Source organism: Sphaeramia orbicularis, chromosome 7 (assembly GCF_902148855.1).
Source record: "Sphaeramia orbicularis chromosome 7, fSphaOr1.1, whole genome shotgun sequence".
In the NCBI taxonomy this organism is placed as follows: domain Eukaryota; kingdom Metazoa; phylum Chordata; class Actinopteri; order Kurtiformes; family Apogonidae; genus Sphaeramia; species Sphaeramia orbicularis.
Genome location: NC_043963.1, coordinates 42,074,257 through 42,138,677, shown reverse-complemented (window position 1 = coordinate 42,138,677; position 64,421 = coordinate 42,074,257). Strand labels below are relative to the sequence as shown.

Here is a 64,421-nt window from a genome sequence, read left to right as displayed (position 1 = left end):
ATCATATCAAGTTGGCGTCAGTAATTATCACTATTTTTTTTATTTATTTATTTATTTTTTTTACACTCTTACTCCTTTTGGATTTAAAGGCTCTGTTTTGGTTCTGAGTGAAAGTTATTTGTAGTATTAAATATTCTTCATGGAAGTGAAAATGACAACAGCAGACCACTGAAAATAATCACGATCATTTCTTTAATATCAAAATCTGCATAAATTACGCAAAACAACAAAAACAAAAATCGTGTTACAAAGGAGGTAAGAAAAATAATCACTACAGAGCAGAAAATGATGTGATAATGAAATTAAACAAATGTAAAGTGCAATAAATTCCTTTTTTTATCGTCCAGCCCTATATTAGTATTTATGAGAGCTGTTTAGAATGTGAGATTATTGAACAAGTAAATCGTAAAAGTAAAATTTGTCAAATAGGTTGATGATAGAAGGCAGCAGAAGACATAGTGCACAGGCGTCAAACATGCGGCCCGGGGGCCAAATCTGACCCACCATAGGGTCCAGTCCAGCCCCTGGGATAAATTTGTGAAATGCAAAAATTACATAGATACTATTACAAGATATTAGATCAGAAGATTACAAGATATTAATCATTTTAGTTCAGGTTCCACTAACAGACCAATATAATCCTCAGTGGGTCAGATCAGTAAAATACTATCATAATAACCTATAAATACTCACAAATCCAAATTTTTTCCCATTGTTAAGTGTAAACATTTTCATGTCATTTTACTGTATTTATGCGAAAACAAACTGACATTTCACAAAAACGCAAAAAAAAACCTGAACAAATACGAACAGTTTGAAATGTCGGAGGTGTAATTTTACTAATATTCTGTCTGTTATTAAATGTTTTGTGTATTTGTAGATCTACTGTACGCAGTAATTTAATGTGTAAATGATAAACTGAGACATAATATTAGTAAAATTGCACTTTGTTTCCTTAAGAAATTTCAGTCTGTTCATGTTTTCACATTGTTTTAAAGGATAGTTGGTAGATGTAAACAGTTCCATTGCATAATTTTACTTTTTTTTTTTTTGCCCTAAAACAGAAGAAAGTCTGGAGTTGACATTATTTATATATTATTATTGTTATTATATTATTATATTGTTATTATTTCACTGGTTCGGCTCACTTCAGATCAAATTTGTCATAGTGCATTTGATGAGACTACTTTTATGCGCGGATTAATCAAACGGAGTGATATGAACAAGGTACAAAGATTGGGCTCGTTCTTATAATAGCCAATAGGATTCAAGCGGATGTTGCGCGCGATCTTCACACCGGAAAAGTATTAATGAACCTGAACTTTCGCGGTGTACGTCCCTTATTTATAACATATTTGCGAAATTAAAACCGAAATACCGTCATGTTCTGCCGTTTGAGTGTCCTTCGGTTGTCAGGCAGCAGGTCAGTCACCTTACCGGGGTCAGGGCGCGTAGTGTAGGCCTTCATACCGGGATCTGGACCCTTGCTTCCGCCTGTAACTGAAGGTAGGCCGCTGCTCCTCCTGCTGCTTCATTAACAGTATTAATACCATTATTTGGCTTAGTTTAATCTGTTTACTTGTTATTTATGGCTCTCTAGCTTTTATTTTTGTCTTTGCTGCTTCTCAGTTGTGCGTTACTAATGTGACTAAAAGGCTATTTAGTTATTAGCATGAACTGCTATCTGTGCTAACTGTCCATGCTAACTGCTGCTCAACTTCCGGTTTGTCCTTTAATGACTATTGAATGCGGTGTATTTTCAGTATAAGAAACACAGATATGACATGACATTAATGGCAGTCGATCTTACTTGAGCTAACTTTACTGTGAGCAAACTCATGCTTTACTTTTGGGAATATTTTCTCCCCTTAAGCATTTTTTCTTGTGCAAAACATTAAATGTAACTGAACATGTCAAACAGGCCCCAGTGTTAGAAGTGTACACTGCAAATTATTTAGTTCTTACCAAGATGGAAAAAAAAAAAAAAACAGATTTAGAAGTGTTAAATAATTTATTTTGTTTTAAGAGTTAATTTCTTATCTTAAGTGTTCATACATCTGTAGACATGCTTATTTCTAGATTTAACCTAATTCAAGAAATCTTATCAAGTGAAATTATCTTGCTGCATGGACAGATATTTCACTTGTTTTGAGTACCTTTTTCCCTCAGATTTAGTGTTTTTATCTTGCTTTTAGACACCCTTTTTTTTTTGCAGTGTAGACACCTAAGTGCAATATGAGTGTGTGAGGATGCACATTAAGGTAAAGCTGTGTTTAGGACTGACTTCCTCTGTCTCGACTCTGCCATCATGTCTTTGGCTGTGACTGCAGCCATGGATTACAGGGTTTTTAATGTTCTCCTGTGCAGTGCTATGTGATTTCTTTCTTTTTTTTTTTAAATTTAGACCATAATTTTTTTATTTGGAAAAAGCTGTGACTTGCCAAACACCCTTTTATTTCCTCCTGGTTGAATCATTCACTAAATACATGTTAGCGTATTTAATTTCCTTTTGTGCTTGAAAACTGGAAAATACAGACTACCTGTAACTAGTAGTTTGTTCTTTCAAAGGGGTGAAGTAAACAATATAGACAATCTAAATTGCCTTCGACGCTGCTGTGAATGGACACAGCTAGATAGACGCCCCCAGACATTTGTTTAAAGTGCTTTCAGAGCTGGTGACATCATGAGTCATTGTGTGAAATTGCAGTGAAGTACAATCTGATAACATGTAGTGCACAAACAGGTCTGTGTTGCAAAACTGTGAATATGATAACTGAAGTGCACTTACTGATGTGATTGATGTTAGCTGGATGGTTACCTTGAGATTTCAACAAATACATTTCATTAACAGCAGTGTGTCTGTTGCTTTTTGTTTGTCCTCACAAACATAGATTAGATATTTTCACCCAAAGTGGGTCTTCTTACTTCGGTCAGAAACTGTCCTGGATCTCCAACAAAGATAACTTTGTTTTTTGCTTCATCTTGTGGGTGATCGGTGTCTGCAGTGTTGAAAGAAAATGGAATCCTAATAGAGAAAAATATAGTTTTCCCCACAGTCATTGCCTTAATGGTTTGATAAAAGGTGTCGCAACTTTAGATCTGTCCATTATTAAAGCCTATCTAACTTTCTGTAACATTTATAGAAATGATGGTAAATGTTACTCAACTCAAAACATCATGTACACAGCAAGAAGATATGTTATTAATGGGAACTTTATTATTTCATTCAAATCAAGCAGTGGTACTGTAGAGCAGGGGTTCCCAAAGTGGGGTACGCATACCCCCAGGTGTACTTGGAAGAAGCCCAGGGGGTACTTAAAATTTTTTTGGAAACATACATTAAATAAGTCATCATGTACTGAATATAGAATAAATAATGAGAATTAATGCTGTAATATAAAACACAATGAATACTTTAATACTTTTATTGTCAATCATCTTGTTTAAGCTTTGGTCACATTTTAAGAACATTTCCATTTTATATTATTCAAAATGAGTTTATTTCAGTAGTTAAGTAATTATTTTTTGTTGATGAAAGCTTCATTTATTTATGACCAATTTATTTATTTTTCTTATCAATGAAAGAGAGCACTTTACAATTTATTTTCCTCAGAAAATTTACTTTAAAAGGTGTTACTTTATAATACAGTTAAATATACGTTTGTTTACAAAGTTTCGAAAATATAAACCTTTGGCACAGGAACAAATTTAGCCAAATTTTTTTCAGTCAAAAATGCTGAAACAAGAGTTGGGGGTACTTGGCTAAAAAAGTATATTTCAGGGGGTACTCCACTGTAAAAAAGTTTGAGAACCACTGCTGTAGAGAAACTGCACATTAGTAGAAGTAAAATACTTAAACATTATGGGGATTTAAATTAAAAAATATCTCAAATTATACTAAATATCGTATAGTCGGCACTATTGTAATTTGTTTCTTTTATATCTGTTTATAAGCATCTTAGCATTATTTTTCAACTCTTGTACTAGCATGAGTATAATAGGGCTGCAACGACTCATTGAGTAATAGTCGATGGCAAAATTAGTCACAACTAATTTAGTAGACGACAGGTCATTTGTGATGCCATTGTGTGTATGTCACAGCATGCAAGTCCATGTTACGCAATGTTTCACCGTAGCAAACTGAAGTAGGTTGGAGTGAGATAACACACTTTTCCCAAATCTTTGATGCAGCAGCTGAAGCAAGGCTACACGAAACAAAAGATCCAAAGTTTGGGAATATTTCGAATGTGACACAACCAAGAAAACTGTCATATGCAAGATTTGTAAGCTTTTGATGCACTTTGTATGATAATTACCTCCGCCAAGGAGGTTATGTTTTTGCCAGGGTTTGTTTGTTTGTCTGTCTGTTTGTCTGTCCGTTAGTGTGCAACATAACTCAAAAAGTTATGGACAGAGTGTGATGAAATTTTCAGGGTTTGTTGGAAATGGGATATGGAAGAAATGATTATTAGCTCCTGTGCTAGTAGTAAGCCTATTACTGTGTGTGTGAAGGATCATGACAGTTTAAAGAGTCATGTTGTCATTTTTGTTTAAGTCCTTTATCCATGGTTATAAACAGCCTAGCATGACTGTACTACTGACTATTACTGTAGCAGTATTTCCCCTACAGTTGTATAAAGGGGCAACCCTACCCCCCACGATCACAGACCATTAATACTATATTGATAAATAATAACACTGATAAGCTAAAAAAAAAAAAAAAGCCTATTTGAGAAATGATAGGTGCAACTTTAATTTTTGACACCGATGTTCTTTGTTACTTGATCTGGCCCTTTGTTAGTTCTTTCAATATTGGATAACGTCAGTCACCACACAGCAATTTTGTACATGTTGATGCTTAAGGGCACATTTTTATTACAAATATTTACTTCTCTTTATGGTAGTATTGGCGTGAGACATGGGTAAAAGCAAAATCCAGTCTCCTTTAACCTCTACTTTCTGTTTTCTTTGGAGGGGTTTTGAAGTGAAGTTCCCAAAATAATACCAGGTTTTATGACACAGTTTGTTTTTAATAAAATATAGCTGTTCATTGCCACAAAATCACAGAACACTCACAACACTTGTCACATTTTCAGATTCCACACGTAGTTTTGCACACATGAGACATAGGTGTTTATGGAAGCCCAGATGAAGGGTTTCTGAGGAAAAAGGCCTTTTAAGTCCCTAGTGTCATAATAGGGCAGAGTCAACACTTCAGTACAGTACAAAGACATGTGCAACATCTAAGTGAAGCTTCTGACATTGACTTGTTTGGAGATGACACTTAAATTACTATGACACAGATAATAATTGAAGGCAGCCTATACAGGACTAGTAAAAATCTGTGGATCCACTCTTGTAACTTAGTAAGACACATTTATGTGCTGGTACAATACAACCTTAGCTGTGGTTTAACCATCATAGTATTACAGAAACACAGATCTCAAAGTGAAGTCAAGTCACAAACTATAATTCAGCCATACACTTGTAACTCAAAACCACTGTGTGGAAGCTCAGTTGCTGATGTAAATTCTTCTGAATCTTCTTTGTTTCTTAAAATAAACCAACATCTAGGCCTATTAATACCAAACAGCAAGATAAGCAGATAAATCTATGAGTGCATTTAGACACAGTCTTCTAGTATTGTCATCCCTGAATGATGTGCTTGAGAGTCTTTAGAATGAATCAACTGTAGTGAATCATTCCATGATCCATTCAGTTCAGGTGAGCTAATGCCTTCACTTACATCGAGGCCAGTTCTTTTCTTCAATCTAATGGGTAATGTCGTTGGGAGTTGGCACAAGATCATCAGTAGTGTAAATCTTTCACTTTCAAAATCATATGAACACAAACAGGTTTGTTCAGGTTCCTGTTCTAACAGATCTGTCCCACTTGTACTTGAACTCAGCAGATGCTCCTGAGTAGAAGTGACGAGACCAGAGCCAAGGGATCAGAGGGTATCGTCTCCAGTCCATTCAGTGGCAAGAATACGCCACTAAGAGGGTAAGATGGTTTAACAACCATGAATAACCCCTAACATACAAGCTGGGCTCAGGGGTAGACTGCTCATAGCTCATTTAGCCTGTTGATACCAAAATATTGTGGTCACCACATTGTTGTATTACTGGTTACAACCAAAAAACAAATTGGACTTGGCCAGATTTAGGACACTTATTAATTTGACACAACTTGTCATACTGGCATATGTGGCTTGACTTAGTTTTCATAAGTCAAACTGATTTAAGCTTGTAGACTGGGACAAACTGTTAAAAAATATTAATGCAATTCAATTGGTTTGTAAATTGGTTTAAGAGTCTGGTTTGGACCAGCTCTATATGTAAAGTGTCATGCGATAACTTTTGTTATGATTTGGCGCTAAAAATATACAATTTGATTGATTGATATTAGTAGTGGAGTCCCAACACCCTAATTAACAGGCTAGGCTGAGTCTTATTATATTCAACCTGGGAGTGCCAAGTGGGACTAGTAGTGGTAAAATTCAGGTCTGGTCCAGTGTTGATCCAGAATATTTTTTTTTTTTACCTTGTTACAACACTTGTGCACAGTGAACATGAGTCCTGAGTGATCAGCAGATGGAATCAGATCCATTGAACAGTTGATCATTTAGAAAGACCTAAACCCCAGCGTTTATCATCAGTGTTCTGTCAGGGTGTTTTAAAATAGATTATTGTTATATTATTAGAACTACTTTTGCGCGTTTGACGAAGATGAAGGTTGGTGTCAGTTGACTAATCTGGCAACACTGCACATGTCATGGATGTTGTGGAACTCGTTTTTTTAATGACCTCAGTCTAATGAATAAACTCACCACACTACAAGCCCTCAAGTCAAACTACCCTGAGGGTTCTGAACCCCCACATGGAAGACTGTAAGGTCAACAAAAAGTGGGAACTTTGACTTGACCCTTAAGAGTAGCACATGTAGTATGTATATGCACTCACTGCAGTAACAATGAGGTTTTATGGTTCATAACAGTACAAACAGTAAGGCTTTGTGAACCCTCTGTTAAAGGGACTACAATCAAATACTGAGGGAATACCCTGAATCCTCTGCACATCTACAGTCGACATAAACATATTACACCCTTGGCTGATGGACGAAACAAAGAGTAGCTCTTCCAGTCTTAAAGAAGTCCTCTGAATTATTCAGGACGGTTTTTCTTGCCTTAAGTGGCAACACAAATTGTTATAAAGTGCTTTGAATTAGAACTGGTCAGAACATGGTATATACTCAATGTATATGTGAGAAAGCAGTATGTCATCTGCATATGTATAGACTGCGCTTGGTTTTAGACAACCTGTAGGAATTTTGTGTCAGTTTTGGGCTAAACTGTACTTGTTTGGATTTTTGTTGACATTTTACCATGTTGCAGTGGGTGGAGCTCACAGTGGAACATGTGCCAATAGTTAAGTGTTACATTGATTTGTGAATAGTGGCAATTTTTAGTGACATATCATGTGATTTTGTACAATAAATCCTATTCTTTTTTTCTTTATCAAACTTTTAATTCTTGTTATGTATGCTGTTTGATAGTATAATGCATCAAGTTTGGAGTCCTGCCTTCTACAGTTTTCAGACTTCACATCAGTCAGTACAGCTCCAAAGCAAAGCACCATCTGTCTGTGAACTTTGCTGTACAGAACCTGTGACAATACCATTTCCTGCATATGGTCTGTTTCAGAACATGATATCGATTAAAAATAAGGTAAAGGTTTTCTTAAGATTCCAGACAGATGTTTCACTTAACCTCCATGCCACCAACATCTAATCTACAGTTAAAATGAGGAATAACTTGAATTTAGCTGATTCCAGTTACCATATTTCTCAATTTTTACCATTTCTAGTTGTAATGCATAGTACAGCCTGTCCAAATATGGACCATTTAAAGTCTGCCTGTATGAAATCCACAGAATCACCCAAATGTTCACAAACAGACCAAACATGTTCACAGTAAAGGCCTTGGTAACAAAAGTCAAACGCTACTCAACAGCTGATATGTTGTAATTGCATCCTGCTGTTAAAATATCAAGTGGAAGTTGCGACATAATCATAAGCAAAAAGAGCGAGTTGAGAGATTGCTTTAGCGAAAAAACTATAGGAGTATGTGTCGGATGAACAGGTAATGAGGAATGATAGTAAACTAGTCATCCAAAAGAAGCAGCATCTTGACAAAGTTCAAAGTATCATTAGGCTGTCTTGCCCTGAAAATAAGAGTAACGTTTTAGTTGAGGATTATTATCACTTCAAAGAAAATGGAATTGAAAATCTGGATGGATTCCAAGACACATTTCAAACGTCAAATAACATTACAAACTGTTGGCAAAAGCAGCTAACATTAGCCCTCAACCATTGTAGAGCTGATGTTGGAAAGGTGTAAATTAATTCTGAGAATTGTCTCAAGGATTCAGATATTTTATATTTAACACCTTCCTACAATACCAGGAATTGGATAATAATGTTAGCCAAGTAGTGGTTACATTAGCTGTCGTCTAATGGGTTCTAAACTGTTTTAATTAGAATTATGGTGTGATATCCCTCCAGATTTTCAGTATCCAGTGAAGTGATAGTGATTTTTCATATTTTTTGTTGTGGTGTGACCATCCTGTTGATAACAGCATTTGAGTTTCCCACCTTGAACTGAATATCAGAGGAAAATGGCCACTATGTGACTATGGTCCATGTGTGATAAAGGTGGACCTTCTGATATGTACTGGCCCAGTGATAAATCCACAAAATGCTTTATTGTCCAATCAAAAGCATTTCTGTACACTACAATGAGTAAACAAAACTGATGCAACAACATAGTGGCTGGTTAGAGCCCAGGGATAAACATTCAGAGGCCAAGGCTCTGAATCAGTGATACACAGCGGAAGCATAAGGCCAGGAAGCCGGTGCCCAGCAGGTCCCCCAGGGCCGTCAGGTAGGGGATGGAGAAGTTATCAGGATCCAGGCTCCGTCTCCACATCATACGGACGATGAGGTCGGCCACATACAGGAGAATGCTCACCTGGACAACACAACAGACAAGAAACTGGTCTGAATTGGCTGTAATTTAAGAATAGAGCGTACAAACTGTTATAGCAAACCTACAATGAGCTCACTTGATTCTGACAACAAAGCACAATTCATCAAAAACCTACATTCAACCGACCCAGCACACAAACGTCTTACCTCATGAGACCCATAACTACATATAACCTTAGCGGTCTCATTTTGATGGGACTCTCACCACCTGCAGTGCACTTGCCACTCCAAACTGTCCAAACACCACCCAAACAAACTCATTCATCAAACACTTGGGCAAATCACTCATCTGTTGTAAATGTTCCTACAACAAATAAGACAACTTGTTATACAACACCCAGCAAGTCTCGTTTCTGTTCTTCACCAGTGTACGACGAGATTTCCACAACAAACTTGGTGTGAGAAGTGGGATCGCCTGAGAGTTCAAACGCGTGGAGAGAAATTCCACCTCTACCTCAACACAAAGAAGTCTGAGATGATGGGGTTGACGTCTGCGAAGACATCAGTTCACTCCAATCTCCAAACGAGAGTACTTTCCTAAACCCGGTAAGAAGTTGAAATTCTGACTTTATAATCTAAAATATTTAAACAAAATTAAATATTTAAGTGAAGATCTTACAAACTTAATTATATGGAATGTGTTAAATTATCTGGTCATTATCCACAGTCGTCAGCATTCTACTACTGGTCTGGGGATAATTAAACTAATTTTATAACTTGATCAAATTTGTCAACAAAATATAATATGAAAACAAGGGTGGTGTAGTTAGACAAGATGTCTAAGGATGGGTACCTCTCACATTTAAACCGGTATTGTACCGATTCTCGGTTGTTGGGAACCGGTACTGTGTTGCGGGGTTCGTTCCCACACTGCTCAAAAATTATAACACCACAGGCATAGTTGAAAGTGCAAAAAATGGTGGTAGTTTATTTTGCCGTCGGCCTCCCACAGTGCAGTGCAATATTTACAAGTGAAGTCAAAAAATGGAAAAAAAAAACAAAAAAAAACACTATTTACAAACTTACAAAGCACAAGAAAAAAAATGCACCTGAACAGAGTTCTTCAATAACTCACCAAAATATCATAAAAAAAATCTCACAAAGGTTAGCAATAAACAGCACAGTTGCCAGCTCTGCAACTCAGAGAAGACTGACTTACCAGGGCTTCAGCAGCCTCCTTTTAAACTCTAAGCCCCTCCTTCTGGGCTGGTCAAATAAAGACTTTTTTAACAAAACATATTTTTAACTGTTTTTAAACGTAATTATTCACAACCGAAATAAACATACAACACTTCATAATTCAATAGATTTTCCAAGTAATTACCTAACCCAAATACCTCCTTCCTTGAAATAAAAAAATACAGAAAACCAAAAACACTACATAATTAAGTCACATGATTTGAAAACCGCGCGAGATTTCCCCTATAATATTGCCACGGAAATGACCCCTCGTTCTTTTTCCCCTTGAATGACGTGGCGGCATGACAGAACGCCAAGACAACATGGACCCAGGTAAGTGATTGAAACTGTTGTAGATATGTATGCAATTACCTTAAAAATGCTGCCGAGTGTGCACCCTCAGTTGCACTATAGTTTGGACAGGGAAGAGAGTGTGAGTGGAGAACTGATGAATGATTGCAAACACGGACGGGGAGAGACTGTCTGACGTGAGTGTGTGTGTGCGTGCCTGTATATGTGTGCGTGTGCCGGGTCGCGTGTGCTCCGCACGTAGCAGGAGACAGCGGACTCAGTGACAGGGTCGCTCCGTCACATACTGGTATACAACAGTACCTGTTTTAGGTACTATATGTGTGGTGATTAAAGTCATTTTTGACCCCACATCTTCTCCCACCTTTGATGCTGCTGTAGGGGACAAGCTGTCAGCTGCTGCAGATGCAGTGACGGTGCCTGGTGTGGGAGTCGTAGCCTGTGCTCCTTTGGGCCTTTCCATTATTGTACATTCCTCCGCCTTCAGGTGTAGATTATGGTTAACTGTTTCCTCAGGTTTGAGGTGTTGTCGTGGATGACTTTACATTTAGCATTACAGATATTGCAACAAGCACAGTCTGCATCAAGTTTAGCAAAGTGGAGCCACACCCTTGAACACTTTCTATCTGCCATACTTACTGTTATCATCAAGCCACCACTGATGTAATCATGCTCTTGTTTGTCAGGCAGACACTCCGCTTTCTCCACGACACACGCAATGTGAGGATGCATTCAAGTACCAAAATGTGGTACCGTTTGACTTTACATGAATCAATACTCTGTTGTACCAACGGAATTTGGTCGGTATCAATGAGAGTACCCAATTCCGTACCCATCCCTACTTGCATTCAACGACAGAACAGAGGTGGCATAATCGTCATCGATATGTGAAATTGTTAATGCCATTTCCAATGTGATATGTCACAGCTCATCTTCTCTCCAACTCTGTCCAGGTTTCACCTTCATCCAGTGTGTCGATGACCTGCTCATCTGTGTTCCCATAGACGAGTCCAGTCCTGTTGACTCACTCACCTCACTATGACACCCCACAGCTGAAGGCTACAAAGCCAGCCCATCACTCAATTTATAAATGTCAAATCTGTTTATCTGTCAGAGGATCTGTGTACTGGGTGCAAAGATTCCTCATTTACAACAAAGCATAATTCATCAAAAACCCACATTCAATCAACTTGGCACATGAACGTCGTGTGTTATGAGACACGTAATGACACATAACCTTAGCGGTCTCATTTTGATTGGACTTTCTGTGTTTCCTGTGGAATTGATGTCTTGGTGTGACGGTGTGTCATGGGGGGGGGGGGGGGGGGGGGGGCAGGTTTAATAATTTAATAACAAAAATTTAATAATTATTGATTCATGATAGTGTCAATGAGAGTCATCTGCAGCACAAAATGACTGCCTGAAATGCATTGCCAGAGGTGTTCAGTTTGTCTAAGTAGTTACCATTGTGCAAATGGACCGTTGATCCAGTAGTGACAGGCAGCAGAACCAACCCATAAAGATGGAAGATGCTACCACTGCAACCTCTGTTCCATGTTGTAAAACCTCAGAACTTTAAATTCAAGACTTCAATATGCGTAGCCTAATTTGTAGGCCTATTACTGATGTTTTTTTTGTATCAAATGTATGGTGTGGTGGCAAGGATGCTAAACCTTACCAGCAGGAACACTGACTCACCACCTGCACCACGCCAAGACCGTACAAAAACCTCTCAAACACACCGTTTCCTACAACATTTTGGCACATCACTCAACACTCAGCAAGTCTCATTTCTCTTCTTGACCAGCATACAATGACATTTCCACAGCACGACCACACTACAGACTCTGGGGCTTTACTGAGGCACAGTGGAGGCCACATGTCAGTGAATTAAGTCCATAAAACTAAAACACCATCATACTGTGCCAAAACATACACCGTCTAATTCAATGAAATACTTGGAACAATACAATTTTCACACTTTAAAAACTGTCTCAGATTTCTTGAATGCTAACAGGATGATGATGATGTGTCAAGTGGGTCAGCTGCAGTGGAAATTATTTTCATCACAGAGTTACTGAAACATCTGGCCCAAGTCATTTTACTTGTAGGTGTTAGATAACCACAGCTATTTCTGATCATACACAGTCTTTTGGCGCTCCAGATGAACAGTTTCTAGAGTTTGTTTTAATTCAGTATTAACCAAAAAATCTATAGGTTTACCTGCAGCAGAGCAGCACACAGGTAGCAGATGACGAAGGCTGTGGAAATCGGGGCTTCATCACCTTGCAGCAACGAGATGGCGTAGAGGAAGACCATGTGACCAGGGACAACCAGCATCAGCAGCACCCGGGCTGACTTGGAGTTCACCCCTGGAGATGCAAAGAAAGGACACTATTGAAAACATGCAGCTTAGGAATACAGTCCCCAGGGTATGTGTTGTTCAGATACTGTATTCCTGTTGGCACTATATTTGTAGTGTTTAATTTCCAGGTGCCTCAGGCTGCATGAGAACGGTGAGCCGATGCATCTCCACATTCTCTAACCTGGGTCACTGCCGTCCACTTCATAAGATGGAAGGGAGTTAAAAGCCCCATTCACAGTATTTCATGGATCTCCTTCAGCTTTGATTGCAGAATATGATCACTGTTCTGTTTTTGCCAAACAATGTTTATGTAATGCCGCAATGATTGTCATAACATCCATGTCCATTCAAACTTGCATTAATTTTTCCAAACTGGCTATTAATTCATACTAAAATGTAAAAAATGGTCTGTAAACAACACGGGTCATTTTCAGGCAGGACAATGAAGAACTACTAGGTTGACACTGAAATGGGGTTGGCACTCCTGAAACAAAACTGAATACTCAGACAGGAAGCTTGTACAGCAGCGGTTCATGTTATGTTATTTGTTGATTGACTGATGGTGGTCAGTGGTTTTGAGGTTAAACCCCTAATGTTTCCACTTCACAGCTCTAAGAATGGGGGTTTTACCTGAGGAGAAGAAGGTGATGCACGGATTGGGCCAGTACTGCCTCATCTTGTAGGGAAGAACACCTGGGATGCTCCAGAAGTGCAGATACGTCGATATCCTACTGGCCTGGATGGCCACCAGGTTACCACCAACTCCTACGAAGAAAGAGGAAGAACAGCAGAGGACAGATGAAACGGCGTAAAGGGTGTGTGGTTTTAAATCCATGAACAAAACAACCAGCAGCGATTCACTGATGCTCATTACAATTAACACATGTGCTCAAACTGCATCGTAACCAAAGGCAGACTCATTGTTTTCCTCCAACAGATTTGAGAAGTTGGCATTGATTTTCTGTCCTCAACTGAAACAGAACATTCTGGCCAACCAGGGACTGTAAACACAGCTTTACAATCACAAACACTTGATGCTTTTCAATCATTGCCTGCACACATATGAAGCCCAGTAATGACACAGGCTTGGCTCAGCAGTGAACCAGCAGAGACCCACAAAGAGTCAAGTCCATCTGAGCCACTGAGTCCAGAGCAGATTAAACCGGCCCCATGGAGGAATGAACCCTTTAACCCCTGAAGTGTCTGTGGTGAGTGTTCTGAACGTATGGTTTATTTTAAATATTCAGAAAAGTTTAACTGTTTGCTCAATCTGTCTCATATATGACTCATATTTCACCAAAAATCACTAAAGGAATATTTGTCAGAAAGTTAAATTAACAAAAAGTGTGAGTCTTTGTTCACCAATATATGAATTAAATGAACCATCTTATCAGGTCTAGGGGTGTGTATTGGCAAGAATCTAGCAATACAATACTAGCATCACAGTATATCGCAATATATCACGATACTGTTAACAAGGTGGTATTTTTTTGTTTTGCTTCTTTAAAAAACAAAAGTCCTGGAAAACAAACATCTGCCTCTTTCAGATAGTAAAAAGTGCTTTTAGGATGCTTGAAATAACCATTATTTAACAAAACAGTGTTATCAATTTAAAAAAACTCCATAAATGACCTGCAGGATCACAATACTACTTTTGTCATGTACGAACAACAGAGCAAAATACCCATGTGAACATAGAAATAAAAGAGCTCGCAGGATTCCCAAAAATTTGAACAAAAAACCAAAATTAAACCTCCACTATGTCTGCATTTAAATAAATATCGATACACATTTTTTAATATCGATATAGTATCATGAAATGAAATATTGTGGAACCAATATTTTCTTATACCCCTCATCAGCTCCATGTGAAGGGGCTGAGGTTCTAAAACCCTCTATGATCATCTTAGTAAATGGTACAAAGAAAAAGTGACTTGAGCCAAATGTGGTTGAACAGGGTTAACCCTTTAACCCCTGACGTGTCTGTGGTGAGCGTTCTGAATGTAGGATTTATTTCAAATATTCATAAAAATTCGACCATTTGCCCAATAGGAAAAATTTCTAAACGTGCTGATAGAATAGACCTTGTCTTTTCCATAGACATCTGAGCATGCTCAGTGCACCCCCTGCCACCTGTGGAATGGGGGGCAAAACACAGCAGTGAGTGAGACCGGGTCACTATAAAATAGATAGTTTGGGCTTTTTTTTTTTTTTTTTTTTCAACACTGTTTTCTTTGTGGTTTTTACCCCGCGGCCGAAGGGGTATTGTAATCATTTTGTCGTCTGTCTGTCCATCCATTCAACAACATAATCGCATTACCTGAAGAATGCATTGAGATATCTGCACCAAATTTATACTGTGGATGTATCTTGGCATGGAGCAGAAACCTATTAAAAATAGATGACCTTGACCTATATTTTCAAGGTCAAATGGCCTTGTGCATTTATAACATCTGAGTACTTTCAAATATAAATATGTATGTAATAAATTTTACACAAAGACAATCTAATCTAAACTATAGGGCAGTAACTTTCAACAGAATCCTACACTATATTTGGCCAAGGGGGATAAAAATTGCCCCACACAATATGTTTTGTTTTTACTGTTGTTTACCATGTTATCGTGAATTTCCTTTATTTTATTTTTTTACTGTGTTTTTACTTTTACTGAGTTTTGATCAACTCGTTTTTGGAGTTTAACCAGGTGTTAAAAAGTAGCTGCACTGATTTAGAAAAAAAAGAGCCCAAAACAAACACTACTGGACCAAAATTCAAATATTTATTGTTCAATGTGTTCCAGTTCATGTTCAACATCCTAAATCTCTAATTGATGTACATTCTGAGTGCCTTATTTAGTCAAAACCTGTCAAACTTAATTTCTTCTGTCTTTTTCTGTTTTTCTGTTATCCACTGAAGAAAAGGAACACAAGCTCATACTCACAGCTGCTTTTATGACACTTGTACTGACGCAAATTCACAACAGCCTGTTCCAGTTCAATAATGTCTCAGGGGTTAAAGGGTTAAAGAGAGGAACAGAAACCAAATACTGCAGGAAGGTACGAGAATCACTATACATACGCAAGGAAAGGCCATCAGTCGCATGGCGTTGCGTGGTTCCGATGGTGAAACGTGACTCTGGTTGTGTTAAACCCATTCTGTGCTTTCCCTCTGGTAGATAACTTCTGACTGATCTGCTCCTGAGGTTAGAGTTTCAAAGCTACAAAAGATCATCAGTGATGACGACGCACCGTTTCTGCTTTTTCTCGTAATCCTTTTTTTATCTGCTTTTTCGAAGCCCGCTTTTCTGCTAAACCCAAAACCAGATCGCGCCTGTTTTCAAAGTCGATTGTAATTTTGGTGTTGACATGAGTATCTGTGTCTAATTCACTTACATCAAACACCTATCCAAGTTATTTAACCCTGACAACCAGATGAGCACATGGTCTTCAGTGAGAGGGAAATGACTGCAGGGAACTCATTTTGTCAAACAATACAAGTTTATAAACTGGCCACTGAGGGGAAACTGGGAAATTCAAAACAGATTGGGAGATCTGAAGTTTACCAGAGGATTTAGGGAGGGGTCTGGGGTGGGGGGGGTGACAAACAGCTTGAGGACAGAGGAACACAGCAAATGAAAAGCAGTGACAGTGAGAGGGCTGAGGTTATTAAAGTCCTGTGGGCTGGACTCCATTAGTGCTTTATATCCACCTCACAGCCAAAACACTTATTCTAAACGCTGCTTCTTTCTCGTCTCAATTGCTCTGTCTTGGTGCATTTTTCAACGAACCTAATTACCATGTGCTTGCATGCAATAAATGGCAGAAGGTATTGTTCGTCATAGTTATTATTATGACTTATTATACGAAAACTGGATAAAAAAAGTGGCCCAGAGCATTGGAAATAGACTCAAACATGTTATTGCAAAAATGTGTAGCCTGGTCTTGAAAGAGTTTGTTAAAATTGAGAAAAATTGGCAGAATTTGTCCATCCAAATGAATAGGGCCATTTCCATTTAAAGCTATACCTACCGATCTGGCATGTTGCACAGCACTTTGTAAAAATTTGAACATGAACAACCCACCTCTCTCCAAAGCCCCGCCCGCTTCCCAGTGCCTGAGCCCTGACGCTACCCTCCTAACCTGACTCACGCAGTGGAAGTGGAGGTCCGGTCCACTCAGGTGTGGCCGTGGACCCCTCCCTCAGCAATCAGACACAACATCATCCACCTGTGGACTCCTTTGTCATTAGGAGACCCTGTATTTAAAGGTCTGGTCTGTGCAGCGCTGGATCATTGTGTTAACTGCACCTCATCACCTACAATAAAGGCTCCAGTCGGGTGGACCATGCCATACTATGAGCGGTGCGGAGTCTGCGCATTGTCCATAGACATTTGAGGTTTCATAGGCCATACATTTATCATCCTACCGGTACATTGTGTGACACCGAGTACATGTAGGCGGAGTCCTGCGGTTGTAAATATTGAGTTTTGTGCAGACCTGTCTGTGGAGTCAAGTACACCTGACTCCTGGACTTCATCTCCATCCTTCATTCATCGGACTCTGACTGCTGCAGTCGGGGTTTTTCTGTTCCCCTTGGTTGTTGTTTCTGTTAATCTGTTTTTTCCCTTCAACATGTGCATTTGAGTCTTACCCATTCACAGCCTAGACAGGAGACTGAGGTCAGTGACGGGGGGAGCAGTGGGAGTGGAACGTCAGTTTCAGAGGTACCGGTATCGGATGCAGGACTGAGTAACAGATGACTGACAGAAGGCTCAGCCAGGCTCACCCAGTTATTTTATTTGGACCGAATAAAATGATTGGTCAGACTTTTATCAGAAATATATGAGAATTAAACACTTTTGAGTTTCGAAACCTGTCAGATTTCTTTTACATTTTAGTTTGACACATGCTTATTAGGAGCATTTTAAAATTACAGAAGAAAAGTGTCAAAATGCCTTATTGTACAGTATAGCTTTAAATCCTGTTTAAGGCCCATCTTCTTGTTTGATCTATCTGTGATAAACTCAGAGTGATTTGTAAATCGTATTTTATCTCCTTTTAGAACCCCTAAAAGGACCCTCTTTTGGTTTTAGCCCTTTTCATGGTTTTTGTGCAGTTTGTTTTGTTGCTTTCCCAGTTTGTGACCTCTGTCCATGAGTTGTGTTTTTTTATTTTATTTTTACCCTGCCCCCTGAAGGGGAGGCAAGGGGTATTGTTTTTGGTTTGGTTTGTTTGTTTGTTTGTTAACACTCTAGCAGCAAAACTATTGGTTGAATTCATACCAAATTGGTTTTATAGATTACCAGTGACCCAGAATAGATGTCATTACATTTTGGGAAAAGTAGGTCAAATTTTAAATTTTTAATGAATTTTTAAAATTATTTTTCTTCTCCCATTTACTTATAATGGGTAAAATTTCAAATGTCTATCAAAACATTTTTTTTTAAATTTGCAATATTTATATTTTGCATAGACATGATGACATCAGCTGGATCCATGCCAAAATAAGCTACAATATACGCGAGGGGCAGGGTTCGTTTATTTTGTTTTTGGGAGAGATACAATACATTTACTCAGTGGTTTCCAACCTTTTTTGGCTTGTGACCCCATTTTGACATCACAAATTTCTGGCAACCCCAGACATTCAAACTAAGACTTTTTTTTTTTTTTTTTCCTTTTTGACTAAAATAAATGTGATTTTGATCATGCAATAATTTGCTATACTATGCTACAAATAAATGTTAATATTAGACGACATTTACTTAGTCTATATAATGTATATTATTATAGACGGAGGCAGAAAAGCCAGGTGTAGATTACTGCACAAAGTGAGATTTTTTTTTTCCTTGGTCAGTATATGTACAGTCAGTCCAGCTTGGATTTACAAGGCTGACAATTAATACTGAACAAACAATAACTCAAACTATGAATTATGAAAGAGCTGCAGCATCTGAAACCGACCACAATGAACATTAGAAAGATGAACAGTACCACAGTGCTTCAGTTTCAGCTTCAGTTTGTCATGTCTTTTATGGATTGGGATTGTCTCTGTCAACTCACCGTATATGTTTAGATAGATAGATAGATAGATAGATAGATAGATAACAATCAATCTATCGATCGATCAAAATTTCAGGGGACCCCATGTGTGGTTCCGACCCCAAGGTTGAAAAACACTATTAACCTTTGAGCTTTTTCATGCAAATTACAAATTCTGGAATTAATCTTATGTGATTTGTAAATGTAATCAATAATTCAGCTGATCCATATTTGTTCTCTTTCTTGTTGCACAGTTATAGCAAATGTTTTTGGAATTAATAACTTGTACATACAAATGTGATGTGGAACAACTTTCATCCAAATATATGCAGTACTTTATTTATAAACAGTCCTGCTTTGGAACTATTTCTTGCTTTTCCATTGCACCTTAGCCCAAGTCCACAAATCCTGCAAGAGGCAAGCACACAGGTTACATTCCCCTCCGGAAATGTGTGCATGTCTAGTTCAACATAATGGGGTGAAAATCATCTGTCTATAAAGTAACATTAAACCTGCAGAGTAGGTTTCTCTGATCCCTACAACTGATTAGGAGGTTCATGTGGAGAAGAAAAGCTGCAAACCAATCCAAAAAGTCCAGTTAAACCATTAAGGGTCAGTGTAGATGAGGAATACACATTAGAAAACACTGACCACCTTTTCCTCTTTCCTGCCTTTTCAGATCTGCTCTGTTTTACAGTTTTCCCACATGGTTCCTTCCTTCTGCCACAGTTGATGCATCTGAAACGGCTCTTGATGCTTCTGAAAACGCGTAGCTGAAGTTGTGGCTTCATTTACGAAACATTTTGGCAGTTCTGCATGTTTTACTCCATTTAGTTCAAATCATGTACGCTTCACATTACACACTGAACATGTTCCAAATTTCTAACAGATGTTTTAGTCATATATTTAAGTCAGTTGCTGATTTGGGGTTATCTCCTAAAGTGAGTAAATCAGCTTAAAAATATAACCCTTAAAATCCAGACATGGAATGGGCCTGTGTTTCTGAAGCAGTCGTCATCACTTTAATTAGTGTTTTCAGTTCAGAAAAACAGTTCTTGCTTAGATATATAATAAAAAAAAAAAAAAAACAATAATACTACAACCAATTTCAATGGCAGTTTTTGTGTGACAGAAAATGTTGAATTAAAATCCATTTCTTTTTGAGATGGATTACAAAAACAAGAGTTTCAGTGAAACAAGTGAGTCATTCCAACAGTTTTATGATGTTGCTCAATTTCCTCCAAGATGCCAAATCAGTAATGAAATATGTGGGCAGAATGAAACAGTTAGACTAACTGTCAAATATGGGGAAGACATGCAGCGGAACCGTCAGTGCTCCAGCTTGTTTTTCAACCTTGGGGTCAGGACCCCGCGTGGGCTCGCCTGGAATTCCAATGGGGTCGCCTGAAATTTCTAGTAATTGATTAAAAAAAAAAAACCAAAAAAAAAACTTACTGATAAAAAATATATGTTGAGCTGACAGAGACAATCCCAATACATAAAAGACATGACAAACTGTGAAACTGAAGCACTGTGGTACTGTTGATCTTTCAAATGTTCATTGTGGTCGGTTTCAGATGCTGCAGCTCTTTCATAATTCATAATTTGAGTTATTCTTTATTCAGTATTAATTTGCAGCCTTGTAAATGCACGCTGAACTGACTAGAATATTGGAATATGCTGACTACAATGGGACTATAATACATATTAGATAATATGTATTATATAGTAATATGTATTATAAAGACTAAATGTTGTCTAAAATTAACGTTTATTTGCAACATAGTATAGCAAACTATTGCATGATCAAAAACAAATTTATTTTAGCAAAAAAAAAAAAAAACAAGTCTCCGTTTTGAATGACTGGGGTCACCAGAAATTTGCGACGTTAAAATGGAGTCACAAGCCAAAAAAGTTTGGGAACCACTTACTTAAGACCAACAGGCCAAGTTTTTTTTTTTTTTTTACTCAATTCAAGATCTTTTTTGCTTAATTCAAGCAAAAAAACTCTGCAAATGGAACAAGTGAAAATGATCTTGGTAACATTTCTTGAAATAAGATTTTCAAGATCTATTGTCTAAAAATAAGTTCTTATTTCTCACTGAAAAGTTACTCTTCAGGTGATTGTCTTATTTTAAGTGTGATGAGATATTTTGACTAGAAATGAGAAAAATACACTTGGTAAGATTTAGATTTTTGCAGTGTAAGTAATACACAAAACATAATTAATGTAAGCATGACCGGTACGGGTACAGTTTAAGTATCTTACCATTAATGACGGGTGTAAAGACGGCCATACCCTCGAAGTTGGGATCACTCACTGTCTTGTCCAGAATAAGGCCTCCAAAACTACAGAGAACAGACACAGTGAAGCCTTCCACATATAAAACCATCATCATGTGATCCTTAATAATAATGATAATTATCATTACACTGGCTTGACCTAAGTCCTACACAGTAACGTTCTTTCAGGTCTTGGCAGTGGACTCATATCTGTGTTCGTACCTGCTGATGGACATGGCTACGATCACCGGCTGCCACCCTGAGCGGAGAACCTCCCTGATCTGAGGACTCTGTCGGGCCACCACCACCCACAGTGGAATCAGACACAGGAAGATCAGACACACCAGAGGGGACAGGTACCAGATGTCTGTGGACCCGAAACCAGAGTTAACCCATACTGGGACTAAAACCAGCAAGTGAACTGGGTTTACTGTCATTACGCAACACATGTAGAACAGTGACACGAGACTCAAACATGTCCAGGATCAAAAAAGAAAACAGTTAATCAATAAACACTTACACCTAAAATGAACATATACTGTTGCAGCTACCATTTTCTGTCTGTGTTTAGTAAGCTGAAATCACATAATTGACTAGTTTTCTTAGTAATATTTGATATCCTCAACCTTTTACATCTTCTATATCAAGGGTTTCCTCATAAAACACAGAAAACAGGTCATATCAAACTAAAACTACTTATGAACTTATAACACTAACTGAAAAATAGTTCAGCCGGTGTTTCAGAACTATAATAAAAGTGACAGGTATTATATGTGTATATGTATAAACCAGCCAGAACCTGAAGTAAAAGTACACACAGAGTAGCTGCACAATTGCACATAAATACTATATGTGTAGTTTGAACTCGGTCCAAACCTGGGTTTTAAATACTACTTGAACATTAGATGAACCTCTGGACACATTTCACTGACCTTTTATAAATATATTCATATCATATGGGATATTTTATTGAACTGTGTCTATTCATGTCATACTGTAATTGTCGACTTCAGTAAACTCTGATCCATAGGATTTAAAATGTGTTGGAATTAAATGAAGTGAGAAATAAGATGAAAATCTGCAAACAATTATGGTTCATCCACTGGACACACAAAAATACAGGTACACCCTAGTATAGATACACACACTAGTACAGATACACTCCCTAGTAAAGGTACACTTACTAGTACAGATACACACCCTAGTACAGATATACACTAGTACAGATAGACACTAGTAAAGATATACACAAGTATATGCACACTAGTACAGATACGCACTAGTACAGATGCACATTAATACATACACCCACATACAGATACACCCTAGTACACACACCCTAGTACACATAGACACCAGTACACACACCTTAGTATAGATACACACTAGTACACACACCCTAGCCCAGTGCAGTAGTGTCAGGTACTCGTCCTTCTAGACCTCTGCTGCCATCTTGTGTTTTAAATGACATTTAGTCTGAACATCTGAGTTCTTTAACTGAACATATACCACCACAGACACTGACTTCCACCATCAACAGTCGTGTTGTTTTGACTGTAAACCTAGAACTTACTTTAACACTAGTACATGAGGTGGTGTAATGCAGTGTCTATAATACTGAAGTGCGTTCGTACGTGTCCTGAGCCTCCGTCTGAACCTGACTTACCTATGTACTCGTACAGGGTGCTGCTGACCCCGGCCAGCAGGGACAGGGTGATCAGGTCGCCCAGACTGGCAGCGATGGGGGTGGCTACGTTGTCCGGGTTGATGCCCACCTTCCTGGACCCGATAATGACTCCGATCATGACCAGACCTACGAGAGGATGACAACAGTCAGCTCAGACAAACGCAAAACCAGGATGGCGGCAAGAGAGCAAAACAGCATACAAAACAAAACTAACCACTGAAATGCAATGATACTTATCTCAATATAACCTATATTTCTCATTATTGTTTTGTATCCCAGACCCCTGTTAGAAAAGAAACACCTGAATTCACCATGTCCCAATACTTTTGTCCATATGGTGTATCTATTGCCATCAGTTCCAGCTGTACTAACTAGACTTAATTTGGATGGATGGAACTGTATTAATAAGGCCTACATCAAATAATGACACCAATATACTAGCAGATTTTTATGGGTAGGTTTTATTGTTTTATTATCATCATTATTTATTTTTTTGCTTTTTTTCCATGTGTTTTTACTTTACCCTTGTTTTTATCTTACTTTCAACACTTGCATAAAAACCTGTCAAATAAGACAAAAAAAAAAAAAAAAAATCACTTTCTGGTATAAATATCAGTTGGTTATCAGTTGGTTAGAAGTTGAATTCAAACAGCATTGTTGTGACGGATGTGCGCGCACACACACAATGGGCTTACTGAAACTGAACTTAAAAACTAGAAAAGGAATTGATCAAGTTAAAAAAAAAAATAGTTTGACGTAAATAAGTTATCACTTATTTAAACTTATTTAAGTTGAAAGGGTGTAGGAAACAAAATTTTTAGGAGTGATTATTGACCATACACTCCATTGGAAACCACAAATAGAATATATTAGATGTAAAATGACCAAGGCTGTTGTGATTCTTTATAAAACTCGAGATTTGTTAATTAAGAAATGTTTGCATATATTGTATTGTTCTCTTGTGATGCCATATATGTCATACTGTGTGGAAATTTGGGGTAATGTGTATAAAACTAACAAAGACCCTATAATTAAACTAAAAAAAGCTATTAGAGTAATAAATACAGCTGGTTATCTTCAATCAAGTAATCCATTTTTTGTTCAAAACAGACATTTTTTTTGCTAAAATTAATTTGTTGTTGATCATGTAATAGTTTGCTATACTATGTTGCAAATAAACATTCATTTTAGATGACATTTAGTCCATGCAATGTATATAATGCACCTTTTTGGTGTCTACTTCTCAGTTTCTCTTAGATGTCTTAGCAGGGCCAGGCGGGTGAAGAAATCTTTCCATTCTCTGTTCAGTCCAGTTTTCTCACTGTGACTGTGTCCGGGCAGGTTGAAGTGTAGTAACTCATGTGGTCACATGATTGGGTCGATCAGGATATGCCCTCTCAAATATTATATCCTGCATTTTATTTGAACTTGATTTTTATTTGGAAAAGTGTGTAGTGTTTTAATTATAATTTAATCATTAAAAAATGTTTTTTATTAGTGTATATATATATTTTTTTAATTAATTACTAGAAATTTCAAGCGACCTTAAGCCACATATCACTGATGTCATTGACACCACTGATGAGTCTATGCTACAGCCAACATGGAAACAAATCCAGTACCGTCTGGATGTGCTTCAGCAACTCTTGGTGTCCAAATAGAGGTGAATTAAATGGAGCAAAAAAAACTTCAGTATCTACTTTTCATTTTGTAATAATTTCCACAGATTTGTCTATTCATTTGCTTTTATATACATTTGTTGAATTGTAAACAGGCTTTATGGACATCCTGTATGGTCACAATCGCATTCAAAATGTTGTTAAACCTGTTGAAACCTTGTATTGACACCTTTAACCTTAAACCCAAGTGCCTCCATCCTTAATAACATCTAATGATCATGACATAAAATCACTACAGCAGATGTTTTGCGGTAGTTTAGATGTTTAAGTTCATAGTAAAAATATTATTGTGTTTCTAACCTAAGGACAGAGCAGCTACGAATGCTGTGGTGATGCTGCTGGCACAGAGGACGGCGGCCTGGTCCAGTTCAATGCCCCCCCTCGATATCGCCCCCAAACACACAGCAGCAACTGCAGCCAGGAAACCCACCACGGTGGCCTGAACCTGGAGGAGACGGAACAGTACAGGTTACACTGAAGCAGCAGGTATGAATGTGAAGGACTGACGTTATGTGAATCGAATACAGATGGACATTAATCAATATTAAATCAAAATCAGATTTTTTAATTAGGACAATTTTTTAAAAAGGGAAATTGTCAAATCGATTTCATCTCTCTCGTGCCTCTGGGCCACGTGCCTCTGGGCTACTGTAGGCTTCTCCTCTTATCTGTGAGAGCGGTCTTTCACAGAAGTCCGTGTAATGACCACAGACCTTAAATCTGTGATGGGTCCACAGTAGTAATATCAATGTAAACTGCGGTCCACACACTGATCCCCCAATTCAAATATAACTGCATAGGGATCACTCATCTTACGTTGTCCATGCACGGATCCATACTGTACTGTCTTCTTCCAATCTGGGTCCAGGTCATGGGGTCAGCAGCATCAGCAGAGTAACCCAGACAGCCCTCTCCCCAGCCACATTCACCAGCTCCGGGGGAATCCCAAGGCATTCCCAAGCCAGACCACAGATATAATCCCTCCAGTGTGTCCTGGGTCAGTCTTCTCCACGCACAGATCCCCCAATTTAAATATAATCGCATGGGGATCACTCATATTACATAGTCCATGCATGCATGACTGATGCCTGTCACTGACTTACACTGGTATAACGTCTGTGGGCCCATCACAGAATTTTCGGGGGTTCCATGATACCATCACAGATTTGAGGTAGGGAGCAGCGCTTTGCATTGCGGGCTGCACACAAAAACAACATGCTGACTTCTGTTGTCTTTTGTAGTTTTACCTAAAAGTCGAAATCGAGTTTTTAGGGGAAAAAAAAAAAAAATTTTTGGCCAAAATCGTGTAGCCCTAATGGACATATAAATGGACACATAACCAACAGTAACATCTACAGATTAAACATCAGTAAATGAACGCAGGTTTGTGTTACCTGTATGAGCGCAGGTGCGTGTTACCTGTATAAACGCAGGTGTGTGTTACCTGTATAAACGCAGGTGCGTGTTACCTGTATAAACGCAGGTGCGTGTTACCTGTATAAACGCAGGTTCGTGTTACCTGTATAAATGCAGGTGTGTGTTACCTATATAAACGTAGGTGTATGTTACCTGTATGAGCGCAGGTGCGTGTTACCTGTATAAACACAGGTGCATGTTACCTTTATGAATGCAGGTGCGTGTTACCTGTATGAGCGCAGGTGCGTGTTACCTGTATGAATGCAGGTGTGTGTTACCTGTATAAACGCAGGTGTGTGTTACCTGTATAAACGCAGGTGTGTGTTACCTGTATCAGAGCCAGGTTGCTGTAGACCATGACCCACTGTTTATCCGGATCATCCATTTGGCCGGTGTTTGCCTGAAAACACGCAGATACTTGAACTAAATGAGCACATCAGACAGAAACTAATGCTCTAAGACTGGAAATATTTGATGCAGTTCCAAATATACATGAAGTTCTCACAGAAAAATACATATAATATAACAATGAGCAGGACTTTTATTAGATGAGGAACGTGCATGTTTGAAACCCAGACAGCAGAAGTGTCAGAATACACACCATGTACATGTGCAGCCATGATGATGTAAATATTATTTAATGTTTAATTCAAGTTCTTTATTTATATAAATATTTATATAAATATCACATTTCTTATTTGCTCTTCAAATTTTCATTTTCAGTCGTTTGTTTGTTTGTTTTTTTTCTACTCGTCTTTTTCTTTGCATGTACCCACGGCAGGAAAAATAGTCTAATCTTACGTAATATATGGTATTAGAGGGTGATCATGTACTCAATAAGTACAATAAATGTCCCAGAGGATACTTTAAATTTAGTTTCCCCATTCTGATGGTAGGTCAACCAGGTAAAGTCATCTTTCTTTAGTGGATAATATTTTTTTCTTGTAGCTCTCCAAATATCACTATAATGACGTCAGTCTATTGCAGAAAACACACTTACTCCTTCTACTGATCCTACTTGAATATTTCATACATGTTGTACTGTCATGGTGACCAATAAATGATACTAGACTCCAGTACTGACAGTATCAGTAATAACATCCATCTGTTCTTACGGCGGTGGAAAGGCGGGCGGCCAGCGTCATCTCCAGGTTTCCCTTGAGTCCGACCAACGCCGGCACCAGGATGAATACCTCAGTGATCACCTTGAACACCTCCCAGTGCTGAAACACACACACATACACAAACAGGGACCATAAATGTACAATGAAGTGAACCTCCTGACACGGTTAAATAAGACCATCAGATATTCTAGACTAACCCAGTGGCCTACTTTCCCACATCTCTGAGCATCGTCTACCTCCGGCCCAGGCTCAGGTTCAACGGGTTTAACCAACATACACTGAGTTTCACTGACTATGACTGGAGTTGGCAGCTTCAGATCTTTAAATAGATCACATAAAGAAGAAGAACACAGCTGAGGGATGGAAAACAGAAGCAGGAAAAGAAAAAAAGATGAAAAGGACTGACACAATAGACCAGAAACAGGAGGTGGAAGGAAGAAGAGTCTGAAATCATCTTGCGTTAGAAGAACAGTTTGAGAAATATGTGTGGAAGCAGAAATGTAATGTACAAACACAGCTGTACAGGGTGTATCAGAAAAAAGTAGACTCATAAAAAACAACATAAAACCAAAATGTGAAGACATTTTGAAAATCTGGTCATATGTGTTTGTTGATCATGTAGTTCTCCCTTGATTGACACCAGTGTCCAGGGTCAGTTTTCATGCTTCAGTGAACAACGCTAATTTAAATAGTGCAAATTAAAAATCTTTTGCGCAGGGAAGTGTAAGGATTAATATATCTGTCGCCATGGATGACAAGTTCCATTGGTCTAAAACAGGAAAAAAAATAATGACATGGTAACCCCCTACCATCAATACAAAGATTTCACATTTACGACAGGTTTGAGTCTCTCATGGCAACCGCAAGGAGTTAATGCTGTTAGTGAGGATTCTTTAAGCCTGTTTGGAGCTGACCATTTGAAATTTTAAACATTTCCGTCAGCACACGTCATTCATTGCATCATCACAGCTGAAGTGAAACTCCTGAGGCAGGACTGGGGCATGATTAGGTGTACCGTCGCAGATATGTTGAGAACACAAATTTGCATGGCTAGGAACAGGCCCATGTGGAAGACTAAACATGCTTGAATCCTTTGACTAACGGAAGTGTGTGCCTTCAATTCAAATCCTGAAGTGTAAAACTCAAATCTGGATTCACTGAGCAAATTTTGCTATTAATTTTCTGTTTCTCACAGATGTGTGAAATCTTTGTGTCAATGGTAGGGGGTTAATGTGTAATAATTTTTTCATGCTAAATATGGAAATATTCCCTTCAACAACAAGTGGTGCCAGGCACAACAAGCCCCGCCCCTTGCATGTATTTCACCCATTAGAAGTAAATGAGAAGATGTTTTTTTTAAAAAAATCATAAAAAAATTGAACTTTGACCTATCTTTCCCAAAATGTAATGAGATATATTCTGGGTCACTGCAATCTATAAACCAGTGTTTTTCAACCTTCACCTGGAATTCAAATGGGGCCACCTGAAATTTCTAGTAATTGACAAAAAAACAAAACCAAAAAAAATGTATTAATAAAAAATATACAGTGTGTTGAGAGAGACAATCACAATCCATAAAAGACATGACAAACTGAAGCTGAAACTGAAGCACTGTGGTACTGTTTATCTTTCAAATGTTCATTGTGGTCGGTTTCAGATGCTGTATGGCTTTCATAATTCATAGTTTTAATTATTGTTTGTTCAGCATTTGCAGCCTCGTAAACAGAAGTTTGACTGACTGTACATATATTACATACTATAACATAGTATAGAAAACTATTACATGATCAAAAACAAATTAATTTTAGCAAAAAAAAGTCTCCCTTTTGAATGTCTAGGGCCGCCAGAAATTTGTGGTGTTAAAATGGTGTCATGAGCCAAAAAAGGTTGGGAACCACTGATATAAAGCCAATTTGGTGTGAATTCAACCAATAGTTTTGCCGCTTAAGTGTTAACAAACAAACAAACAAACACATCAACCCCCCCCCCCCCCCCCCCCAAAGGGTTTGTCTCCTTTCTGTCACTACCTGACCCACTTTCATAGACTTACTCAGAAATAGTTGAATTTTTGATTCCCACAAGAATTCATCTTATGATGCCATATATTGATATTCTCCAACTATCTCAACCTCCAGATGTTGCTACAGCTGAACTCACCCCATCTGCCATCACCTCGCACCAGCAATATTTCCTAAAAATCACATCAAAGCTCTAATGCAATTTTATCAACTTCTATATCATTCATGCACATAATAATAATAATACATTGGTTTTATATAGTGTTTTTCTAGATACTCAAAGATGCTTTACAATAAGCAGCCAATAATAATAATAATAATAATAATAATAATAATAATAATAATAATAATAATAATAATACTTAAATAGTGCCTTAAATACATATCCACCTCCATATAATGACCAAACATAACCTTTGACCTGAACTCATGTGAATATCATGTTGGAAAATACAGCAAAATCATTAAGTTTGACTTTTAAAATCTAAAATAACATTCTTGCCCACCTTTGAGATTCTATTGCTTGAAATATGTTAAACCAATTATTTTTATACATAAAATATATCAATTTATCAAACTTTAGGATCTATGAGGAGGACAAGATGTTCAATTTGAAGGCAAACTAAGAAGTTTTAAAAATTATACAATACATGCAGAAGTGAATGGAACATCCAACTGACAGTTTTGACTGTCGAAACTGTCAAGCAGGTAACATCTAAAAAACTGTACCTTGTCTGAATAAAAGAAAAAAGAAAAGTATAATTACATTTACAGAAGACAAAATGAACGTCATTAGCCTCACTTTTGGAGATGCTTGATATTACTGTTTTGCTTTAGCAACTGAGTCATGGATCACTGAACATGGTCCAAAATGATTTTCTAGACATTATGCATTAATTATGCATTTGACTGAGCCAGACACACCTATTTTTAAAATAAATCCAAAGTGGGCAGAAGAGATAGGATACCAGAACATATCCTTAGGTACATTTTAATCAAAACTACAAAACGTGCACTCAGTCACTTATTCAAGCATTAAACACACTGAGGATTTTGTCCAGTGGTGGTAAAACCATTTCTGATGTAGTCGTTGTAATACCTGAGTTTCACCATGATTTGAATAGAAACTTTTAGGTCTTCATTAATGTTATGACATGTCTGGCGTTAATTAGCATTACAGCTCATTACCACCACCTACTGTTGGGAGTGTGAATGGATGGGACTCCACTCCATAAAAAATAAAGCACAGGATTACTATCACTTTTTCCCAGGGAAAGGCACACAACTCACGACCCACTGAAAATGGTGTTGCAACTCACTTTTGGGTCACGACCCACCAACTGAGAATCACTGTTTTATCACTGTCCCCTATGGAGGCCACAAAAACATAACAGATTCTCTTTAGAGACTAAGTTTGGTTTGTCCATTGTGGGATTTTCAGTCCAAGGAATGTTAAGGCTGGTCTATAAAATAAAAAAATAAAATGGTCGATGACAGTAAAGCACCATAATGATGGATGACAGTTAAAAACAGACAAAAAGGAGAAAAACTGATCTGTTCTGAGACTCTGTAGGTGGAGGTGATCTGCTCCGTCTGGACATAGGCTAGTTTTTACCTGATTGTAAACTGATGTATGATATTTTCCATCTCTGCAATTAGACTTTCCTACATCCACTTCAGTCTTGTACACTGGACCTCTTTAAGCCTATAATGCTGAATGTATCATATTTGATACATGAGTTTTGAAGCCCCATACATTTTTCTTGAAAAACCTGACGTATACAATTAGATACATGCAATACGGATGCGTGCGTGTTGGTTGGTAACCACGTGCGTGCATCACTTTCCGTCCTACTTCTAATACTATGGGGGTATGGTGCAGTCCATGCCCCCACAGAAGTGAAAGTGAAACTTTTCACTGACTGTAGACTAGACCAATCTCCAGGGAAATGCTCTGATACATATCCCGCATTTATGCGTGTATTTATTTGGGGGTGTACCGCTCCCACAAACAGACAGGTCGGTCTGTGTTTGGCTCCACCGTGTCCATAAAGACATTCTAACTCATCAACGCCATGATCCGGTTCAATGACCGGCTATCCCAGCCGCGGCGCAGCGCAGACAAACCGCCAGCCTTCAGGTGTGGATGGGCGGAAAAGGGCAATTAACCGACAATTAATAATTTAATTGAGCAAATTCTTATCGACAATTAATCGTTAGTCAATTAATTGTTTACATCCCTAATTTGCACATATAAGGCCGAGACTTCTGATGAACATTTCTCAGAGTACGACATAATTGTTTGTCAGCGGCAGCATTTGTAGTCCATACTGAAAATATGTCCAAACTTTGAGCCGATTACCTAAGATGTTCAGTTGTTGGTTGAACGGGACAGAGCAGCACAGCCAACAACCTGGAGGGGGCGGGGCGTGAAGTGGCTCATTTGCATTTAAAGGGCCAGTGCTCAAAACCACCTTTCTGGTGTCATTACTCAGAAAGAGGGTTGAAGATGGACCTGTGGAGTTGAATTAATGAAGAATTCAGACCCAAGCAGAGCATTTACAGTTTATGTAGACAACAGGGAAATGTCTGTTTTAAGTCTGTTTTAAAGGTGTTGGTAAAGAGTCCATGTGAGAGTTAAAAATACAGCGAGTGGATAATAAATAGTACAGTTCCATTTTGTGTGTGTGTGTATGCATCTATTTTTACTCTTTGCTCTTAGGTTATGGGCCGGTGGGTCTGGCTGACGGCTGTCATATTCGGAGGTTATCCTGGGACATGGCCCACTTCTATAAAACTGCCTCTGCTGCTTCAGTAACATGGGCTTCAGGCCAATAAACTAAGTGCAGTGAACACCAAGTAGAATAATAATAATAACAATAGTAATGGATTAGATTTCTATAGTGCTTTTTAAGGCACCCAAAGCGCTTTATATTATGGATCCATTATTCATTCGCTCTCGCATTCACACTGTGGTGGTGGTAAACTACAGTTGTATCCACAGATGCCCTTGGGCAGACTAATGGAAGCATGACTACCAATTCGCGCCAAACAGCCCCTCCAACCACCACCAAACATTCACACATATTCATACACCAGTGCGAGTAGCAGAACTGGAAGCAAGGAGGGTGAAGTGTCTTGCCCAAGGACGCAACGGTACATGACTTGGACAGAGCAGGATTCAAACTGCCAACCCTTTGGTTATTGGACGACCCACTCTATCACAGGATTAAAACTAGAAAAGCACTGGGAGAGCGCAGACCTCTGCCAAAGCAGATCAGAAAACATGATGAAAACATTTTACCAACATTGTTACCTCCACCATTACACTTGGCAGAGGTAACAATGTTGGTAATATCATTTACTTGGATTGTACTGACAGTGTAATGCTGTTCTTTAAATTGATTTTTATTTAATTAGCGTTGGTGTAGTTTCCTCTACATTTCAGCTCCTGCTTTGTAGAACAGAGGAAATATTTAAAACCATGTTGTGGCCTTTATAAGCATTTCTTCATTTTCTTTACTATTTGATTAGAAGTTTCATATCCTCCTCTTCTTTCTTCTCCGTTCATCCTCTAAACACTTATTGTATTAAGTGTTCACATCTATCCCAACGCCCTCCTCTACCTCCACTCTCTCCCTTTTCTAATGTGATTTAAAAGCTCTGATGTTACATCAGCCTCCATCTGTTCAACAGAAAAACACTTTCACCAGCTCAACCCTGTGTATTACACATACAATTTTCCTTCCATTCATTCATCAGTGCATGAGTTCAACACCCAGTCATCAGTTTCAAACAAAGTACGTCTACAGGCCTTTTTATACCACACAAACTTTTACTTTTACTTTACTAGGAACTCGGGACATTTCCACCAAAATTACACTGAAAAAAAAAAAACAAAAACAAAATCCCTTTCCCTTGACCCAAACTTTCCCAGGAAAAAGTTCCTAGTAGGGGGGTGGGACTTTTCAGATTCTCTGTAGGCGGGACTGTGTGCTGAAGAACGCGGACTGGTGGAACACACTGGTACCATTCTGCACTTATGTTCACCCGCTACTATTCATCTCTCTCCGACTAGTGCATTGTAATAATCTGTCTGTCCATCTGAATACATTACAGCGTATACAGCAAACACACCCAGAACAGCCTGGACCTCATCCTACGTTCTTACAAATACCCTCAAAAGAAGCTCAGTTGGACTTCGAGTTGGGGACTGGAAACGACCGAGACTCATTTGAATGAATTTTCAGGAACTTTGAAGCGGAAACACAAAGTATGCAGATTGACAGCTTCTCCAACCTTTGGACAGTTATCCAAAACAGTCAACTTAAAGGAGTGATATGTTGCTTTTTTAAATGGAATTATGCATTTTTCAAACATTTCCCTGTGGTCTACATAAACTGTAAATGCTATGCTTGGGTCTGAATTTTTCAGTAATTCAACTCCACAGGTCCATGACACGAGAAAGGTAGTTTTGAGCGCCGGCCCTTCAAATGCAAATGAGCCACTTCACACCCCACCCCCTCCAGGTTGTTGACCGGGCTTCTTTGGCCTGTTCAACCACTTGTGTTCATTAATACAACCAACAACTGAACATCTTGGGTAATCGGCTCAAAGTTTGGACATATTTTCAGTATGGACTACAACCACTGCTGCTAACAAACAATTATGTCGTACTCGGAGAAATGTTCGTCGGACGTCTTGACCTTATATGTGCAAATGTTGTGATGTAACTAGTTATAGATGTAACAAATTAAGAAGGAATTAAAACAGGTTGTAGAAATCCATTCAATTTTTGTCAAAGTGAATATAAAGGTAGCTTTGCAGCACCTGGAGGGTTCAAATTCAAACTTTTTGAACTATTAGGGTCCAAATACACAAATAAATGAACCAAAGACTAATAAAAGTGGATTTAGCAAAATATGACCCCTTTAAATAAATCATTGACAACATCAATTAAGGTCAGGAATTTAGTGGTTTTTGGAGCCAAAAGCTGATGTATGTTAAAGAACTTAAACTTCTCAACACATTTTTTGGCAACCCATTGCAGCATAATCTCCTCCTACCAAGCAATTCCTCAATCTTTCAAAATAACCATGAGATTTCCATACTTGTATAAGATCCATAACGATACCAGCCGAGACCATCCCAAGTCCCGACACCAGGTATGGCACTATAACCTGGGCGGCGATGAGCCAGGAGCTCTCCGGTAGGAAACCATGTTCCGATCGAGTCAACTTCCATGTCACGCCTCGTAGCTTCTTGCCTTGGTAGCGTAGCTCCAGCTCCAGACGAGTTACCACCATGTTCAGAGAGCGGTCACTTCAGCGGAGGTCAATGAACTGCTATCCCATGGTAAGAGCGACTACAATTCACATGCAACTGTATTTTCAGTTAAGGCAACTGACCGGCATCATGTACAGATAAAAGTTGTCAGATAGATGCAGTTGGCTTAAACACGACTAAGGAGTGGGTAAATCCTAAACACGAAGCCGATCGATAGCTTGTTCTTGTATTAAAAAAAGTCTGTAAGGTTTATGACGAATGTACAATAAACAACAACTTGGTCAACTAAGTCAGCTGGCTGCAGTCACGTTGAACGTTCCACTTTTCCAGTTTCTATTTTCTGTGACAAAATCAGAAAACCTTCAACAGGACTCTGGGGTGTGGGGTTTGTAGTCCTGTGGTGAGTCAGACGTGATGAGGTATCCATTTGTCAGCTCCACTGGGGAACACAGTCATTAACACCATTTCTGATTCATAAGTCACAGTGTTCCCTAGAACCACAGACCCATCACATCTGCAGTCCATGTCCTGTCAGCTCTACCAATGAAAAACATGCCTCCGAAGCCAATCCTTTACTAACACTGACAGCTTGTCTTTAAATCGGTGGCTTTTACAATAAGGGTAAGTTAGGATCAGACTTGGATGTGCATGGTCAGGTTGAAGGAAGTCGACCTGGCAATGAAGAGTTAGAGCTGAAAGTTGATGGAGTTCAGTTGGTAGTTTGAGTTTGTCGTTAATCCACTTGTTTTGTGTAAAAACTGACGCATCTTAAGGCTGTTGGTTAGTCTTTGACACCTCATTGGCTCTCGGGGGCATCACGAACAGGCAAAGATCATCCAAAAGGTCTGAAGTGTGAGAATCCCTTTGGCTTTTGTCCCGAGGTCCTTCTTCTGTCAGATTCCTCTCTGCTTGGGGAAAAAAGATGGAAAAGAAGAAAAGCATAAACCAAACAGGGATGTGTGATGTCTAAGGTCCGTCTGAGCAGATGCAGCTGCAGTTCTGAAGGCGCTCACTGCTGTTTCCTCCTGTATCTGTGCTTGTGTTCTCTCATCCCATCGTGGTCCTGTTCTCTCTGCCTCTTTCTCTGCTGTGACGTATCAGAGGAGGAGGTGGGACTGTCTGCACCGGCCGACCGGCATCCAGCTCACGATAACACCTTCCTATTTCTTACTGCGTGTCTGCCTCTCATCCTACCTTTTTTCTTTTTTTCTGCTCCCATGTGACGCTCTCCTCTCTCCTCGTCACCGGTCTCGCTGCATTTTCTCGATCATCTCTCTTCCCACTTGCTTCTTTCCTCTCTCTCTCTCTCTCTCTCTTTCTCTCCCCCTTTCTCTCTGTCATGACTCATTCTTTTTCTTCGTCCTTTTCTTTTTCGTCCCATCATCCACTCCACATGCTATATTTGCGCTAAACTTCTATTGTATGTGCTTGTTCTTTACCATCACATGGGAGCTTGACAGACACGTCCTGTAAAGTAGGGCTAAAACAGTGCCCTGTTTTTAAGAAGCCTGAGCTAAAATATTGATTTCCAAGCTTTTCAGGTCAGATCACTTCCAGACAAGCATGGCCAAGGAGAAAGAAGAGATTAGGTTTTGTTTGTAGTATTAGCTCCAAAGTAACTGTAACCATCTGAAGGTTTCATTTACCATCATTACCCTGTATTAAAACTCATCATATTTATTCATTTGGACTGTTACAGGGTCAGGGACGACACCATTAAACTGCTCAAGGGTCAATTTCAAGCCTCTGATTAATGACATGGAGGTGTTTGAAATAAATACCAGATTTACTAATCACGGTAAATTAGCATGAATCAACCTGCAGCCCTGCTATGAGGGCAACTGGTTAAATATAGTCTGATAATTGTAATATGAGCATATATTCTATAGTTTATAATAACTCAAACCAAGTGAGGGAAGTACAAGTAGAAGTATTCAGTGGAAGAATTGGAGGTTTAACCCTCTAACCCCTGAGATATTATTTCATGTAAACATGCTGCTGTGAATTTGCGTCTGTTTCAGAGTCATAAAAGCTGCAGTGAGTATGTGCTTGAGTTTCTTTTCTTCAGTGGTTTTGCTTTACTGTGTGTTTCAGGATCAATACAGGGTGGAATAACAGAAAAACAGGACCAAGGGTCCTGTAGTGAAACGCCATATTAAAGACATTGATTGGTATTTGTTTGACCTCTCAAGGTCACTCAAAATCAAAGGTCATAGCATCAAATGAAAGCCCATATGTGAATTCCTATCTATTGCCAATAGTAATTATATCAATATCTTCAACTACTTTCAAGTTATAGAACTTTGAAATTTGTCCCATTATAAACAAATAGATTTGTACAATTTCAAAAATTCATAAAAATTAAAAAATCAATATTTCTCAATTCTTTGAACAAACTTGGTAGACCTTGCTCCAAGGAACATCTGCTATTAATATCAATTGATTCTGGCTGACAGTTTTGGAGAAGAAGTTTCTAGAAGTCTGGACGTAGATGACCTTGGGTTTGACCTCTCAAGGTCACGCAAGGTCAAAGGTCATGGCACCAAATGAAAGCCCAAATGGGACTTCCTATCTATTTCCAATAGTAATTATATCAATATTTTTAACTACTTTCAAGTTATAACACTTAGAAATGTATCCCATTATAAACCAATGGGTTTAACATTTCAAAAATTCGGAAAAAGTTCAGAAATCAATATTTCCCAGTTCTTTGAACAAACTTGGTAGACCTTACCCCAAAGATGGTCCACAGCAAATATCAAATCATTCTGACGAACAGTTTTGGAGAAGAAGATTCTTGAAAAATTGTTCGCGGACAGACTGACTGATACCAGTAGTTCATCAGATCTTTCAGGCCGTTAGACTAAAAAGACAGCCAGGAATTGAAGTTCTACAGGTTTTTACTAAATAAGGGACTTTGAATGTACATTGATAAGAGATTTAGGATGTTGAACATCAACTGTGAACTGGAACACATTTGAGCAAGTATTAGAATTTTGGCCCAGTAGTTTTTGTTTTGGGGCTTTTTTTTTTTTTTTTACTAAATCAGTCCATCTGGTTGAACTCCAAAAAGCAGTTTCCTGGTCAAAGCTCAGAAAAAACACATAAAAAATAAAGGAAAAACACCACAATACTGCAAACAACAAAAAATGACAAGAAAACGGTGTAAAAAAAAAAGAAAAGCCCCCCAAAATAATGAAGCAACTTGTCCATTTTGCTGTCAACTATGACTCCTGCTACATAACATGAAAGCCATGTGGTGTGGATGTTAACTAACGTGATGCGTCTGTGCATCAGCATAGAACTACATCCAGATCCGCTGAATACTCTATGGCTTTGACTACATCATATTGTAGACGATTCCATGATCTCTCTGCTTTGTCGGATTGTCGATACATTCTAATCCAGTGGTTCCCAAACTTTTTTGGCTCATGACCCCATTTTAACATCACAAATTTCTGGTGACCCCAAACATTCAAAACAGACAATTTTTTGCTAAAATTAATTTTTTGATCATGTAATAGTTTGCTATCCTATGTTGCAAATAAACGTTAATTTGGATGACATTTAGTCTATATAATGTATATTATTATGGACGGAGGCAGAAAAGCCAGGTGTAGATTACTGCACAAAGTGAGAATTTTATTTTCCTCGGTCAAGATATGTACAGTCAGTCCAGCTTGGCTTTACAAGGCTGACAATTAATACTGAATAAACAATAACTCAAACTATGAATTATGAAAGAGCTGCAGCATCTGAAACTGACCACGATGAACATTTGAAAGATAAACAGTACCACAGTGCTTCAGTTTCAGCTTCAGATTTTGTCATGTCTTTTACGTATTGGGACTGTCTTTGTAAACTCACCATATATTTTTTATTAGTAAGTTGTTGTTTTTTTTTTTAAATCAATTACCAGAAATTTCATGCGACTCCAAGGTGTAAAAAACACTGTTCTAATCCTTCAGGATCTAATATCGTCATATCGCACACCCTTACCTCCTATCATACCCGCCTAAGTCATATTTGGCCAAACTGTGAAACCTTCATGACTTTACTCTCTTAACACTGGTGTTTCATTTTATGCAGATATAACAATTTGGCCAAAAATATGACGTAGGCAATTATGCTAATGATATGTAGGCAGATTCATTTACAGCACAGCAGACCTTGCATAAATCCCATCAGTAGACCTCTGTCTGAAAACATAGTTCAGTTGTCACCACTGTGTTAGTGCAAGTCTCTGTGGTCTGTTCTGATTGGCTACTCCCCGTGTCCTTCAATGTCCCCTGAGCTTTGGGACACAACGTTCAGCCAAATTTATGACTAATCATCCTCCATCAGACGCAGGATGGCCACAGATAACGTACAGAGGAGAGTGAAACAAATACTGATGAGCAACCAATAGAGTGAAGGTAAAACCAGCCTCATGTTGATGGATGTGTTTTTATCATCAGGGGATAAAGGAGACGGGGTCCCGGTTTCTGATAAAAGCAGTGGATGTGTTTCCGTGTTGGTTTCCAACCCAATGCCAAGGAGACGCCTGGCAGAGGATGAAGAGTCATTCTACGTCATAGACACAGGGATTCACCTCATATCAGCTAAAAGAACACACACAGGCTGTCAAATAAACCTAAAATACTAGTTGCTTTTCCATTGACCCTCAAATTGTGCAAATATAACTTGCGCATAAAAATTTACCTGATGGAAAAATGACAAGTCTCATTTTTCGATTAAAGGTTTTTGCGCTGGCAAGAGGTGGTTTTCGGGTGTAGTGCAAATGGTATATCATGCAAAACTGCAATGGAAAGACCTTTTTTTGCAAATAGAGTCAGGTGAATTAAAAAAACAAATGTTGACAAATGTTATAACAAGCGAAGAAGAAGCATGTCGCGGTATGTGTGGACATACCAGGAAACCCAATCATTTTTAATTTAGTACGAGATAGAGGGCTAATATATAATAATAATAATGAATATATCTGTAAATCAACACCATATTTATGTTCGTCGCCATGTTTATGGAATGACTTCTCGTGTCATCTCGCCATAATAAATAAACAAATCATTGCATTTGTGATTTAATGGAGAAACCGACATTACGCACTTCTGTTTTTTCGACATTTAGTAAATATCAGTAAAGTTTTGCGCAGATGTCCAATGGAAACGCGACTACTGAGCCTGTTTATATTCACACCAATACTCCGATCATTACCAGACTTCTGGAGTTATCAGATTAGTGATCAAGTAAACAGGATAATCTGATCTGTTTTATCAGATAACAGCAGTAATCTGATTATGAAAAACTGGATTAACACACCTGGGTTTCTCCTAAACACTCCATTGTCTTCCTGCATGTATACTAGTTAATCTGATTTATTTCATTCTTTTACGTCTGTACAGGTGTAAAAACAATTAAAATCATGGAGAACGGAAGTTACATAGTTAAACGTGAGCGGAAGATTATAACAGGAAGTTGACGTCCACCATCACTATGCACGTATGAACTCCAAAAGAAATCCAATAATGGACTGGAGTGTCTAAACCAGGGTTTATTGATTATTGCATTTAGAATAGAAATGAATAGAATAGATCTTTCTTGTCACTGTCACAGGAACAATGAAAATCCGTTTCATGCAGAAGGGACTGTATAAGAAAAGTACAATAAAATACAAACATCACAGTGTTAAGAAAAGTGAACTGTGCAAGAGCTTCAGAATAAAGTATTAATACACATGTGCTACTAAAGTAATACTAGAACTCCTGAAATGAACAAAATATACAGAAAGAATATACAGAACATTACTCTATAACAAAGATGAGAGATATGTACAATGAATAGGATATATATAAGGCTAGTAGTAACATTTCTTAAGTACATGTAAATACGTTAGATGTGATTATTACAATTATCTGATTACTCCTGGTTATCTGACTTTTACGGTCATGTAAACAGGCTCAATGATTCTACTCTGAATGTGACGGCATTCAGGTCTACGTCTACAGCACAGGAGGTCAATGGTTCAGAGTAGGACATATGAGGAGGAAACGAAGGCCTTGATGTATAGAGCATCTTTTTAATCCTATGTTGAATAAAACATCTGACTTGGAAACAAGTCATTAGTAATAATTTCCTGACGGCAAACATGTGGATTCAACTTGCTAATTTTACTGATGTTTTAAGCACTAAAACATAACATGCTGCACACTTTTAATCCCCCTCGGCCAAATATAGTGAAAGATTCTGTTGAAAGTTCCTGCCATATAATTTAGATTAGATTGTCTTCATGTGAAAATTATTACATACATATTTATATTTGAAAGTCCTCAGATATTATAACTGCTCAAGGCCATTTGACCTTAAAAAAGTAGGTCAAGGTCATCTATTTTTAAAAGGTGGCTGCTCCATGACAAGATGCATCCACAGTATCTCTCTCTCTCTCCCTCTCTCGACCATTTTATAGACATACGTAAAACACTTTTATATGGAAGTGAATCTGTCTCATCAGATTTTGAATTACAAAAGCCATTGAATTTCTAGCACTGAATGGTTTCTTTTTTTCACTGAAATTAAATATCTGAATTTTTTTGTCTCTCAATTTAACTATGTTCATAAATTTTGAGTAAAAAAAAATAAATTAGATGCAAAAAATTCAGACGCAAACAATTCAGATCACACATCTGGGACACCAAGGATAAGCAATCGATTCTATCTCAAGTCGAACCGACACCCAATCGAGTTATGTTAGTTTGGTCAAGTGATGCCGATGCAGGAAGACGGTCGGCACAGATGTGTGATCTGAATTTTTTTGCATCTGATTTTTTTTTTTCTGCATGTATGTACATAGTTGAAATCAGACACAAAAAATTCAGATACTTAATTTTAGTGCAAAAAAAAAAAAAAATCAGATACTTAATTTCAATGCAAAAAAAATCAGTGCTAGAAATTCGATGGCTTTTGTAATTCAAAATCTGATGACACAGATTTACTTCCATACTTTTAATGGAGTTTTTTCATATTGATATAGGATTAAATATGTTAAAACAGTAATCCACTTTGTAAGAAAGTGAAAATATCAAACAATATTAGGGTAATTCTGACTAAAAACCTTTTCTGTAGGTCTGTTCCCCTCAGTGTTGAGGTTTCTGCTTGTTAAAGGGAAGTATTTCCTCGCCAGTCACCAGTCAAAAATGTTTGCTACTGGAGGATTCTGTTGAATTTCTATAAATTGGCTTAGAGTCTGGTTTTGACCAACTCTGTATGTAAAGTGTCATGAGATAACTTTTGTTATGATTTGACGCTATATAAATAAAATTTGATTGATAAATTTGATTGAGTGTCCATATGGAAAACAACTACCAAATGTATCCGCTGACCTCTGTCCTTTAGTATTTGTCTAAAAACACCACCCCTTCATATAAAACCTGCAGGTCCAAAGTGAAGGTGACCTTGGATTATGACTGGTTTTTATTTCAGAGTTACTATTTAATATCCTCAAAGTTAATATTGGATCCACTTCAAGTATCTTTCAAATGTCCTGGCACTAAACTGGCCTTTTACAGACGCATCAGGGGAAAATTAACATAGTTCAAGACACGGCTTTGTCTCTGGTACAGCTCAATTATGTTAGTAATCAGTAAAACACAACATGTTATTGTATTTAAAACATCATTGGACTTATTTCCTTTCCAGTTTATTAAACAGTCCAGTTCCACAGCTGCTGGTGTCAGCTAAAGCTAAACTTAAAGTCATGCTACTGTCTATAATTTACTGGCACATTTACTGACAGATTCGTGCTCTTTTTCCTGATAAATGTCCAGAGTTGTGGACTCCTCCAGACTCAGAGACATCTGAACACCATAACTCGGTTGAAATGTGGCACTGCTGGTGTCACAGTGAATGTAAATTTCCTTTTTTCAGAAAACAACATTCAAATAGTGGTTCTAAGTGATGGATTTTCTTATGCATTCAGGGGTAAACTGAATGCAAATAATCCTCCTGAAGGATGAGGCCTTCACTGTATCCTAGACACATCCTTGTAAACTCTGACTGCAGTTTATGATTAGTTTTAGTTTGTTTTGCATATTCTGGTGCTACATCATGATAGAGGAGAAAAGAAAAAGTTAACTCAAACCAAAGCTAATGTAACCTCAGCAGAAAACAGTAATAATCTCCTCCTGTCCAGGTGATAGTTCATGGATCCACAGTGTGACTAAGTTACATTTGAACTTAATTCTGAGTTTTAAAGTGAATCAAACTGTACTTTAAAATATTCTGGTTTCAGGTACATAGTAATAAATATTGAAGGAACAAAACCCTACATTTAACCCTGTGAACCACAGTATCAAGTAAGTGTTTGTACATGAATTACAGAAAGAGAGTGAAATCTGAACTGAGCTGCACCCCTGACATACAGCCCCCAGACCCTTCCACTCACCGGTACACTGACCCCTGACCCTGTCACTAACCCCACCCCTCACCTGTACACTGACCTCATCACTAGCCCCGCCCCTCACCTGTACACTGTACAATGACCCCACCCCTCACCTGTACACTGACCCTGACCTCATCACTAACCCCGCCCCTCACCTGTACACTGACCCTGACCTCATCACTAACCCCGCCCCTCACCTGTACACTGACCCCTGACCCCATCACTAACCCCACCCCTCACCTGTACACTGAGCCTTGACCCTGTCCCTCACCTCTTTACTGACCCTGTCACTAACCCCGCCCCTCACCTCTACACTGACCCCGTCACTAACTCGATCCTCACCTTTACTCTCACCCCCATCTCTAACCCTGACCCTCACTTCTATACTGACCCTATTACTAACCCCGCCCCTCACCTTTACTCTCACCCCCATCTCTAACCCCGCCCCTCACCTCTATACTGACCCTATTACTAACCCCGCCCCTCACCTTTACTCTCACCCCCATCACTAATCCCGCCCCTCACCTCTGTACTGACCCCATCACTAACCCCGCCCCTCACCTTTACATTGACCCCGTCACTAACCCCACCCCTCACCTGTACTCTGACCCCTGGCCTAAGAGTCTGGTTCAGACCAGCTCTAAATGTTAAGTGTCATGTGATAACTTTTGTTGTGATGTGCCACTATATAAATAAAATTTGACTGATTGATTGACCCAATCAGTGACCCCGCCCCTCACCTGTACGCTGTCCAGCACCATGCCGGCCATCACCATGCCCATCCCAGCCAACAGGTAGGGGAACAGCACCTGCAGACAGATGGCCGTGGATGACTCCTCCTCCTCCTCTTTGGCCACCGACACCTTGGGCCGCTCCACCTGCTTTTTATGAGGAGGGGGAGGGAGGACTGGGGGGGTGGTGAGGTCATCCTGTCCGTCTATAGAACCCCCCAGGTGTGCATTGGGACTCCCTGCAGGACTCTTCCCCTTGGAGTGGGACTTTTTGTGTTTTTTCCTGTGTCGGGGCTGTTGTGGAGGTTTGTCTTCTCCTGGCATGATGACTGAGGAGACACATGGAAATACAAGCGTCACCATGGAAACTAGTCACTTCGAAATATACTTTGATTTGTTTTAATTGGAGTCAGTGAGCCATATCTAATAATCTAAGGGTTTCATTTTGTTTTTGTAGTACTGTAAATCCATCTGTACTGCCAAGGCCTGGAACACATTCCAAAAAAAAAAAAAAACTGTCAATGTAGGACGAATAGTGAAGTAAAAACTTAAAAACTGACAGTTGATGTCAGCAAGTGATGGATGTTGTCTTAGAAAGGTTAATATTGATTTACCAGAACTTTTTTAATAACTTGGCAAAAGTAATAAATAACATCCAGAACAGAAGCAGAGATGGGCTGAAGGTCACTGAGTCCCCCTTCAATGAAAATCAGTTTAAAGTATAAAAACAACACTGGTCTAAGAAAACTATGAAGGCATTTGGGGTACTTGGTCCATCATACTTCTACAGCACAGACAGTGTTAGAGTAGTTACTCAATAAAAAGTAATTAGTTACTAGTTTCAAGTTAGCTGTTTAACCCTTTCATACACAGTGGTCACTACAGTGGACTGTTATTCTCCAGCTGTTCTCCTGTATATTCATGGATTTGGTTGTTTTAGTTCTATATCAGCCAACACAGTGGACACTTATGCACCATCCCATACACTGTAGTTCATACCGTTACTGTAACTTGGCTGTTCTTCATAAACCTGATCTGCACCAACATGTTTGAGTGGAAATGAATTGCTTTTTATTATTATTAGACTGTAAAAAATAGTTTGGGTTTTTTTATACAAAAAGATTTTTTGTTTTTTTTTGCATATTATCTGTTAAAATGTGAGAAAACATCAGATTAGCTGCATTAAAAATGTTTTTATTTCATAGTTTTCACACAGTATATCAGTAAATATATTTATTTACTTCAAAATGTAAACGCATGGTTTCCAGCTGAGTGGACATTTTTGAAACTCCATGAAAAATAGGTTCACAGACAATTTTTGATTGCATTGTTTTTTTAATGCCTAGAGGAATAAAAACATTCAGGAAAAAAAAGAATCTTGATTAAGGCTCTAATAATTCATGCACGAAAGGGTTAATGGACTAATATTTTGTTTTTTTTAAATGGAATTATGCATTTTTAAACATTTCCCTGTGGTCTATATAAATTGTACTACTTACATTTACTACTGTAAATGCTATGCTTGGGTCTGAGTTCTTCATTAAATAAAAGGTCGTTGATCTTTGTTCCATACACGATATCTTTGAGGGCTGCACGATATTGGAAAAAACTGACACTGCGATTTTTTTAAACCCTGTGATATATATTGCGATATGAAAAAACACTCAGGAGAATATAATCTGTAAATGGTCAAACTAATTAGTTGTGTTTCCTCTCGTTGTAGTGACAAGGTATTATCGACACAGAACACGTGTTTCAGTATCATCCTTCTTGTAGCTGAAATAATTCCAGATAACTGACGTTGCTTTTCTTTTTGGCACCAAGTCTTCGTTTTTGGTCATTTTCTCTTGTTCGTTGCTTATTTTTCAATGTTGCTACCAGCGACTCACTCCATGTGCCGGGGCGTGGTCTGCTTTGGCAAACTGATTAACTGATTTGTGATTGGTGGATCGCTGTGTGCAGTGTGTGTCAGGTACTCAGGTTGAAATTAGTTGAGAACACATTGAGTTCTCTTGCCTCCTACATTGCAGGACCTGCGATGTGACTATTGCGCACATGTACATTGTGATGATGATGCTCAAACAATATATTGTGCATTTCTACTATCTTTAACATAACCCCATAGAAAGAAATCCAGGGCAGTGATATTTGGTGAATGAGGTGTCCAGGGAATTGGACCATCCCTTCTAATCCATCGGTATGGAAATGAGGGTAAATCTGCCATCGCATCTACAAACTCTCCTTTCAAAAAATGTGAGTAACATGATCAACCAGAAATTTCTTAAGAAAAATAAGCGCAGTTTTAATAATAATAGGTCTCATTTACATAAGTGCATTACAACTTACAGCTCACAGTGGAACAAACATCTCCAAACATTTAGTAACAGATAAAATATTGTTAAAACTAAACTTTTTTCACTTTAGACATTTTCGGTTGTTCATATTTGTTGAGGATATTCACATTTTTTGTGATTTTCATGTATTTTTTTGTACAATAATAAGAAAAAAATTGGAGTTGTCATTATTTATAGGTTATTTTAATAGTATTTTACTGGTCTAATGCACTTGCAATTGAATTGGGCTGTATGTGACCCCTAAACTAAAATGACTGACAGTCTTTATTGTTATTAGCATCAGTGTAAAGTCACCAAATCCATTCCACAGACAGGGTTGGGGCCTTCAGAGGGCCAGTTCTAACCCATGGGCCTTATGTTTGACACCTGACCAAACCCTAACCCACTACCATCATGTCATCTTCATGTGATTACACACTCATGAAAATAGAATTTATATTATATTCAAGTTTCTACATTTAGACCCTAAAGGCCTCTTACACACGCACAATACATTTACTGTGTTTGAAGTTCACAAAAAGTCAAATAAGATAATCTCTGGGGGGTGTTGTCATCCTAGGACACAGGTGTCAAACATGCGGCCCAGGGGCCAAATCCGGCCCGCCGAAGAATCCAGTCAGGCCCTTGGGATGAATTTGTGAAATGCAAAAATTACACTGAAGAAATTAATCATTTTAGTTCAGGTTCCACATTCAGACCAATTCAATCACAAGTGGATCATAATAACCTATAAATACTCAACTCCAAATTTTTCTGTTTGTACATGTTTTCATGTATTTACACTACAACAAAGTATAATATTGCAAAAATATCTGAATAACCTGAACAAATATGAACAACCTGAAATGTCTTAAGAGAAGTACACACAATTTTAACAACATTGCACCTGTTATTAAATGTTTTGTGTATTTGTAGATCCACTGTGACCTGTAAGTTATAATGTACATGTGTAAATGATAAACTGAAGCATACCAGTGTTAAAATTACACATTTTTTTCAGTTTGTTCATATTATTCATATTGTTTGAAAGGATATTTTATAGACGCAAACATTTTCATTATGTAATTTTACTTTTTTCACTTTAAAACAGAGAGAAAAGTTTGGAGATGACATTATATATTATTCGGCTAAAATTTCCTTAGGGGTTCAAATGAGTGGCCATTTTTGTCAAAAAATAAAAAAGTTGTAAGAAATACATAGAACTGTGTTGAAATAATGCTAATACATTTGTGCACAGACTACTGATATTATTTGACAGTAGAAGCTATATTTTCAGAAATATTGGATTTTGAATAGCACGTGTATGTGAAAACTTTTGCTGGTGGACGGATGTGACATTACCCATGATGCTCTGGTCAGTACCAGTACTTTATTAGTAATAAACTTATATACTTACTATTGCTAATTCTCCTCTTATTCATAAAGGTTCATATTGTGGATCTAAAACAATAACAGCTGACACAAAACACAAAATGTGGCAGTGGACGGATGTGACATGGTTGTTACAGATCCCATCATACTGATGCTCGGCAGCCATGTCACCGTTTCCACAAATGATCCCTGTGCAAAACTAGGATCAGAATTATTGATTGTATAGTTTATCATCATACTAGTGAGTAAATAACAATATAGAATTATTTCTTTATAGAAATGCTTATTATTAGAAAACTGTTGATTTAAAAAGTGACGTGTGACATTCTTAATGTATGTATTGGCGTAACATAAGCAGGATGGATCAGCACCATACTCCATATTGCAACCTGTAAAAATAAAATGTGATATGTAGTATAGAATCCTGTAAGAAAAACTGGGGAATCTAAAAGAATAGAATATTTGTTTTTCAGGTAAATTCAGTTCAAATATAACTTGGCCATTTGTGACATGAAAATATAGCATTAATTGTGATGAAACTGGACATTTTGAGCTGAAAACATAGTTCATATGACCATCAACATGTTGCAACAGAACTGAAATCCTGTAAATTTGCATAAGTTGCATTTACCAACACAAAGTTCCTTTGGGGATTCACTTCTATTGATTTCTTATGCACAAAGACAGAAATAAGACCTCTAAAGAAATTTTAGCCGACACGCAACTTTAACAATATTCCAGCTGTTATTACATGTTTTGTGTATTTGTAGATCCACTGTGAGCTGTAGTTATAATGTACATGTGTAAATGATAAACTGAAGCATAATAGTGTTAAAATTACACATTTTTTTCAGTTTGTTCATATTATTCACATTGTTTGAAAGGATATTTTATAGATGCAAACATTTCATAATGTAGTTTTACTTTTTTCATTCTAAAACATAGAGTACAGTTTGGAGTTGACAATATTTATATATTATTATATTATAATTTGACTGGTTCGGCCCACTTCAGATCAAATTTAGCTGAATGTGGCCCCTGAACTAAAATGAGTTTGACCCCCCTCTTAGGATGTCCATAATATCTATAATTCACACCAGCACATATTCACTCCACGCAAAAGTCACATGACACTAGTGTCCCCTAATCAGCTTTAAGGATTACCGTGGACAGAACTGATCTATAAATGTGAGCTTAAATACTTAATTAACTCATCTCATTAAATCCAATTGGATACCGGTGTAAACAAGATCCGGATCAGACCACCACACCAAGTGTACGAGTGGACCCACAGAGGCTTAAAACCCGGATGAACACGGATAATTATACCCACTCGGTCCACGCAGAGGCCCGGGTTATCTGAAGAACCGGATCCGCGGCCCCGTGGACGAGCCCCCGGTGGAGGAGCGGCAGATAGCGGGTCCAAACCTCCGGTCCACACAGACGGACATTCCCCTGGTGGAAGCTGCCATGTGTACAGACCATAATGATAGCACCGCCCCCGGTAACCAGGGGTTACACAACGAAACGCGCCGTGATTGGACGGCGATCCGGAGGAGGCACGTAGCCCCGCCCACCGCGGAGAGCAGCTGAGTGTGGAGAGAAGTGATTGAATGAAAACACGTGACAGACGGACACAGACCCAGGACAGACATGTGGTCTGAGTTACACTAAATGGAGAATAATAATAAAAATAATCATTATTATTATTTATTATAATAATAATAATTATTATTATTATTATCATTATAATTTTTGTTGTTGTTATAACATTAACCCTTTCATGCATACTGGTCACTACAGTGGACAGCTATTCTACAGCTTGTATATTCATGGATTTTGGTGTTCTTTTTTTTTTTTTTTTTTTTTTTTTACACATATCTTTATTAAAGTTTTAAGACACTACATATCTTTTCTGACATGAATTGGTAACATTATGTAGATCTCCCATGAGCATAAACCCCCAGAATCACAAGCCCTCCCTGTAGTTTTCACACAATTTATCAGCAAATACATGTTTCTGTGCACCAGAAATTAAACATGTGGTGTCCAGCTAAGTTGATATTTTTGCAACTTCATGAAAAATAGGTTTATATGATTTTTTTTTTTCATTATTATTTTTTTAATGTATTTTATTTATAATTTTTATTTTAGTTATTTTATTTATTTTTCTGAAGAAAATTTCAATCGCATTGTTTTTTTCCATGCCTAAAGAGGAATAAAAACACTCAGGAAAAATGTTTGATTAAGGTTCTCATAATTCGTGCATGAAAGGTTTAAATTAAAAACATTAAACTAGTTTATTCTGATTTAAATGGTGACTGAACCAACTAGTTTAACCTCATTTCCACTAAATCTGTGTTTTCAGACAATATTAGATTTACTACATCAGTCCTCTGGTGAATATTTCATTCAGCACATATCAAATGTTTCTAATTGTTTGAGCTTTTTCTAAGAAGTCACTCTCAATCCTAACAGACTGATTAATTAGTATTACTGATTATGCAAGTAACTTTTGAAACTAAAAAAATATATACATAATACAGCAATAATCTCAGCAAAAACTTTTAACCGAAAAATGAGACTTTGGCGAAATTGTCATTTTTCCATTCGGTAAATTTTTATGCACAAGTTATATTTGTGCAATTTGAGGGTCAATGGAAAAGCGACTATTGAGAATCCTTTGGAAAGTGCGTGTGTTTTTAATTGTTTGCTAACCTTGACCAATTCCTACACTTGATAAAATTACTGGTGACCTAAACTACATTGCAGTTTAAAAATTTTGTCAAACTCTTGTTATTATTTTGTGTTATTACTAAATTATTGCCTGTTTTATTTTATTTTTTTTTTTTTTTTGTTATTACCGATCTTTTAACCCATAAAGACCCAAACATCCACCATCCATCCATTCAACCAAAATTATCCACTGATCTAAAATGTTTAATACTTATTAATCCGCTAATCATATTAATACATGTAAATAATTGGTGTAAAATACAGTTTGTCGTCTTTTCATGGTCATCAGATATGACCCATCTGGACGTTCAGAGGCGCCGTAGTTACTGTGGAAACACTGTCATCTTCTACAACATCAATTCACCAGTAAAACCCATGGAGTTGGATCAATGACAGCGGATGTACACGCTTGGTTTATGTTCAGTAAATGATGTACTTGACTGAAAAGTCACTTTTTCTTCAGTTTTCTCTTTTCAATTTGAGCTTTTATGAACACCTACATAATCAGTAAAGTAAATATAAGAAAATACCAGATTTTCCCGAAAAAAAAGAAAATACAGAGGATAATATGATCATAAACAGTGATAAATCACTTAAGAAAGGTCAAATAAAGGAAAAAAAATAATAATTTGGGAACAGCCACAAAAGTAACACTGGGTCTTTATTGATTAACCCAGTGGTTCCCAAACTTTTTTGTCTCATCACCCCATTTTAACATCACAAATTGCTTGCAACCCCAAACATTCAATACGGAGACATTTTTTTTCTAAAACTAACTCACTTTTGATAATATAATAGTTTGCTATACTATGTTGCAAATAAACGTTAATTTTAGATGACATTTAGTCTATATGATGTATATTATTATGGACGGAGGCAGAAAAGCCAGGTGTAGATTACTGCACAAAGTGAGAATTTTATTTTCCTTGGTCAGGATATGTACAGTCAGTCCAGCTTGGATTCACAAGGCTGACAATTAATACTGAACAAACAAGAACTCAAACTAGGAATTATGAAAAAGCTGCAGCATCTGAAACTGACCATAATGAACATTTGAAAGATAAACAGAACCACAGTGCTTCAGTTTCAGACTCACAGTTTGTCATGTCTTCTATGGATTGTGATTGTCTGTCAACTCACCATATATTTTTTATTAGTAATTTTTTTTTTTTTTTTTTATCAATTACTAGAAATTTCAGGCGACCCCATTTGAATTCCAGGTGACCCCACGTGGGGTCCCAACCCCAAGCCTGAAAAACAATGGGTTAACCTGTTTTTCATTGTGGTGTGTGCTGCTGACCTCTTGGCCAGGTCACCCTTGTAGAAGAGATATCGATCTCAATGGGATTTTATCTAGTGCTTAAATAAAGCTCAAATAAAAGTATATATACTGTATATATACTATAGATAGATAGAGAGATAGATTATATAAAACAATCAATGAAGTGATCCTTGTGTAGGATTCAAGAACTAAAGCGTTGTTGTGAGTGTGTTTGCATGTGGCTCATTGTCTGAACACATGGACTAAATCTAAAAAAAAAGCTTTGTAGACCCTCATAAAGTTTGGCACAATGTCCCCCTCCACAAAACAGGTCTGACAGTAAATGTCTCATTCAGTGTCTGTAAAGTATGTGAATCCCATTTTCATTCATGGAAAATACCAGTGACTTGGCCTTTTACAGCCAAAAGCTAAAGACACAGAATAGGAATAGGAGAGTGGTAACCCCCAACACACAACTAAAAATAACATGTGCACTACACACAGCACACAGGCTGACAACACACAACTGAATGAAGCCAACAGTACACAACACACAACTGAACCAAGTCTACAACACACACTCAACTCAAACGTCGACATCCTTGTGTGTGTCCTTACCTTCTGCTTCACCTCCTCAGAATAACTGATCCCTGAAGATGACGGAGTGTATATGTGTGTGTGTGTGTGTGTATGTGTGTGTGTTAGTTGTGGTATGCTGTGTGTAGGCCTATGTGTATATTCTGTCTTCTGTTTGCCTGTACATTTGTGTTCGTACCATATGTATATATGTGTGTGTGTTTGTGTGTTTGGGCAGTGTATGTCCTAGTGCGCATGTTTCATGGGGGGCACCGTGTTGAATTTCATGGCATTTGCAAATAAGGATACCCCCACCCCCGTGTTCGACTGATGACAGCAGCAGGCAGATATGTACGGACTTTCCATGTTTCATTAATGGAAAGAAAACGATGGATGGATGGATGGATGGATGGATGGATGGATGGATGGATGGATGGATGGATGGATGGATGGATGGATGGATGGATGGATGGATGGATGGATGGATGGATGGATGGATGGATGGATGGATGGATGGATGGATGTGCATGTCTACAAAGACACAAAACATCAGGCAGAATATTGTTAAAATTGTATTTACTTCTCTTGAGACATTTCAGGTTTTTAACTTTTTTTGTAAAAAGGAAAGTTTGTAAATGTTAATACTTCCATGTAATTGTACTGTTTTACACTAAAACAAACATAAAAAATTTGCATCTGTCATTATTTATAGGTTGTTATGACAGTATTTTACTGGTCTGACCCACTTGAGATCATATTAGTCTGTATCTGGAACCTGAACTGAAATGATTTTGACACCATTGATCATTAATATGTTCAGTGTCAGAAGCAATTGCTCAAAGACTGCAAAGAAAGCTCAGCTTCCCCTAAAATTCAGAAAATTAAATGGTCAAATATGCCCGGTTGTGTTGACATTTCATTGACTACCAATGTGTTAGAACACGTTCATCTCACAGACGAGTTTGTTCAGAAATTATTTACAGTGCAAGAAATGGACAAGTAATTTCGTAGTGGTTTCTCTCTCCATTTCACAGCAGAATGCGCAACGGAATTAAACTGAACTCTGTCAAGTAAAGGAGTAGATCTCAAAATAGCTGTCAGTCAAATAGGATTCAACCTTTCCACTGATCCTCCAATTAGCATGTGGAAGCCCAGCGTCCAGCCCGGCCGAGCTCCGCCCACAGCTCCATTCACCCCCAGAGACGCCGAGCGTCTGGGGGCGGGACAACATCGTGGCTTTTATCCAATTATCGTCCAGTTTTGAGGCAATGAAAAAAACTGTTCCACTCAGTCCCACTGAAGTGCATGGACGCTGAGCGTCTACGGACAAATGCACTGAGCAGAGATCGAATGAAAAAACAGCGCAACGGGAATGTATGAGAAGTGAACAACATCGAGTCTGATGATTTGTGATAAAACTGATTCTGAACGAACTCGCCTGTGAGATGAACGTGTTCTAACACATTTGTAGTCAATGAAATGTCAACACAACCGTACATATTTAACCATTTAATTTTCGTAATTTTAGGAGAAGCTGAGCTTCCCTTGCAGTCTATGAGAAATCACCTCTGGTCTCTTCCTGTTTTATTTTGGTGAAGTTGTTCGTCGTCCATTTTTGTCTGCACTCTGTCTGATTTGTCTTTGTCCTCCCTAATCCCCTCTTTGCTTGCACCTGGTTTCCTCCTGCTGATTCCCCACACCTGACTGTGATCCCTGCTCTCCTTATATATTCTCATCTCTCCCTTTGTCTGTTAGTGTGTTGTTCATGATACCTCTGAGAAGACCTTCAAGACCCCATGACTCTTGTTTCCTCGCTTCTAGTATTTCATTCCTCAAATTATCCGGTGAGACTATAGTGCAGCTAGGCTGTTCCTTGTTTTTCTATTTTCGTTATGGTGGTGGGCAGCTGAAGCCTCATGAAGCGCTGAGGCTTTCCTAACAATTGTGCCGAAAAAGATTCAAAGCTTCAGTGACATCTGGTGGACAACTGAAGCCATAGCAACCTCTCAAGAGCACGACTGAAGCGCTGACACTGTTTCCATCCCATGTCAGCAATAAAAGTTCAGAGAAGACTGTGTGGTCATTCAAGTGTTTTGTTCATTCATACCAAATAATGATTACATCGTCATTACACAGAAGTTCAACTAAAATCTTTATTAAAAGGAAAAAAAAAATATGCAGATGCTCTCACCCATACTCTAAAACACATTCCAGATTAACCCAAAGAATAAATCTAAATGATATGAAGGGTTAAATGTGGGTTAAGAGTTTATTTAAAGCTTTAAGCTTTATTTAAAAACTGTACTAAACGTCCACAACAGGATAAGAGATCCTTTCTACTTTGCAAATGATCATGGTGTTTGAACTCAGTAACCTTGTTTTTTTTTGTTTTTTTTTCGTTAAATGTTTTATTCCAGTGTTTTTAAGGAAAACCTTAAAGATAATGGTTTGTCATTTGGGACTTGTATGGTCGATTTGGAATGATTATTCACAGAAGCAGACAAGTTACTTGTCTTCACAGGTTTTTATTTAGAAATATAACTTTTTCCACTGTGCCAGGCTTCAGTTTGCTCCTCCTCTGGCTCACCAGCTCCCCAGTTTTGGAAAAAATCGTATCACAGGGAACAGAGGATGCTAGGAGGCTGGGATGCACAGATACTTGCGTGCAAGTTTCCACAGCGTAGGATATAAACCAGTGGTTCCCAACATTTTTTGGCTTGTGACCCCATTTTAACATCACAAATTTCTGGTGACCCCAGACATTCAAAATGGAGACATTTGTTTTTGCTAAAATTAATTTGTTTTCGATCATGTAATAGTTTGCTATACTATGTTGCAAGTAAACAGTAATTTTAGACAACATTTAGTCTATATAATGTATATTATGAGGCCACAGACAGGGAGTTCACCTTTTCCAAGCCACTGAATTTTTCAGTCAAATTATTTTTCAAATGATTGGTAAGAGATATCTAGAGATATCCAAACATTTTCCGTGGTTTTCTTGATAATAACCATTATCACTTAAGTTCTTACATCAAAAGCTATGACACTGTTCTGCCAAAACAGTGCTTTTAGTGTTTCCACTGGTAAGGTTTTGCCATGGTGCAACACCACCACAAAATCCATACAAAACCATCATCTCTGTCACTTTAGACCTATTATGCATACGTATAATATATAATAGGCTGGGACAAATGCCCTGCCCCTTCAAATGAAAGTTTGCAAAGCTTCAGGAGGTAGAGAAAAAGTAAATGAGCCTTAAGTTTTATTTTAACTTCCGCAAGTGGCACAATCCACACTGCTCTGTACCCCCATAGTTATATATGTAGGACAGAAACAGGCTGAGAGACGTGGTCAGAAACCAGCGGGGTGGGAAACAGTAAAGTGAGTTCAGGATTAATGCTGGAAAGTCCAGCAGGTTCTGAAGACAATCTGGCAGTGGGTGTTCTTGTTCTTGTTCTTCTAGTTTATTGGCAGTTGGTAAACCTGGCACTGGGTGGAAGAATCTGTGCTGCATAAATACTGTCCTGCTGATTAGGCCCAGCTGGAACAGACAGGTGGACTGGGTTTGGATGATTAGGAGTGGAACGGTGAAGGAGTCCCAGGTGAAACCAGTGTTACTGACGAGGGGACAGGGTCAGGGAGGAGACAGCAACGAAGCAAACTGTGACATAGTTGGTGACTTAAAGGGGTCAGTGTTGGGCCCAAACCCTAAGTTTGAGAAACACAGATCTGGAGTTAAATAAAAGCTCAGATATGATTCAGTTCATTCTGTGGTTGAATGGAACAGAATCAGACCTGTACCTGGTTCAGGACCAGAGGCAATTTCTCATAGACTGCAAGGGAAGCTTAGCTTCCCCTAAAATTACGAAAATTAAATGGTTAAATATGTACGGTTGTGTTGACATTTTATTGACTACAAATGTGTTAGAACACGTTCATCCACAGACGAGTTTGTTCAGAATCAGCTTTATCACAAATCATCAGACTCGATGTTGTTCACTTCTCATACATTCCCGTTGCGCTGTTTTCTCATACGATCTCTGCTCAGTGCATTTGCCCATAGACGGTCAGCATCCATGTTTCTTTTATAATGTTTTAAATGTGTTTCTTTTTATTTCAATGTCCTGTGTGAAGCACCTTGAATTGCCTTGTTGCTGAAATGTGCTATACAAATAAACTTGCCTTGCCATGCACCTCAATGGGACTGAGTGGAACAGTTTTTTTCATTGCCTCAAAACTGGATGGTAATTGGATAAATGCCACGATGTTGTCCCGCCCCCGACGCTCGGCGTCTCTGGGGGTGAATGGAGCTGTGGGCGGAGCTCAGCCGGGCTGGACGCTGGGCTTCCACACGCTGATTGGAGGATCAGTGGAAAGGCTGAATTCTGTTTGATTGACAGCTATTTTGAGAACTACTCCCTCACTTCACAGAGTTCAGTTTAATACTGTCGTGCATTCTGCTGTGAAATCGGGAGAGAAAGCACTACGAAATTACTTGTTCATTTCTTGCACTGTAAATAAAACACACTCATTGTATTTCTGTAAAACATGTAGACTCAAGGATCTCAGGAAGAGACTGTTGTTCCAAAATTTTTCATATTTGTTCCACCGAAAGTGTACCTTCGCGAAATTAGGAACTGTCTACGTGATGCAAAGGAAAAAGACGGTGTCTCTTTATCTGCTCAAGAGTCCAATAGAATCTAAAGAGCTAGGGTAAAAACCCCAACTGCTGGGAGATGGGGGGTTCACTACATTTTAAAAAGGACTTACCACTTGAAGTCGATGTCGGGGGAACACAACAGGAGAATGAAGAAAAATTCACCAAGAGAAGGGTTGAGTTTTTAAAAAAGGTTAGTCCAGAATCTGGTTTATTAAAAACAGCAAAAATTTACAAAAATCAAAACTTGTGAATTATCAGAGAAGGCAGTTTACCACTAGTTTCTCTATAAAACACACACTTGTCAAAAAACAAGGAAAAAGGAGCACACACATTTCGTTACAGAGAGAAAAAGCAAGAAAGCCCGCTTACGTACCCACACTTCAATAAGAGTTTCCTTCATTACCTTTTACAGTCTTTAGTGACTGTTGGAGACTCCCATTATTCAATGACGTTATTCATCATAGGCTTATTATTGGTTAATGGTAGTTTCTGGGCAGAACATGTCAGTCACTCCATCAGCTAATTCTAAGAAAAGCACATGTTTTTGCATGTACACCAGTTTTGCTTAGCACCTGCACTGTTAGGCTAGCATGTCTTGACCACAAAAATCCTCTAGTTCATCTTCAGTTTTTTCTGCTCTATCCTCTCTTTACCACAACTACTTTCTAAAGCTGTAAAAATAGATCTTTTTGGTAGAATATGACCTCTGCTCTGTGTTCATCGCAGGCAGGTGTTAGTTCAATCAAAACCACACATACACGAATCAAACCTGACTGTTCAGTACCTCTTAAAATAAAAATACAAATACAGTTGGAAAATATAACTTAAGACTTGCAAAAAATAAAAAGACTCTTCAAGCAAAACAACTTTGTAATGTAAAGATTAAGCAGACAAGTAATGATGTTACTTTTCCTCTCCTCCATTTTGGTTCATGATGCATGATTTATGATATTCACCTGACACTGTAAAATTTAAAGTCACATTCAACTACCATTTAATACGATACGTTTTACACTTCCTTGTTTCAATTTAACATAATTTCAGCGTTTCCTTGTTTACTTGGTACGATAAAGTCACTGACCATTTTCGTAAAAAGGAACGGAGGGCTGAATTTATGTTTAAATAACTTGACCATTTTTTTTATGTAAGCCGACAATGAGCTTCCCCTCTCTGAAAGACGAGCAGCTGCCACTGTTCAGGACCAAACCCTGACTGATCACAGTAGATTCCAGGTAATATGTGCTGTTCATTACACTGGTCTACAAGTAAAATGCTTCCAGAATAAAAGTAGGGAAATTTTACCATGTGTGAGTCACTGATAAAGAAAAAACAAGTCAATAATGCTGGTTGGCTGAAGTTTTCAAGATCAAGGTCTTGGGTCAAAATGTGAAATTCGAGAGTTAATTAGAGAATTGGTTTTACTGAAAAGGAATATTTATCTTAGAGTTACCAGATCTACTTCAAAACACTATCTGCAGAACACGAAAAAGGAACAAAATGTGACACCCACTGTTGTTTAGCTACTATGTTACTGTTGTTTTTATCATTATTATTTTTATTAATGTTCTGTTGTTTGAAAAAAAAAACAAAACAATAAAAGATAGATAAACTAAGAAGTGAAGGCACTGGAGATATACACAGGGAAACAAATGTACAGATAGATTGTTTTGCTCTTTACTGAAAAGAAAAGAAATATAGAAAAACAACATTGTAAAATGTTACATGTGAATGTAAAACATGTAAATTCTCCATTACAAAATCAAATAAAACTTGAATAAAAAAAAAAAAACATTGTCTGCACGTTACAGTACATTCACTTTACAGGTTCTATCTAGTGGATGATTTATAAATGTATTGTATAAATGTACATAAACTATCATATATGTGTCATAACACTTTATTATATACCTTGAAAAAATCAGCAAACCAGCACTTTTGTCATTTGTTTTCCAATTAATGTTATTAAAATACGTAACATTTAGCATATTTAATCTCTGAAGCAGATAATTTCTAATAAAGTGTAGACCAGTGTAATCTGATTCAGGTCACTTAGCTTTAATCATTGCTCTACAGTTTTATTAACTGTGACTCAAACATGTCTATATAAGTTAATGGGCATCTGTTGCCAAAACCAGGAATGAGCCTTAACCGGCCTTAACCCATAAAGACCAAAACCATCTACTTATCTAAACTGTTTAATACCTGTTGATCCACAAATACTATCAATACATGGAAATAATTGGTGCAAAATACAGTTATTCATCTTTTCACGGTCATCAGATATGATCCATTTGGACGTTCAGAGGCTCTGTAGTTACCGTGGAAACACCGTCATCTTCTACAACATTGATTCGCCAGTAAAACCCATGGAGTTGGATCAATGACAGTGAATGGAGATGCTTGTTTTTACATTCAGTTATTGAAATCTTTTCTAAAAAAGTCACTTTTTCTTTAGTTTTCTCTGTTATAATTTAAAGGTCCCGTATTAAGCTATTTTTCAGTCACGTCATATAGGTCTCAGAAGCCCAAAAACATAGTATTTAAGTTTGTTCGCCCCAAAATCATCCTTTTTTCGGAGTTTCAGCGGTCGAAAAAGTCCCTCTCACCAGCCCTCCTAAGAACAGGCTGTTTCTGGGCCTGCTTCCGGGTATGCAAATGAACGCATCTGTCCACGCCCACTCCCCCTCCCCTCTCTGGGAGAGGACGCGGCTTCCGCTAGCGGTACTACGCGCTAATGTTGACTGTGAAGCCATGGCTCTCTCGTCTACAATACACATGTCTCAGACAGAACGTCTTTCCAAACATTGGCTTTCTTTGCCTTGAGGCGTGATTGAGCCCCGACGGAAAACGGCGGTGTTGTGTCGGGTTCGTGGACCTGACACGGAAAGACGCCTGCCGCCACTAATGCAGGCAGCTGCTAACAAGCTTGATGCTAACTCTACTGATGCCAACCACAAAAGGCCCGTGTTCACAGAAGTTCTGTTGAATGTCTCTTCATATTATCAGCTCGTGCATGTTAACGGGGACGCAAACGTTAGCAGCAGTAACCGAGCTATGTTAGCTGCCATGCTAACGTTAGACGTACACATCAACACCCACCAGCTTATCCGTAATGTAGGGTTATGCAGTAAAGATACAAATAAATGATAAGAACTTACATCTCCCACACTTGTACTTGGGTCACGAAGCGTTGGTACTGCGTCCTTCTGGATTCGGAGTCTTTGTGCTAAGCCGGAGCTGTATGGGCCCATGTTAAAAAAACACTCGTCCGTGAAATGCCGGGCACACACATACAAGCGTTTGGGAATGTTGTTTGGTACATGACCATCACAGATAGAATCCAGACACTTTTTACGGAGAGGCTCGGAAGTGGGGAGCAAAAATAAACTATCGTGTTGGTGTGTGCAGCCAACAACACCACAACTTGCGTGTCTCGCCTTCGCCATGTTTGTTGTCCAAGAGGTACTTTGCCAGGGCGGGGCTCGCTTTGCCAGGGTGGGGGCACAGTCAGGGGGAGGAGTTAAATCCGCTTATGTCGTCATAAACGGAGCCAACTCAAACTCGGCCGTTTGAGCAGGCATTTTCACAAACTGTGGTGTAGCAAGGCAGGGAGGAAACAGACAGTTTTCAAATTCTAACCTCATAATGTGGCTACTGCAACACACACTACTATAAGAAAACTGTCACAAAGTCAGATTTGCATAATACGGGACCTTTAATAAACTTTGAATTTATTTGAGTTTTCGTGAGCATCTAAATTAAGTATAGGAAATTAAACACAGGAAGATACATAATTTACAGTCAAAAATGTAAAATACAGAGGATAATATAATGAATGATGATAAATCACTTAAATAGAGAGAAAAAATCATTTAGCACTGGGTCTTTATGGGTTAAATCAGTGATTCTCAAACTTTTTACAGTGGAGTACCCCCTGGAATATATATTTCTACCCAAGTACCCCCAACTCTGGAAAAAATGAGGCAAAATTTGTTCCTGTGCCAAAGGTGTCTGTTTATATTTTCAAAATTTTGTAAACAAACAACATGTATTTAATTGTAATATATAAAAAATAACCAAGTTTTTAAAAGTAAATTTGGTGTGCAAAATGTAAACAGACAAGTGTCCTCTTTTGTTGACAAGAAAAATAAATAAATTGGTCATTAATTACTTTCACCAAGGAGGATATGTTTTCATCGGGGTTTGTCTGTTTGTGTTTGCTTGTTTGTTTGTTTGTTTGTTTTTTAGTGAGATAACTTCAAAAGTTGTGGAAGGATTTTGATGAAATTCTCACAAAATGTTCATACTGGCACAAGGAACAAATGATTACATTTTGGCGGTGATGGGGGGGGGGACTGATCTGTCTCGACGGAGGTCTGTGCTCTCTGAGTGCTTTTCTAGTTAATAAATGAACCTTTCATCAAAAAAAAAAACAATGACTTATTGGCTAAAATTTACTTAGGGGGTCAAATGAGTGGCCATTTTTGTCAAAAAAAAACAACAACTAAGAAATGCATAGAACTGTGTTGAAATAATGCTAATCCATTTGTGCACAGACTACTGATATTATTTGACAGTGGAAGCTATATTTTCAGAAATATTGGATTTTGAATAGCACGTGTATGTGAAAACTTTTGCTGGTGGACAGACGTGACATTACCCATGATGCTCTGGTCAGTACCAGTACTTTATTAGTAATAAACTTATATACTTACTATTGCTAATTCTCCTCTTATTCATAAATGTTAGTATTGTGGATCTAAAACAATAACAGCTGACACAAAAACACAAAATGTGTCAGTGGACAGATGTGACATGGTTGTTACAGATCCCATCATACTGATGCTCGGCAGCCATGTCACCGTTTACACTAATGATCCCTGTGCAAAAACTAGGATCAGAATTATTTATTGTATAGTTTATCATCATACTAAAGAGTAAATAACAATATAGAATTGTTATTTCTTTATAAAAATGCTTATTATTAGAAAACTGTTGATTTAAAAAGGGAGGTGCGACATTCTTAATGTATGTATTGGTGTGACATAAGCAGGATGGATCAGCACCATACTCCATATTGCAACCTGTAAAAATGAAACGTGATATGTAGGATAGAATCTGGTAAGAAAAACTGGGGAATCTAAAAGAATAGAATATTTGTTTTTCAGGTAAATTCAGTTCAAATATAACTTGGCCATTTGTGAGATGAAAATATAGCATTAATTGTGATGAAATTGGACATTTTTGAGCTGAAAACATAGTTCATATGACCATCAACATGTTGCAACAGAACTGAAATCCTGTAAATTTGCATAAGTTGCATTTACCAACACAAAGTTCCTTTGGGGATTCACTTCTATTGATTTCTTATGCACAAAGACATAAATAAGACCTCTAAGCAAATTTTATCTACTCAAATAAACTCATTTTGAATAATATAACATAGAAATGTTCGTAAAATGTTACCAAAGCTTAAACAAGATGATTGACAATAAAACTATTTTATGAATGTATTTATTGTGTTTTATATTTCAGCATTAATTGTTATTATTCAGTACATGATGACTTACTTAATGTTTTTTTTTTTTTTTAATTCAAGTATCCCCTGGGCTTCTTCCAAGTACCCCAGGGGGTATGCGTACCCCACTTAAAGAACCTCTGAGTTAAATGAACACACAGCAGACATGAACCCATAGGCAGACTTAGACAAGCATTAATAAGCTTCACCACATTTTACCACAAGATGGCAGCAGAGTTTAACAGAAGGAAAATGAATAAACGGTGCCATTTGAGTCTTTATTGCTTTAAGGATTTAAAAAAAAAAAAAGGCAATAGCTTGACAAAACTCTCCCCCACTTGCAACACAACAGTGGAAAAGCTGAAGGTGAAGTGTTTCTATAAGGGCTCTTGAACAATTTGAGCCTGATCCGACGGATGCAATCAAAACAAGGAGGCTGTTAACATGTTCACCGTATTAGAGGTGACATGTATAAATAGACTTTAAAGTCCAGGGTGAGGAAAACACCGGCGTGTTGAGGTGCACTGAGTCCTGTTGGTGCGCTGGTGGTCTGTTAGGATGATCTGACTGTAACAGGCTTTAAATCTGAGTCTTATTTAAGTTTATAGAAACCTGATCCATGTTATAGTTGTGGGACTCCTTTATCCTGTGTGCAGAGGTGGAAAGCCCCTGGAGGTTATGGAAATCTGGTTTACAGTCCTGCACTGTTTATTTTGAACCCATATTAACTATAATCAAATCCAGGAGCGTCTATGATTGCCTTCCCGTATGTTTTCCTATACATCTCTGTCTTTTGTGATATTCTAAATGTGAGCTGTGTGTGTGTTTTGTGGTGTTCTTTGGCTTCACATCCTCGTGCCTGTGTGAGCTCTGGCATTTTCAGCACCTCATTAACGCCTTAATGCACAAATGCTTCACATGCGCGTTCATCCACTGCCACCATGTGAATAGGGTCGAGCACAAGCTTTGAACTGTGGAGAAATGAAAGTTTTTAACTCATAAAGACCCAGACATACATCAGACACCAAAACTGTTTAACACCTGTTGATCCACTAATCCTATAATACATGTACATAATTGGTGTAAAATACAGTTTGTCGTCTTTTCATGGTCATCAGATATGACCCATTTGGATGTTCAGAGGTTCTGTAGTTACCGTGGAAACACCGTCATCTTCTACAACACAGATTCACCAGTAAAACCCATGGAGTTGGATCAATGACAGTGGATGGAAACACATTTTTTTTACATTTAGTTAGTAATATCTTTGCTGAAAAAAGTAACTTTTTCTTTATTTATTTTTTTCATTCTGATATAATTAACTTTTAATTCACTCATGATTCGATAAATGACTAATAAAAGTGGATTTAGCAAAATATGGCCCCTTTAAATAAAACATATTTGCAGGTCAGTGCCCCACCTGTATCACATGAAGAAGAAGATGATAGGAATCACCTGAAATAATTTTACAAAAACATGAATATTTAACCCACAAAAACTCAAACAGCCATTGGCAACCAAAGCATGTACGCATCTAAAATGTTTCATACCTGTTCATCCACTAATCCTATCAATACATGTAAATAATTGTTGTAAAATACAGTTTGTCGTCTTTTCATGGTCATCAGATATGACCCATTTGGACGTTCAGAGGCTCCATAGTTACCGTGGAAACACCGTCATCTTTTACAACATTGATTCACCAGTAAAACCCATGGAGTTGGATCAATGACAGTGGATGGAAACACTTGGTTTATGTTCAGTTAATGATATATTTTACTGAAAAATTCACTCTTTTTGTCATTTTTTTCTGTTTTTGATGTAATAACCCTAAACTTTAATCTGAGCTTTTATGAACATCTACATGACCAGTGAATTAAATATAGAAAAATACCAGATTTTTACTGAAACAATGCAATACCCAGAGAATAATATTATAATAAACGGTTATAAATCACTTCAAAAAGGTTGAATTTAGAGGGAGAAAAAAACATATGGGAACTACCACAAAAGTAGCACTGGTGACCAAAATCATTCACTGACATAAAATATTTTATACCTGTTGATCCACTAATCCTATCAGTACATGTAAATAACTGGTGTAAAATGCAGTTTGTCATCTTTTCATGGTCATCATGGTCAATAAATGAACCAAAGACTAATAAAAGTCGATTTAGCAAAATATGACCCCTTTAAATAAAACATATTTGCAGGTCATTGCCCCACCTGTCTCACATGAAGAAGAAGATGATAGGAATCACCTGAAATAATTTTACAAAAACATGAATATTTAACCCATAAAAACTCAAACAGCCATTGGCAACCAAAGCATGTACGCATCTAAAATG

At 38.0% G+C, this 64,421-nt stretch overlaps 1 protein-coding gene across 4 annotated transcripts; it reads right to left on the bottom strand.

Moving 5' to 3' along the window:
* Positions 1-7,312: 7,312 nt before the first annotated feature.
* On the bottom strand, positions 7,313-52,060 carry LOC115422894 (solute carrier family 41 member 3). 4 transcript variants are annotated; one of them, XM_030139511.1, is made up of 11 exons: positions 51,935-52,060; positions 43,604-43,923; positions 27,117-27,224; positions 26,330-26,401; positions 24,886-25,030; positions 22,886-23,032; positions 21,442-21,586; positions 21,206-21,285; positions 13,529-13,663; positions 12,757-12,905; positions 8,855-9,028 (listed from the first exon to the last, which is right to left on the bottom strand). In XM_030139511.1, exons 2-11 carry the CDS (start codon positions 43,916-43,918, stop codon positions 8,855-8,857), a joined length of 1,470 nt encoding a protein of 489 aa, XP_029995371.1. In that variant the 5' UTR covers positions 43,919-43,923; positions 51,935-52,060. The 4 variants fall into 4 exon arrangements, with proteins under 4 accessions (XP_029995369.1, XP_029995373.1, XP_029995371.1 ...); XM_030139510.1 differs by lacking the exon at positions 51,935-52,060 and adding an exon at positions 48,653-48,789; XM_030139509.1 differs by lacking the exon at positions 51,935-52,060 and having other exon boundaries at positions 7,313-9,028; positions 43,604-43,918.
* Between the last annotated feature and the right edge of the window lie 12,361 nt (positions 52,061-64,421).

Coding starts and splice junctions, on each gene's coding strand:
- LOC115422894 (XM_030139511.1), bottom strand. CDS start 43,918: ATGCCAGGAGAAGACAAACCTCCACAACAGCCCCGACACAGGAAAAAA. Junction 21,286..21,441: donor GTAGCCATGTCCATCAGCAG/GTACGAACACAG, acceptor TGTTCTCTGTAG/TTTTGGAGGCCTTATTCTGG. Junction 9,029..12,756: donor TGTGTGCTGCTCTGCTGCAG/GTAAACCTATAG, acceptor TGTGTTGTCCAG/GTGAGCATTCTCCTGTATGT.